We start from the raw sequence: 72,089 nt of genomic DNA on the forward strand, positions 1-72,089 counted from the left end.
AGGTGTACCGAAGTGGAGGTTCTTGGAAACAGAAGCAGCCCTAAACTTTGGGTGCCTGTGTCTTGTTGATTTGTAGTTTTCCCGATTTATACGCCCATGAGTGGAAATGCCCTATGCTCTCTAAGCTGTGTTTATTACATTTTCAGGACACACCGTACACTTCTCCAGAGTGGCTGTTGGTAATTTACATCCGGCCCACCGGCGTAGCAAGGCTTCCGAATCTCCATGGCCTGTCCTGCATATTTGGTTTTTACACATTTTACAGCATGGCCCTTTTGACCGATGGCAAGCGAGAATTCTTTGTAGCGCTGATTGGCACTTCCGTCTTGCTTGGTTGGCCAAAAAGGGCGTATGCGTTTTTTCCTGAATATATTCAGGAAAAAACGCATACGCCCTTTTGGCCAAGGGCATCATTGTCAACGCTTTGCCGCTTTTCATGTGCTTTAAAGGCGAGTCGAATCTACCTCCTGAAATCTGTTTCCTGCAATTCTGCCTTGCTTTCAAATCCTCTTCGTTGCCTTCCCACAGTATATTTGTGGACGAGAGTTATCCTTTATAACTCTGCAGGTTTGTGAATTGCAGTGCCCCTGAGCTCCATTTTTCAACTCGCTTTTTTGGGAGCTGGCCGCAAAAGCGCAGGATTGCTTCAGGCTCTCTTCTGGTTCCGGGGGGCAGGCTGAGCCTGTGGTTCATTCTTCTTCCTGATGGGAAAATAGAGTGACCTGTGCCTGTCCCAACACCTAGAGATAGTCTCTCATTTGTTCCCCCTCTTCCCGTTCATCCTCAGGACAAATTGCAACCTGTACGAAACAGGAGGTTAACGGTGCTGATTCTCCAAGTAGGGAGATTGTTATTAAAGGCGGCTGGAATGGCGAACCCGAGCACAAGGACAGGAGAAATGAGGTGCGTTTTAGAAACCTTTCCCGATCACACGGTGTACCATCTTCTGGGTTTCCCATGCATGATTTCGATGGAGGCAGATGCCCTTGAACCTGGAGATTTGGGACCCATGGGATGGGTACCACGCAGTATGACTTTAAAGGGTCTGCGTTTGCTAACCCAACCTCGCCAATCCTCTCAGTCCCAAGAGTGTCCAGCCTTATGTCTCCTCCAGCTGTGGGTCTAGATATGGTCCATCCAAGTTGCATCAGAGCCCTGAACGGATTTTGTAAGAATTTCTCTCTCTTTCACTGTCTTTGTTTTATGGGGTTTTTTGTAAGTAATTTATTTTTATAATGGGGTTTAGCTGCTTTTCACTGCTGTGTTTATGCGCTTTACAACCTCTTGATTCACTGACAGAGAGATATCAATACATAGGTTTTAAGACTCTTACTAGTCAGATATATTGTTGGGCGGTGAATAGGGGGTGTTGAGTCCAGTTCACTGAGCAGGGAGTAGGTCTTGTCTATTACCTATTTGGCTTCAGGAACGGTATCTGAGCTAATTTCAAACCCTTGTTTTATGCATCACCCACCTCACCTTTCCCGTTAAGCAGCCATAGTGTGTTTTCTAAATGTGTGACTCTGTTCTGTTTTGTAATTCAGTTCAAGTGTAGCGATTTTTACATTCCCTCTATGAGTGATATCGTAGGATAAGTGTCTTTTTCTGTGTGACTTATTTCACTTAGAGTCATCGTACCTAAATCCACTCATCATGCTGCTACTAGCCTTATGACATTGACTTCATGGCTGAGTGATATTCCATTGTGCATCAGTACCACAACTTCTTTATCCATTTTGCTCTTGCCTGGGATATTTAAGGTGTACCGAAGTGGAGGTTCTTGGAAACAGAGCAGCCCTAAACCTTGGGGTGCCTGTGTCTTGTTGATTTGTAGTTTTCCCGATTTATACGTCCATGAGTGGAAGTGCCCTATGCTCTCTAAGCTGTGTTTATTACATGTTTCAGGACACACCGTACACTTCTCCAGAGTGGCTGTTGGCAATTTACATCCCGCCCACCAGCGTAGCAAGGCTCCCGTATCTCAATGGCCTGTCCTACATTTCTGGTTTTTACACTTTTTTCAGCATGGCCCTTTTGACCGATGGCAAGCGAGAATTCTTTGTCAGCGCTGATTTGCACTTCCGGCTTGCTTGGATGGCCAAAAAGGGCATATGCGTTTTTTCCTGAATATATTCAGGAAAAAACGCATATGCCCTTTTTGGCCAAGGGCTTCACTGTCAACGCTTTGCCGCTTTTCATGTGCTTTAAAGGCGAGTCGAATCTACCTCCTGAAATCTGTTTCCTGCAATTCTGCCTTGCTTTCATATCCTCTTCGTTGCCTTCCCTCAGTATATTTGTGGACGAGAGTTATCGTTTATAACTCTGCAGGTTTGTGAATTGCAGTGCCCCTGAGCTCCATTTTTCAACTCGCTTTTTTGGGAGCTGGCGCAAAAGCGCAGGATTGCTTCAGGCCCTTTCTGGTTCCGGGGGGCAGGCTGAGCCTGTGGTTCATTCTTCTTCCTGATGGGAAAATAGAGTGACATGTGCCTGTCCCAACACCTAGAGATAGTCTCTCATTGGTTCCCCCTCTTCCCATTCATCCTTAGGACAAATTGCAACCTGTACGAAACAGGAGGTTCACGGTGCTGATTCTCCAAGTAGGGAGATTGTTAGTAAAAGCGGCTGGAATGGCGAACCCGAGCACAAGGACAGGAGAAATGAGGTGCGTTTTAGAAACCTTTCCCGATCACACGGTGTACCATCTTCTCGGTTTCCCCTGCATGATTTCGATGGAGGCAGATGCCCTTGAACCTGGAGATTTGGGACCCATGGGATGGGTACCACGCAGTATGACTTTAAAGGGTCTGCGTTTGCTCACCCAACCTCACCAATCCTCTCAGCCCCAAGAATGTCCAGCCTTATGTCTCATCCAGCTGTGGGTCTAGATATGGTCCATCCAGGTTGCATCAGAGCCCATGAAAGGATTTTGTAAGAATTTCTCTCTCTTTCACTGTCTTTGTTTTATGGGGTTTTTTGTAAGTAATTTATTTTTATAATGGGGTTTAGCTGCTTTTCACTGCTGTGTTTATGCCGCTTTACACCCTCTTGATTCACTGACAGAGAGATATCAATACATAGGTTTTAAGACTCTTACTAGTCAGATATATTGTTGGGCGGTGAATAGGGGGTGTTGAGTCCAGTTCACTGAGCAGGTAGTAGGTCTTGTCTATTACATATTTGGCTTCTGGAACGGTATCTGAGCTAATTTCAAACCCTTGTTTTATGCATCACCCCACCTCACCTTTCCCGTTAAGCAGCCATAGTGTGTTTTTTAATGTGTGACTCTGTTCTGTTTTGTAATTCAGTTCAAGTGTAGCGATTTTTACATTCCCTCTATAAGTGATATCGTAGGATAAGTGTCTTTTTCTGTGTGACTTATTTCACTTAGAGTCATCGTACCTAAATCCACTCATCATGCTGCTACTTGCCTTATGACATTGATTTCATGGCTGAGTGATATTCCATTGTGCATAAGTACCACAACTTCTTTATCCATATTGCTCTTGCCTGGGATATTTAAGGTGTACCGAAGTGGAGGTTCTTGGAAACAGAGCAGCCCTAAACTTTGGGTGCCTGTGTCTTGTTGATTTGTAGTTTTCCCGATTTATACGCCCATGAGTGGAAATGCCCTATGCTCTCTAAGCTGTGTTTATTACATTTTCAGGACACACCGTACACTTCTCCAGAGTGGCTGTTGGTAATTTACATCCGGCCCACCGGCGTAGCAAGGCTTCCGAATCTCCATGGCCTGTCCTGCATATTTGGTTTTTACACATTTTACAGCATGGCCCTTTTGACCGATGGCAAGCGAGAATTCTTTGTAGCGCTGATTGGCACTTCCGTCTTGCTTGGTTGGCCAAAAAGGGCGTATGCGTTTTTTCCTGAATATATTCAGGAAAAAACGCATACGCCCTTTTTGGCCAAGGGCATCATTGTCAACGCTTTGCCGCTTTTCATGTGCTTTAAAGGCGAGTCGAATCTACCTCCTGAAATCTGTTTCCTGGAATTCTGCCTTGCTTTCAAATCCTCTTCGTTGCCTTCCCACAGTATATTTGTGGACGAGAGTTATCCTTTATAACTCTGCAGGTTTGTGAATTGCAGTGCCCCTGAGCTCCATTTTTCAACTCGCTTTTTTGGGAGCTGGCCGCAAAAGCGCAGGATTGCTTCAGGCTCTCTTCTGGTTCCGGGGGGCAGGCTGAGCCTGTGGTTCATTCTTCTTCCTGATGGGAAAATAGAGTGACCTGTGCCTGTCCCAACACCTAGAGATAGTCTCTCATTTGTTCCCCCTCTTCCCGTTCATCCTCAGGACAAATTGCAACCTGTACGAAACAGGAGGTTAACGGTGCTGATTCTCCAAGTAGGGAGATTGTTATTAAAGGCGGCTGGAATGGCGAACCCGAGCACAAGGACAGGAGAAATGAGGTGCGTTTTAGAAACCTTTCCCGATCACACGGTGTACCATCTTCTGGGTTTCCCATGCATGATTTCGATGGAGGCAGATGCCCTTGAACCTGGAGATTTGGGACCCATGGGATGGGTACCACGCAGTATGACTTTAAAGGGTCTGCGTTTGCTAACCCAACCTCACCAATTCTCTCAGCCCCAAGAGTGTCCAGCCTTATGTCTCCTCCAGCTGTGGGTCTAGATATGGTCCATCCAAGTTGCATCAGAGCCCCTGAACGGATTTTGTAAGAATTTCTCTCTCTTTCACTGTCTTTGTTTTATGGGGTTTTTTGTAAGTAATTTATTTTTATAATGGGGTTTAGCTGCTTTTCACTGCTGTGTTTATGCCGCTTTACAACCTCTTGATTCACTGACAGAGAGATATCAATACATAGGTTTTAAGACTCTTACTAGTCAGATATATTGTTGGGCGGTGAATAGGGGGTGTTGAGTCCAGTTCACTGAGCAGGGAGTAGGTCTTGTCTATTACCTATTTGGCTTCTGGAACGGTATCTGAGCTAATTTCAAACCCTTGTTTTATGCATCACCCCACCTCACCTTTCCCGTTAAGCAGCCATAGTGTGTTTTCTAAATGTGTGACTCTGTTCTGTTTTGTAATTCAGTTCAAGTGTAGCGATTTTTACATTCCCTCTATGAGTGATATCGTAGGATAAGTGTCTTTTTCTGTGTGACTTATTTCACTTAGAGTCATCGTACCTAAATCCACTCATCATGCTGCTACTAGCCTTATGACATTGATTTCATGGCTGAGTGATATTCCATTGTGCATAAGTACCACAACTTCTTTATCCATATTGCTCTTGCCTGGGATATTTAAGGTGTACCGAAGTGGAGGTTCTTGGAAACAGAGCAGCCCTAAACTTTGGGTGCCTGTGTCTTGTTGATTTGTAGTTTTCCCGATTTATACGCCCATGAGTGGAAATGCCCTATGCTCTCTAAGCTGTGTTTATTACATTTTCAGGACACACCGTACACTTCTCCAGAGTGGCTGTTGGTAATTTACATCCGGCCCACCGGCGTAGCAAGGCTTCCGAATCTCCATGGCCTGTCCTGCATATTTGGTTTTTACACATTTTACAGCATGGCCCTTTTGACCGATGGCAAGCGAGAATTCTTTGTAGCGCTGATTGGCACTTCCGTCTTGCTTGGTTGGCCAAAAAGGGCGTATGCGTTTTTTCCTGAATATATTCAGGAAAAAACGCATACGCCCTTTTTGGCCAAGGGCATCATTGTCAACGCTTTGCCGCTTTTCATGTGCTTTAAAGGCGAGTCCAATCTACCTCCTGAAATCTGTTTCCTGCAATTCTGCCTTGCTTTCAAATCCTCTTCGTTGCCTTCCCACAGTATATTTGTGGACGAGAGTTATCCTTTATAACTCTGCAGGTTTGTGAATTGCAGTGCCCCTGAGCTCCATTTTTCAACTCGCTTTTTTGGGAGCTGGCCGCAAAAGCGCAGGATTGCTTCAGGCTCTCTTCTGGTTCCGGGGGGCAGGCTGAGCCTGTGGTTCATTCTTCTTCCTGATGGGAAAATAGAGTGACCTGTGCCTGTCCCAACACCTAGAGATAGTCTCTCATTTGTTCCCCCTCTTCCCGTTCATCCTCAGGACAAATTGCAACCTGTACGAAACAGGAGGTTAACGGTGCTGATTCTCCAAGTAGGGAGATTGTTATTAAAGGCGGCTGGAATGGCGAACCCGAGCACAAGGACAGGAGAAATGAGGTGCGTTTTAGAAACCTTTCCCGATCACACGGTGTACCATCTTCTGGGTTTCCCATGCATGATTTCGATGGAGGCAGATGCCCTTGAACCTGGAGATTTGGGACCCATGGGATGGGTACCACGCAGTATGACTTTAAAGGGTCTGCGTTTGCTAACCCAACCTCGCCAATCCTCTCAGTCCCAAGAGTGTCCAGCCTTATGTCTCCTCCAGCTGTGGGTCTAGATATGGTCCATCCAAGTTGCATCAGAGCCCCTGAACGGATTTTGTAAGAATTTCTCTCTCTTTCACTGTCTTTGTTTTATGGGGTTTTTTGTAAGTAATTTATTTTTATAATGGGGTTTAGCTGCTTTTCACTGCTGTGTTTATGCCGCTTTACAACCTCTTGATTCACTGACAGAGAGATATCAATACATAGGTTTTAAGACTCTTACTAGTCAGATATATTGTTGGGCGGTGAATAGGGGGTGTTGAGTCCAGTTCACTGAGCAGGGAGTAGGTCTTGTCTATTACCTATTTGGCTTCTGGAACGGTATCTGAGCTAATTTCAAACCCTTGTTTTATGCATCACCCCACCTCACCTTTCCCGTTAAGCAGCCATAGTGTGTTTTCTAAATGTGTGACTCTGTTCTGTTTTGTAATTCAGTTCAAGTGTAGCGATTTTTACATTCCCTCTATGAGTGATATCGTAGGATAAGTGTCTTTTTCTGTGTGACTTATTTCACTTAGAGTCATCGTACCTAAATCCACTCATCATGCTGCTACTAGCCTTATGACATTGACTTCATGGCTGAGTGATATTCCATTGTGCATCAGTACCACAACTTCTTTATCCATTTTGCTCTTGCCTGGGATATTTAAGGTGTACCGAAGTGGAGGTTCTTGGAAACAGAGCAGCCCTAAACCTTGGGGTGCCTGTGTCTTGTTGATTTGTAGTTTTCCCGATTTATACGTCCATGAGTGGAAGTGCCCTATGCTCTCTAAGCTGTGTTTATTACATGTTTCAGGACACACCGTACACTTCTCCAGAGTGGCTGTTGGCAATTTACATCCCGCCCACCAGCGTAGCAAGGCTCCCGTATCTCAATGGCCTGTCCTACATTTCTGGTTTTTACACTTTTTTCAGCATGGCCCTTTTGACCGATGGCAAGCGAGAATTCTTTGTAGCGCTGATTTGCACTTCCGGCTTGCTTGGTTGGCCAAAAAGGGCATATGCGTTTTTTCCTGAATATATTCAGGAAAAAACGCATATGCCCTTTTTGGCCAAGGGCTTCACTGTCAACGCTTTGCCGCTTTTCATGTGCTTTAAAGGCGAGTCGAATCTACCTCCTGAAATCTGTTTCCTGCAATTCTGCCTTGCTTTCATATCCTCTTCGTTGCCTTCCCTCAGTATATTTGTGGACGAGAGTTATCGTTTATAACTCTGCAGGTTTGTGAATTGCAGTGCCCTTGAGCTCCATTTTTCAACTCGCTTTTTTGGGAGCTGGCCGCAAAAGCGCAGGATTGCTTCAGGCCCTCTTCTGGTTCCGGGGGGCAGGCTGAGCCTGTGGTTCATTCTTCTTCCTGATGGGAAAATAGAGTGACATGTGCCTGTCCCAACACCTAGAGCTAGTCTCTCATTGGTTCCCCCTCTTCCCATTCATCCTCAGGACAAATTGCAACCTGTACGAAACAGGAGGTTCACGGTGCTGATTCTCCAAGTAGGGAGATTGTTAGTAAAAGCGGCTGGAATGGCGAACCCGAGCACAAGGACAGGAGAAATGAGGTGCGTTTTAGAAACCTTTCCCGATCACACGGTGTACCATCTTCTGGGTTTCCCATGCATGATTTCGATGGAGGCAGATGCCCTTGAACCTGGAGATTTGGGACCCATGGGATGGGTACCACGCAGTATGACTTTAAAGGGTCTGCGTTTGCTCACCCAACCTCACCAATCCTCTCAGTCCCAAGAGTGTCCAGCCTTATGTCTCATCCAGCTGTGGGTCTAGATATGGTCCATCCAGGTTGCATCAGAGCCCCTGAACGGATTTTGTAAGAATTTCTCTCTCTTTCACTGTCTTTGTTTTATGGGGTTTTTTGTAAGTAATTTATTTTTATAATGGGGTTTAGCTGCTTTTCACTGCTGTGTTTATGCCGCTTTACACCCTCTTGATTCACTGACAGAGAGATATCAATACATAGGTTTTAAGACTCTTACTAGTCAGATATATTGTTGGGCGGTGAATAGGGGGTGTTGAGTCCAGTTCACTGAGCAGGGAGTAGGTCTTGTCTATTACCTATTTGGCTTCTGGAACGGTATCTGAGCTAATTTCAAACCCTTGTTTTATGCATCACCCCACCTCACCTTTCCCGTTAAGCAGCCATAGTGTGTTTTTTAATGTGTGATTCTGTTCTGTTTTGTAATTCAGTTCAAGTGTAGCGATTTTTACATTCCCTCTATGAGTGATATCGTAGGATAAGTGTCTTTTTCTGTGTGACTTATTTCACTTAGAATCATCGTACCTAAATCCACTCATCATGCTGCTACTAGCCCTATGACATTGATTTCATAGCTGAGTGATATTCCATTGTGCATAAGTACCACAACTTCTTTATCCATTTCGCTCTTGCCTGGGATATTTAAGGTGTACCGAAGTGGAGGTTCTTGGAAACAGAGCAGCCCTAAACTTTGGGTGCCTGTGTCTTGTTGATTTGTAGTTTTCCCGATTTATACGCCCATGAGTGGAAATGCCCTATGCTCTCTAAGCTGTGTTTATTACATTTTCAGGACACACCGTACACTTCTCCAGAGTGGCTGTTGGTAATTTACATCCGGCCCACCGGCGTAGCAAGGCTTCCGAATCTCCATGGCCTGTCCTGCATATTTGGTTTTTACACATTTTACAGCATGGCCCTTTTGACCGATGGCAAGCGAGAATTCTTTGTAGCGCTGATTGGCACTTCCGTCTTGCTTGGTTGGCCAAAAAGGGCGTATGCGTTTTTTTCTGAATATATTCAGGAAAAAACGCATACGCCCTTTTTGGCCAAGGGCATCATTGTCAACGCTTTGCCGCTTTTCATGTGCTTTAAAGGCGAGTCGAATCTACCTCCTGAAATCTGTTTCCTGGAATTCTGCCTTGCTTTCAAATCCTCTTCGTTGCCTTCCCACAGTATATTTGTGGACGAGAGTTATCCTTTATAACTCTGCAGGTTTGTGAATTGCAGTGCCCCTGAGCTCCATTTTTCAACTCGCTTTTTTGGGAGCTGGCCGCAAAAGCGCAGGATTGCTTCAGGCTCTCTTCTGGTTCCGGGGGGCAGGCTGAGCCTGTGGTTCATTCTTCTTCCTGATGGGAAAATAGAGTGACCTGTGCCTGTCCCAACACCTAGAGATAGTCTCTCATTTGTTCCCCCTCTTCCCGTTCATCCTCAGGACAAATTGCAACCTGTACGAAACAGGAGGTTAACGGTGCTGATTCTCCAAGTAGGGAGATTGTTATTAAAGGCGGCTGGAATGGCGAACCCGAGCACAAGGACAGGAGAAATGAGGTGCGTTTTAGAAACCTTTCCCGATCACACGGTGTACCATCTTCTGGGTTTCCCATGCATGATTTCGATGGAGGCAGATGCCCTTGAACCTGGAGATTTGGGACCCATGGGATGGGTACCACGCAGTATGACTTTAAAGGGTCTGCGTTTGCTAACCCAACCTCACCAATTCTCTCAGCCCCAAGAGTGTCCAGCCTTATGTCTCCTCCAGCTGTGGGTCTAGATATGGTCCATCCAAGTTGCATCAGAGCCCCTGAACGGATTTTGTAAGAATTTCTCTCTCTTTCACTGTCTTTGTTTTATGGGGTTTTTTGTAAGTAATTTATTTTTATAATGGGGTTTAGCTGCTTTTCACTGCTGTGTTTATGCCGCTTTACAACCTCTTGATTCACTGACAGAGAGATATCAATACATAGGTTTTAAGACTCTTACTAGTCAGATATATTGTTGGGCGGTGAATAGGGGGTGTTGAGTCCAGTTCACTGAGCAGGGAGTAGGTCTTGTCTATTACCTATTTGGCTTCTGGAACGGTATCTGAGCTAATTTCAAACCCTTGTTTTATGCATCACCCCACCTCACCTTTCCCGTTAAGCAGCCATAGTGTGTTTTCTAAATGTGTGACTCTGTTCTGTTTTGTAATTCAGTTCAAGTGTAGCGATTTTTACATTCCCTCTATGAGTGATATCGTAGGATAAGTGTCTTTTTCTGTGTGACTTATTTCACTTAGAGTCATCGTACCTAAATCCACTCATCATGCTGCTACTAGCCTTATGACATTGATTTCATGGCTGAGTGATATTCCATTGTGCATAAGTACCACAACTTCTTTATCCATATTGCTCTTGCCTGGGATATTTAAGGTGTACCGAAGTGGAGGTTCTTGGAAACAGAGCAGCCCTAAACTTTGGGTGCCTGTGTCTTGTTGATTTGTAGTTTTCCCGATTTATACGCCCATGAGTGGAAATGCCCTATGCTCTCTAAGCTGTGTTTATTACATTTTCAGGACACACCGTACACTTCTCCAGAGTGGCTGTTGGTAATTTACATCCGGCCCACCGGCGTAGCAAGGCTTCCGAATCTCCATGGCCTGTCCTGCATATTTGGTTTTTACACATTTTACAGCATGGCCCTTTTGACCGATGGCAAGCGAGAATTCTTTGTAGCGCTGATTGGCACTTCCGTCTTGCTTGGTTGGCCAAAAAGGGCGTATGCGTTTTTTCCTGAATATATTCAGGAAAAAACGCATACGCCCTTTTTGGCCAAGGGCATCATTGTCAACGCTTTGCCGCTTTTCATGTGCTTTAAAGGCGAGTCCAATCTACCTCCTGAAATCTGTTTCCTGCAATTCTGCCTTGCTTTCAAATCCTCTTCGTTGCCTTCCCACAGTATATTTGTGGACGAGAGTTATCCTTTATAACTCTGCAGGTTTGTGAATTGCAGTGCCCCTGAGCTCCATTTTTCAACTCGCTTTTTTGGGAGCTGGCCGCAAAAGCGCAGGATTGCTTCAGGCTCTCTTCTGGTTCCGGGGGGCAGGCTGAGCCTGTGGTTCATTCTTCTTCCTGATGGGAAAATAGAGTGACCTGTGCCTGTCCCAACACCTAGAGATAGTCTCTCATTTGTTCCCCCTCTTCCCGTTCATCCTCAGGACAAATTGCAACCTGTACGAAACAGGAGGTTAACGGTGCTGATTCTCCAAGTAGGGAGATTGTTATTAAAGGCGGCTGGAATGGCGAACCCGAGCACAAGGACAGGAGAAATGAGGTGCGTTTTAGAAACCTTTCCCGATCACACGGTGTACCATCTTCTGGGTTTCCCATGCATGATTTCGATGGAGGCAGATGCCCTTGAACCTGGAGATTTGGGACCCATGGGATGGGTACCACGCAGTATGACTTTAAAGGGTCTGCGTTTGCTAACCCAACCTCGCCAATCCTCTCAGTCCCAAGAGTGTCCAGCCTTATGTCTCCTCCAGCTGTGGGTCTAGATATGGTCCATCCAAGTTGCATCAGAGCCCCTGAACGGATTTTGTAAGAATTTCTCTCTCTTTCACTGTCTTTGTTTTATGGGGTTTTTTGTAAGTAATTTATTTTTATAATGGGGTTTAGCTGCTTTTCACTGCTGTGTTTATGCCGCTTTACAACCTCTTGATTCACTGACAGAGAGATATCAATACATAGGTTTTAAGACTCTTACTAGTCAGATATATTGTTGGGCGGTGAATAGGGGGTGTTGAGTCCAGTTCACTGAGCAGGGAGTAGGTCTTGTCTATTACCTATTTGGCTTCTGGAACGGTATCTGAGCTAATTTCAAACCCTTGTTTTATGCATCACCCCACCTCACCTTTCCCGTTAAGCAGCCATAGTGTGTTTTCTAAATGTGTGACTCTGTTCTGTTTTGTAATTCAGTTCAAGTGTAGCGATTTTTACATTCCCTCTATGAGTGATATCGTAGGATAAGTGTCTTTTTCTGTGTGACTTATTTCACTTAGAGTCATCGTACCTAAATCCACTCATCATGCTGCTACTAGCCTTATGACATTGACTTCATGGCTGAGTGATATTCCATTGTGCATCAGTACCACAACTTCTTTATCCATTTTGCTCTTGCCTGGGATATTTAAGGTGTACCGAAGTGGAGGTTCTTGGAAACAGAGCAGCCCTAAACCTTGGGGTGCCTGTGTCTTGTTGATTTGTAGTTTTCCCGATTTATACGTCCATGAGTGGAAGTGCCCTATGCTCTCTAAGCTGTGTTTATTACATGTTTCAGGACACACCGTACACTTCTCCAGAGTGGCTGTTGGCAATTTACATCCCGCCCACCAGCGTAGCAAGGCTCCCGTATCTCAATGGCCTGTCCTACATTTCTGGTTTTTACACTTTTTTCAGCATGGCCCTTTTGACCGATGGCAAGCGAGAATTCTTTGTAGCGCTGATTTGCAGTTCCGGCTTGCTTGGTTGGCCAAAAAGGGCATATGCGTTTTTTCCTGAATATATTCAGGAAAAAACGCATATGCCCTTTTTGGCCAAGGGCTTCACTGTCAACGCTTTGCCGCTTTTCATGTGCTTTAAAGGCGAGTCGAATCTACCTCCTGAAATCTGTTTCCTGCAATTCTGCCTTGCTTTCATATCCTCTTCGTTGCCTTCCCTCAGTATATTTGTGGACGAGAGTTATCGTTTATAACTCTGCAGGTTTGTGAATTGCAGTGCCCTTGAGCTCCATTTTTCAACTCGCTTTTTTGGGAGCTGGCCGCAAAAGCGCAGGATTGCTTCAGGCCCTCTTCTGGTTCCGGGGGGCAGGCTGAGCCTGTGGTTCATTCTTCTTCCTGATGGGAAAATAGAGTGACATGTGCCTGTCCCAACACCTAGAGCTAGTCTCTCATTGGTTCCCCCTCTTCCCATTCATCCTCAGGACAAATTGCAACCTGTACGAAACAGGAGGTTCACGGTGCTGATTCTCCAAGTAGGGAGATTGTTAGTAAAAGCGGCTGGAATGGCGAACCCGAGCACAAGGACAGGAGAAATGAGGTGCGTTTTAGAAACCTTTCCCGATCACACGGTGTACCATCTTCTGGGTTTCCCATGCATGATTTCGATGGAGGCAGATGCCCTTGAACCTGGAGATTTGGGACCCATGGGATGGGTACCACGCAGTATGACTTTAAAGGGTCTGCGTTTGCTCACCCAACCTCACCAATCCTCTCAGTCCCAAGAGTGTCCAGCCTTATGTCTCATCCAGCTGTGGGTCTAGATATGGTCCATCCAGGTTGCATCAGAGCCCCTGAACGGATTTTGTAAGAATTTCTCTCTCTTTCACTGTCTTTGTTTTATGGGGTTTTTTGTAAGTAATTTATTTTTATAATGGGGTTTAGCTGCTTTTCACTGCTGTGTTTATGCCGCTTTACACCCTCTTGATTCACTGACAGAGAGATATCAATACATAGGTTTTAAGACTCTTACTAGTCAGATATATTGTTGGGCGGTGAATAGGGGGTGTTGAGTCCAGTTCACTGAGCAGGGAGTAGGTCTTGTCTATTACCTATTTGGCTTCTGGAACGGTATCTGAGCTAATTTCAAACCCTTGTTTTATGCATCACCCCACCTCACCTTTCCCGTTAAGCAGCCATAGTGTGTTTTTTAATGTGTGATTCTGTTCTGTTTTGTAATTCAGTTCAAGTGTAGCGATTTTTACATTCCCTCTATGAGTGATATCGTAGGATAAGTGTCTTTTTCTGTGTGACTTATTTCACTTAGAATCATCGTACCTAAATCCACTCATCATGCTGCTACTAGCCCTATGACATTGATTTCATAGCTGAGTGATATTCCATTGTGCATAAGTACCACAACTTCTTTATCCATTTCGCTCTTGCCTGGGATATTTAAGGTGTACCGAAGTGGAGGTTCTTGGAAACAGAGCAGCCCTAAACTTTGGGTGCCTGTGTCTTGTTGATTTGTAGTTTTCCCGATTTATACGCCCATGAGTGGAAATGCCCTATGCTCTCTAAGCTGTGTTTATTACATTTTCAGGACACACCGTACACTTCTCCAGAGTGGCTGTTGGTAATTTACATCCGGCCCACCGGCGTAGCAAGGCTTCCGAATCTCCATGGCCTGTCCTGCATATTTGGTTTTTACACATTTTACAGCATGGCCCTTTTGACCGATGGCAAGCGAGAATTCTTTGTAGCGCTGATTGGCACTTCCGTCTTGCTTGGTTGGCCAAAAAGGGCGTATGCGTTTTTTCCTGAATATATTCAGGAAAAAACGCATACGCCCTTTTTGGCCAAGGGCATCATTGTCAACGCTTTGCCGCTTTTCATGTGCTTTAAAGGCGAGTCGAATCTACCTCCTGAAATCTGTTTCCTGGAATTCTGCCTTGCTTTCAAATCCTCTTCGTTGCCTTCCCACAGTATATTTGTGGACGAGAGTTATCCTTTATAACTCTGCAGGTTTGTGAATTGCAGTGCCCCTGAGCTCCATTTTTCAACTCGCTTTTTTGGGAGCTGGCCGCAAAAGCGCAGGATTGCTTCAGGCTCTCTTCTGGTTCCGGGGGGCAGGCTGAGCCTGTGGTTCATTCTTCTTCCTGATGGGAAAATAGAGTGACCTGTGCCTGTCCCAACACCTAGAGATAGTCTCTCATTTGTTCCCCCTCTTCCCGTTCATCCTCAGGACAAATTGCAACCTGTACGAAACAGGAGGTTAACGGTGCTGATTCTCCAAGTAGGGAGATTGTTATTAAAGGCGGCTGGAATGGCGAACCCGAGCACAAGGACAGGAGAAATGAGGTGCGTTTTAGAAACCTTTCCCGATCACACGGTGTACCATCTTCTGGGTTTCCCATGCATGATTTCGATGGAGGCAGATGCCCTTGAACCTGGAGATTTGGGACCCATGGGATGGGTACCACGCAGTATGACTTTAAAGGGTCTGCGTTTGCTAACCCAACCTCACCAATTCTCTCAGCCCCAAGAGTGTCCAGCCTTATGTCTCCTCCAGCTGTGGGTCTAGATATGGTCCATCCAAGTTGCATCAGAGCCCCTGAACGGATTTTGTAAGAATTTCTCTCTCTTTCACTGTCTTTGTTTTATGGGGTTTTTTGTAAGTAATTTATTTTTATAATGGGGTTTAGCTGCTTTTCACTGCTGTGTTTATGCCGCTTTACAACCTCTTGATTCACTGACAGAGAGATATCAATACATAGGTTTTAAGACTCTTACTAGTCAGATATATTGTTGGGCGGTGAATAGGGGGTGTTGAGTCCAGTTCACTGAGCAGGGAGTAGGTCTTGTCTATTACCTATTTGGCTTCTGGAACGGTATCTGAGCTAATTTCAAACCCTTGTTTTATGCATCACCCCACCTCACCTTTCCCGTTAAGCAGCCATAGTGTGTTTTCTAAATGTGTGACTCTGTTCTGTTTTGTAATTCAGTTCAAGTGTAGCGATTTTTACATTCCCTCTATGAGTGATATCGTAGGATAAGTGTCTTTTTCTGTGTGACTTATTTCACTTAGAGTCATCGTACCTAAATCCACTCATCATGCTGCTACTAGCCTTATGACATTGATTTCATGGCTGAGTGATATTCCATTGTGCATAAGTACCACAACTTCTTTATCCATATTGCTCTTGCCTGGGATATTTAAGGTGTACCGAAGTGGAGGTTCTTGGAAACAGAGCAGCCCTAAACTTTGGGTGCCTGTGTCTTGTTGATTTGTAGTTTTCCCGATTTATACGCCCATGAGTGGAAATGCCCTATGCTCTCTAAGCTGTGTTTATTACATTTTCAGGACACACCGTACACTTCTCCAGAGTGGCTGTTGGTAATTTACATCCGGCCCACCGGCGTAGCAAGGCTTCCGAATCTCCATGGCCTGTCCTGCATATTTGGTTTTTACACATTTTACAGCATGGCCCTTTTGACCGATGGCAAGCGAGAATTCTTTGTAGCGCTGATTGGCACTTCCGTCTTGCTTGGTTGGCCAAAAAGGGCGTATGCGTTTTTTCCTGAATATATTCAGGAAAAAACGCATACGCCCTTTTTGGCCAAGGGCATCATTGTCAACGCTTTGCCGCTTTTCATGTGCTTTAAAGGCGAGTCCAATCTACCTCCTGAAATCTGTTTCCTGCAATTCTGCCTTGCTTTCAAATCCTCTTCGTTGCCTTCCCACAGTATATTTGTGGACGAGAGTTATCCTTTATAACTCTGCAGGTTTGTGAATTGCAGTGCCCCTGAGCTCCATTTTTCAACTCGCTTTTTTGGGAGCTGGCCGCAAAAGCGCAGGATTGCTTCAGGCTCTCTTCTGGTTCCGGGGGGCAGGCTGAGCCTGTGGTTCATTCTTCTTCCTGATGGGAAAATAGAGTGACCTGTGCCTGTCCCAACACCTAGAGATAGTCTCTCATTTGTTCCCCCTCTTCCCGTTCATCCTCAGGACAAATTGCAACCTGTACGAAACAGGAGGTTAACGGTGCTGATTCTCCAAGTAGGGAGATTGTTATTAAAGGCGGCTGGAATGGCGAACCCGAGCACAAGGACAGGAGAAATGAGGTGCGTTTTAGAAACCTTTCCCGATCACACGGTGTACCATCTTCTGGGTTTCCCATGCATGATTTCGATGGAGGCAGATGCCCTTGAACCTGGAGATTTGGGACCCATGGGATGGGTACCACGCAGTATGACTTTAAAGGGTCTGCGTTTGCTAACCCAACCTCGCCAATCCTCTCAGTCCCAAGAGTGTCCAGCCTTATGTCTCCTCCAGCTGTGGGTCTAGATATGGTCCATCCAAGTTGCATCAGAGCCCCTGAACGGATTTTGTAAGAATTTCTCTCTCTTTCACTGTCTTTGTTTTATGGGGTTTTTTGTAAGTAATTTATTTTTATAATGGGGTTTAGCTGCTTTTCACTGCTGTGTTTATGCCGCTTTACAACCTCTTGATTCACTGACAGAGAGATATCAATACATAGGTTTTAAGACTCTTACTAGTCAGATATATTGTTGGGCGGTGAATAGGGGGTGTTGAGTCCAGTTCACTGAGCAGGGAGTAGGTCTTGTCTATTACCTATTTGGCTTCTGGAACGGTATCTGAGCTAATTTCAAACCCTTGTTTTATGCATCACCCCACCTCACCTTTCCCGTTAAGCAGCCATAGTGTGTTTTCTAAATGTGTGACTCTGTTCTGTTTTGTAATTCAGTTCAAGTGTAGCGATTTTTACATTCCCTCTATGAGTGATATCGTAGGATAAGTGTCTTTTTCTGTGTGACTTATTTCACTTAGAGTCATCGTACCTAAATCCACTCATCATGCTGCTACTAGCCTTATGACATTGACTTCATGGCTGAGTGATATTCCATTGTGCATCAGTACCACAACTTCTTTATCCATTTTGCTCTTGCCTGGGATATTTAAGGTGTACCGAAGTGGAGGTTCTTGGAAACAGAGCAGCCCTAAACCTTGGGGTGCCTGTGTCTTGTTGATTTGTAGTTTTCCCGATTTATACGTCCATGAGTGGAAGTGCCCTATGCTCTCTAAGCTGTGTTTATTACATGTTTCAGGACACACCGTACACTTCTCCAGAGTGGCTGTTGGCAATTTACATCCCGCCCACCAGCGTAGCAAGGCTCCCGTATCTCAATGGCCTGTCCTACATTTCTGGTTTTTACACTTTTTTCAGCATGGCCCTTTTGACCGATGGCAAGCGAGAATTCTTTGTAGCGCTGATTTGCACTTCCGGCTTGCTTGGTTGGCCAAAAAGGGCATATGCGTTTTTTCCTGAATATATTCAGGAAAAAACGCATATGCCCTTTTTGGCCAAGGGCTTCACTGTCAACGCTTTGCCGCTTTTCATGTGCTTTAAAGGCGAGTCGAATCTACCTCCTGAAATCTGTTTCCTGCAATTCTGCCTTGCTTTCATATCCTCTTCGTTGCCTTCCCTCAGTATATTTGTGGACGAGAGTTATCGTTTATAACTCTGCAGGTTTGTGAATTGCAGTGCCCTTGAGCTCCATTTTTCAACTCGCTTTTTTGGGAGCTGGCCGCAAAAGCGCAGGATTGCTTCAGGCCCTCTTCTGGTTCCGGGGGGCAGGCTGAGCCTGTGGTTCATTCTTCTTCCTGATGGGAAAATAGAGTGACATGTGCCTGTCCCAACACCTAGAGCTAGTCTCTCATTGGTTCCCCCTCTTCCCATTCATCCTCAGGACAAATTGCAACCTGTACGAAACAGGAGGTTCACGGTGCTGATTCTCCAAGTAGGGAGATTGTTAGTAAAAGCGGCTGGAATGGCGAACCCGAGCACAAGGACAGGAGAAATGAGGTGCGTTTTAGAAACCTTTCCCGATCACACGGTGTACCATCTTCTGGGTTTCCCATGCATGATTTCGATGGAGGCAGATGCCCTTGAACCTGGAGATTTGGGACCCATGGGATGGGTACCACGCAGTATGACTTTAAAGGGTCTGCGTTTGCTCACCCAACCTCACCAATCCTCTCAGTCCCAAGAGTGTCCAGCCTTATGTCTCATCCAGCTGTGGGTCTAGATATGGTCCATCCAGGTTGCATCAGAGCCCCTGAACGGATTTTGTAAGAATTTCTCTCTCTTTCACTGTCTTTGTTTTATGGGGTTTTTTGTAAGTAATTTATTTTTATAATGGGGTTTAGCTGCTTTTCACTGCTGTGTTTATGCCGCTTTACACCCTCTTGATTCACTGACAGAGAGATATCAATACATAGGTTTTAAGACTCTTACTAGTCAGATATATTGTTGGGCGGTGAATAGGGGGTGTTGAGTCCAGTTCACTGAGCAGGGAGTAGGTCTTGTCTATTACCTATTTGGCTTCTGGAACGGTATCTGAGCTAATTTCAAACCCTTGTTTTATGCATCACCCCACCTCACCTTTCCCGTTAAGCAGCCATAGTGTGTTTTTTAATGTGTGATTCTGTTCTGTTTTGTAATTCAGTTCAAGTGTAGCGATTTTTACATTCCCTCTATGAGTGATATCGTAGGATAAGTGTCTTTTTCTGTGTGACTTATTTCACTTAGAATCATCGTACCTAAATCCACTCATCATGCTGCTACTAGCCCTATGACATTGATTTCATAGCTGAGTGATATTCCATTGTGCATAAGTACCACAACTTCTTTATCCATTTCGCTCTTGCCTGGGATATTTAAGGTGTACCGAAGTGGAGGTTCTTGGAAACAGAGCAGCCCTAAACTTTGAGGTGCCTGTGTCTTGTTGATTTTTAGTTTTCCCGATTTATACATCCATGAGTGGAAGTGCCCTATGCTCTCTAAGCTGTGTTTATTACATATTTCAGGACACACCGTACACTTCTCCAGAGTGGCTGTTGGCAATTTACATCCCGCCCACCAGCGTAGCAAGGCTCCCGTATCTCAATGGCCTGTTCTACATTTCTGGTTTTTACACTTTTTTCAGCATGGCCCTTTTGACGGATGGCAAGCGAGACTTCTTTGTAGCGCTGATTTGCACTTCCGGCTTGCTTGGTTGGCCAAAAAGGGCGTATGCGTTTTTTTCTGAATATATTCAGGAAAAAACGCATACGCCCTTTTTGGCCAAGGGCATCATTGTCAACGCTTTGCCGCTTTTCATGTGCTTTAAAGGCGAGTCGAATCTACCTCCTGAAATCTGTTTCCTGCAATTCTGCCTTGCTTTCAAATCCTCTTCGTTGCCTTCCCTCAGTATATTTGTGGACGAGAGTTATCGTTTATAACTCTACAGGTTTGTGAATTGCAGTGCCCCTCAACTCCATTTTTCAACTCGCTTTTTTGGGAGCTGGCCGCAAAAGCGCAGGATTGCTTCAGGCCCTCTTCTGGTTCCGGGGGGCAGGCTGAGCCTGTGGTTCATTCTTCTTCCTGATGGGAAAATAGAGTGACATGTGCCTGTCCCAACACCTAGAGCTAGTCTCTCATTGGTTCCCCCTCTTCCCATTCATCCTTAGGACAAATTGCAACCTGTACGAAACAGGAGGTTCACGGTGCTGATTCTCCAAGTAGGGAGATTGTTAGTAAAAGCGGCTGGAATGGCGAACCCGAGCACAAGGACAGGAGAAATGAGGTGCGTTTTCGAAACCTTTCCCGATCACACGGTGTACCATCTTCTCGGTTTCCCCTGCATGATTTCGATGGAGGCAGATGCCCTTGAACCTGGAGATTTGGGACCCATGGGATGGGTACCACGCAGTATGACTTTAAAGGGTCTGCGTTTGCTCACCCAACCTCACCAATCCTCTCAGCCCCAAGAATGTCCAGCCTTATGTCTCATCCAGCTGTGGGTCTAGATATGGTCCATCCAGGTTGCATCAGAGCCCATGAATGGATTTTGTAAGAATTTCTCTCTCTTTCACTGTCTTTGTTTTATGGGGTTTTTTGTAAGTAATTTATTTTTATAATGGGGTTTAGCTGCTTTTCACTGCTGTGTTTATGCCGCTTTACACCCTCTTGATTCACTGACAGAGAGATATCAATACATAGGTTTTAAGACTCTTACTAGTCAGATATATTGTTGGGCGGTGAATAGGTGGTGTTGAGTCCAGTTCACTGAGCAGGTAGTAGGTCTTGTCTATTACATATTTGGCTTCTGGAACGGTATCTGAGCTAATTTCAAACCCTTGTTTTATGCATCACCCCACCTCACCTTTCCCGTTAAGCAGCCATAGTGTGTTTTTTAATGTGTGACTCTGTTCTGTTTTGTAATTCAGTTCAAGTGTAGCGATTTTTACATTCCCTCTATAAGTGATATCGTAGGATAAGTGTCTTTTTCTGTGTGACTTATTTCACTTAGAGTCATCGTACCTAAATCCACTCATCATGCTGCTACTTGCCTTATGACATTGATTTCATGGCTGAGTGATATTCCATTGTGCATAAGTACCACAACTTCTTTATCCATATTGCTCTTGCCTGGGATATTTAAGGTGTACCGAAGTGGAGGTTCTTGGAAACAGAGCAACCCTAAACTTTGGGTGCCTGTGTCTTGTTGATTTGTAGTTTTCCCGATTTATACGCCCATGAGTGGAAATGCCCTATGCTCTCTAAGCTGTGTTTATTACATTTTCAGGACACACCGTACACTTCTCCAGAGTGGCTGTTGGTAATTTACATCCGGCCCACCGGCGTAGCAAGGCTTCCGAATCTCCATGGCCTGTCCTGCATATTTGGTTTTTACACATTTTACAGCATGGCCCTTTTGACCGATGGCAAGCGAGAATTCTTTGTAGCGCTGATTGGCACTTCCGTCTTGCTTGGTTGGCCAAAAAGGGCGTATGCGTTTTTTCCTGAATATATTCAGGAAAAAACGCATACGCCCTTTTTGGCCAAGGGCATCATTGTCAACGCTTTGCCGCTTTTCATGTGCTTTAAAGGCGAGTCGAATCTACCTCCTGAAATCTGTTTCCTGCAATTCTGCCTTGCTTTCAAATCCTCTTCGTTGCCTTCCCACAGTATATTTGTGGACGAGAGTTATCCTTTATAACTCTGCAGGTTTGTGAATTGCAGTGCCCCTGAGCTCCATTTTTCAACTCGCTTTTTTGGGAGCTGGCCGCAAAAGCGCAGGATTGCTTCAGGTTCTCTTCTGGTTCCGGGGGGCAGGCTGAGCCTGTGGTTCATTCTTCTTCCTGATGGGAAAATAGAGTGACCTGTGCCTGTCCCAACACCTAGAGATAGTCTCTCATTTGTTCCCCCTCTTCCCGTTCATCCTCAGGACAAATTGCAACCTGTACGAAACAGGAGGTTAACGGTGCTGATTCTCCAAGTAGGGAGATTGTTATTAAAGGCGGCTGGAATAGCGAACCCGAGCACAAGGACAGGAGAAATGAGGTGCGTTTTAGAAACCTTTCCCGATCACACGGTGTACCATCTTCTGGGTTTCCCATGCATGATTTCGATGGAGGCAGATGCCCTTGAACCTGGAGATTTGGGACCCATGGGATGGGTACCACGCAGTATGACTTTAAAGGGTCTGCGTTTGCTAACCCAACCTCACCAATTCTCTCAGCCCCAAGAGTGTCCAGCCTTATGTCTCCTCCAGCTGTGGGTCTAGATATGGTCCATCCAAGTTGCATCAGAGCCCCTGAACGGATTTTGTAAGAATTTCTCTCTCTTTCACTGTCTTTGTTTTATGGGGTTTTTTGTAAGTAATTTATTTTTATAATGGGGTTTAGCTGCTTTTCACTGCTGTGTTTATGCCGCTTTACAACCTCTTGATTCACTGACAGAGAGATATCAATATATAGGTTTTAAGACTCTTACTAGTCAGATATATTGTTGGGCGGTGAATAGGGGGTGTTGAGTCCAGTTCACTGAGCAGGGAGTAGGTCTTGTCTATTACCTATTTGGCTTCTGGAACGGTATCTGAGCTAATTTCAAACCCTTGTTTTATGCATCACCCCACCTCACCTTTCCCGTTAAGCAGCCATAGTGTGTTTTTTAATGTGTGACTCTGTTCTGTTTTGTAATTCAGTTCAAGTGTAGCGATTTTTACATTCCCTCTATGAGTGATATCGTAGGATAAGTGTCTTTTTCTGTGTGACTTATTTCACTTAGAGTCATCGTACCTAAATCCACTCATCATGCTGCTACTAGCCTTATGACATTGAATTCATGGCTGAGTGATATTCCATTGTGCAAAAGTACCACAACTTCTTTATCCATTTTGCTCTTGCCTGGGATATTTAAGGTGTACCGAAGTGGAGGTTCTTGGAAACAGAGCAGCCCTAAACTTTGAGGTGCCTGTGTCTTGTTGATTTGTAGTTTTCCCGATTTATACGTCCATGAGTGGAAGTGCCCTATGCTCTCTAAGCTGTGTTTATTACATGTTTCAGGACACACCGTACACTTCTCCAGAGTGGGTGTTGGCAATTTACATCCCGCCCACCAGCGTAGCAAGGCTCCCGTATCTCAATGGCCTGTCCTACATTTCTGGTTTTTACACTTTTTTCAGCATGGCCCTTTTGACCGATGGCAAGCGAGACTTCTTTGTAGCGCTGATTTGCACTTCCGGCTTGCTTGGTTGGCCAAAAAGGGCATATGCGTTTTTTTCTGAATATATTCAGGAAAAAACGCATATGCCCTTTTTGGCCAAGGGCTTCACTGTCAACGCTTTGCCGCTTTTCATGTGCTTTAAAGGCGAGTCGAATCTACCTCCTGAAATCTGTTTCCTGCAATTCTGCCTTGCTTTCATATCCTCTTCGTTGCCTTCCCTCAGTATATTTGTGGACGAGAGTTATCGTTTATAACTCTGCAGGTTTGTGAATTGCAGTGCCCCTGAGCTCCATTTTTCAACTCGCTTTTTTGGGAGCTGGCCGCAAAAGCGCAGGATTGCTTCAGGCCCTCTTCTGGTTCCGGGGGGCAGGCTGAGCCTGTGGTTCATTCTTCTTCCTGATGGGAAAATAGAGTGACATGTGCCTGTCCCAACACCTAGAGATAGTCTCTCATTGGTTCCCCCTCTTCCCATTCATCCTTAGGACAAATTGCAACCTGTACGAAACAGGAGGTTCACGGTGCTGATTCTCCAAGTAGGGAGATTGTTAGTAAAAGCGGCTGGAATGGCGAACCCGAGCACAAGGACAGGAGAAATGAGGTGCGTTTTAGAAACCTTTCCCGATCACACGGTGTACCATCTTCTCGGTTTCCCCTGCATGATTTCGATGGAGGCAGATGCCCTTGAACCTGGAGATTTGGGACCCATGGGATGGGTACCACGCAGTATGACTTTAAAGGGTCTGCGTTTGCTCACCCAACCTCACCAATCCTCTCAGCCCCAAGAATGTCCAGCCTTATGTCTCATCCAGCTGTGGGTCTAGATATGGTCCATCCAGGTTGCATCAGAGCCCATGAAAGGATTTTGTAAGAATTTCTCTCTCTTTCACTGTCTTTGTTTTATGGGGTTTTTTGTAAGTAATTTATTTTTATAATGGGGTTTAGCTGCTTTTCACTGCTGTGTTTATGCCGCTTTACACCCTCTTGATTCACTGACAGAGAGATATCAATACATAGGTTTTAAGACTCTTACTAGTCAGATATATTGTTGGGCGGTGAATAGGGGGTGTTGAGTCCAGTTCACTGAGCAGGTAGTAGGTCTTGTCTATTACATATTTGGCTTCTGGAACGGTATCTGAGCTAATTTCAAACCCTTGTTTTATGCATCACCCCACCTCACCTTTCCCGTTAAGCAGCCATAGTGTGTTTTTTAATGTGTGACTCTGTTCTGTTTTGTAATTCAGTTCAAGTGTAGCGATTTTTACATTCCCTCTATAAGTGATATCGTAGGATAAGTGTCTTTTTCTGTGTGACTTATTTCACTTAGAGTCATCGTACCTAAATCCACTCATCATTCTGCTACTTGCCTTATGACATTGATTTCATGGCTGAGTGATATTCCATTGTGCATAAGTACCACAACTTCTTTATCCATATTGCTCTTGCCTGGGATATTTAAGGTGTACCGAAGTGGAGGTTCTTGGAAACAGAGCAGCCCTAAACTTTGGGTGCCTGTGTCTTGTTGATTTGTAGTTTTCCCGATTTATACGCCCATGAGTGGAAATGCCCTATGCTCTCTAAGCTGTGTTTATTACATTTTCAGGACACACCGTACACTTCTCCAGAGTGGCTGTTGGTAATTTACATCCGGCCCACCGGCGTAGCAAGGCTTCCGAATCTCCATGGCCTGTCCTGCATATTTGGTTTTTACACATTTTACAGCATGGCCCTTTTGACCGATGGCAAGCGAGAATTCTTTGTAGCGCTGATTGGCACTTCCGTCTTGCTTGGTTGGCCAAAAAGGGCGTATGCGTTTTTTCCTGAATATATTCAGGAAAAAACGCATACGCCCTTTTTGGCCAAGGGCATCATTGTCAACGCTTTGCCGCTTTTCATGTGCTTTAAAGGCGAGTCGAATCTACCTCCTGAAATCTGTTTCCTGCAATTCTGCCTTGCTTTCAAATCCTCTTCGTTGCCTTCCCTCAGTATATTTGTGGACGAGAGTTATCCTTTATAACTCTGCAGGTTTGTGAATTGCAGTGCCCCTGAGCTCCATTTTTCAACTCGCTTTTTTGGGAGCTGGCCGCAAAAGCGCAGGATTGCTTCAGGCTCTCTTCTGGTTCCGGGGGGCAGGCTGAGCCTGTGGTTCATTCTTCTTCCTGATGGGAAAATAGAGTGACCTGTGCCTGTCCCAACACCTAGAGATAGTCTCTCATTTGTTCCCCCTCTTCCCGTTCATCCTCAGGACAAATTGCAACCTGTACGAAACAGGAGGTTAACGGTGCTGATTCTCCAAGTAGGGAGATTGTTATTAAAGGCGGCTGGAATGGCGAACCCGAGCACAAGGACAGGAGAAATGAGGTGCGTTTTAGAAACCTTTCCCGATCACACGGTGTACCATCTTCTGGGTTTCCCATGCATGATTTCGATGGAGGCAGATGCCCTTGAACCTGGAGATTTGGGACCCATGGGATGGGTACCACGCAGTATGACTTTAAAGGGTCTGCGTTTGCTAACCCAACCTCACCAATTCTCTCAGCCCCAAGAGTGTCCAGCCTTATGTCTCCTCCAGCTGTGGGTCTAGATATGGTCCATCCAAGTTGCATCAGAGCCCCTGAACGGATTTTGTAAGAATTTCTCTCTCTTTCACTGTCTTTGTTTTATGGGGTTTTTTGTAAGTAATTTATTTTTATAATGGGGTTTAGCTGCTTTTCACTGCTGTGTTTATGCCGCTTTACAACCTCTTGATTCACTGACAGAGAGATATCAATACATAGGTTTTAAGACTCTTACTAGTCAGATATATTGTTGGGCGGTGAATAGGGGGTGTTGAGTCCAGTTCACTGAGCAGGGAGTAGGTCTTGTCTATTACCTATTTGGCTTCTGGAACGGTATCTGAGCTAATTTCAAACCCTTGTTTTATGCATCACCCCACCTCACCTTTCCCGTTAAGCAGCCATAGTGTGTTTTCTAAATGTGTGACTCTGTTCTGTTTTGTAATTCAGTTCAAGTGTAGCGATTTTTACATTCCCTCTATGAGTGATATCGTAGGATAAGTGTCTTTTTCTGTGTGACTTATTTCACTTAGAGTCATCGTACCTAAATCCACTCATCATGCTGCTACTAGCCTTATGACATTGATTTCATGGCTGAGTGATATTCCATTGTGCATAAGTACCACAACTTCTTTATCCATATTGCTCTTGCCTGGGATATTTAAGGTGTACCGAAGTGGAGGTTCTTGGAAACAGAGCAGCCCTAAACTTTGGGTGCCTGTGTCTTGTTGATTTGTAGTTTTCCCGATTTATACGCCCATGAGTGGAAATGCCCTATGCTCTCTAAGCTGTGTTTATTACATTTTCAGGACACACCGTACACTTCTCCAGAGTGGCTGTTGGTAATTTACATCCGGCCCACCGGCGTAGCAAGGCTTCCGAATCTCCATGGCCTGTCCTGCATATTTGGTTTTTACACATTTTACAGCATGGCCCTTTTGACCGATGGCAAGCGAGAATTCTTTGTAGCGCTGATTGGCACTTCCGTCTTGCTTGGTTGGCCAAAAAGGGCGTATGCGTTTTTTCCTGAATATATTCAGGAAAAAACGCATACGCCCTTTTTGGCCAAGGGCATCATTGTCAACGCTTTGCCGCTTTTCATGTGCTTTAAAGGCGAGTCGAATCTACCTCCTGAAATCTGTTTCCTGCAATTCTGCCTTGCTTTCAAATCCTCTTCGTTGCCTTCCCACAGTATATTTGTGGACGAGAGTTATCCTTTATAACTCTGCAGGTTTGTGAATTGCAGTGCCCCTGAGCTCCATTTTTCAACTCGCTTTTTTGGGAGCTGGCCGCAAAAGCGCAGGATTGCTTCAGGCTCTCTTCTGGTTCCGGGGGGCAGGCTGAGCCTGTGGTTCATTCTTCTTCCTGATGGGAAAATAGAGTGACCTGTGCCTGTCCCAACACCTAGAGATAGTCTCTCATTTGTTCCCCCTCTTCCCGTTCATCCTCAGGACAAATTGCAACCTGTACGAAACAGGAGGTTAACGGTGCTGATTCTCCAAGTAGGGAGATTGTTATTAAAGGCGGCTGGAATGGCGAACCCGAGCACAAGGACAGGAGAAATGAGGTGCGTTTTAGAAACCTTTCCCGATCACACGGTGTACCATCTTCTGGGTTTCCCATGCATGATTTCGATGGAGGCAGATGCCCTTGAACCTGGAGATTTGGGACCCATGGGATGGGTACCACGCAGTATGACTTTAAAGGGTCTGCGTTTGCTAACCCAACCTCGCCAATCCTCTCAGTCCCAAGAGTGTCCAGCCTTATGTCTCCTCCAGCTGTGGGTCTAGATATGGTCCATCCAAGTTGCATCAGAGCCCCTGAACGGATTTTGTAAGAATTTCTCTCTCTTTCACTGTCTTTGTTTTATGGGGTTTTTTGTAAGTAATTTATTTTTATAATGGGGTTTAGCTGCTTTTCACTGCTGTGTTTATGCCGCTTTACAACCTCTTGATTCACTGACAGAGAGATATCAATACATAGGTTTTAAGACTCTTACTAGTCAGATATATTGTTGGGCGGTGAATAGGGGGTGTTGAGTCCAGTTCACTGAGCAGGGAGTAGGTCTTGTCTATTACCTATTTGGCTTCTGGAACGGTATCTGAGCTAATTTCAAACCCTTGTTTTATGCATCACCCCACCTCACCTTTCCCGTTAAGCAGCCATAGTGTGTTTTCTAAATGTGTGACTCTGTTCTGTTTTGTAATTCAGTTCAAGTGTAGCGATTTTTACATTCCCTCTATGAGTGATATCGTAGGATAAATGTCTTTTTCTGTGTGACTTATTTCACTTAGAGTCATCGTACCTAAATCCACTCATCATGCTGCTACTAGCCTTATGACATTGACTTCATGGCTGAGTGATATTCCATTGTGCATAAGTACCACAACTTCTTTATCCATTTTGCTCTTGCCTGGGATATTTAAGGTGTACCGAAGTGGAGGTTCTTGGAAACAGAGCAGCCCTAAACCTTGGGGTGCCTGTGTCTTGTTGATTTGTAGTTTTCCCGATTTATACGTCCATGAGTGGAAGTGCCCTATGCTCTCTAAGCTGTGTTTATTACATGTTTCAGGACACACCGTACACTTCTCCAGAGTGGCTGTTGGCAATTTACATCCCGCCCACCAGCGTAGCAAGGCTCCCGTATCTCAATGGCCTGTCCTACATTTCTGGTTTTTACACTTTTTTCAGCATGGCCCTTTTGACCGATGGCAAGCGAGAATTCTTTGTAGCGCTGATTTGCACTTCCGGCTTGCTTGGTTGGCCAAAAAGGGCATATGCGTTTTTTCCTGAATATATTCAGGAAAAAACGCATATGCCCTTTTTGGCCAAGGGCTTCACTGTCAACGCTTTGCCGCTTTTCATGTGCTTTAAAGGCGAGTCGAATCTACCTCCTGAAATCTGTTTCCTGCAATTCTGCCTTGCTTTCATATCCTCTTCGTTGCCTTCCCTCAGTATATTTGTGGACGAGAGTTATCGTTTATAACTCTGCAGGTTTGTGAATTGCAGTGCCCTTGAGCTCCATTTTTCAACTCGCTTTTTTGGGAGCTGGCCGCAAAAGCGCAGGATTGCTTCAGGCCCTCTTCTGGTTCCGGGGGGCAGGCTGAGCCTGTGGTTCATTCTTCTTCCTGATGGGAAAATAGAGTGACATGTGCCTGTCCCAACACCTAGAGCTAGTCTCTCATTGGTTCCCCCTCTTCCCATTCATCCTCAGGACAAATTGCAACCTGTACGAAACAGGAGGTTCACGGTGCTGATTCTCCAAGTAGGGAGATTGTTAGTAAAAGCGGCTGGAATGGCGAACCCGAGCACAAGGACAGGAGAAATGAGGTGCGTTTTAGAAACCTTTCCCGATCACACGGTGTACCATCTTCTGGGTTTCCCATGCATGATTTCGATGGAGGCAGATGCCCTTGAACCTGGAGATTTGGGACCCATGGGATGGGTACCACGCAGTATGACTTTAAAGGGTCTGCGTTTGCTCACCCAACCTCACCAATCCTCTCAGTCCCAAGAGTGTCCAGCCTTATGTCTCATCCAGCTGTGGGTCTAGATATGGTCCATCCAGGTTGCATCAGGGCCCCTGAACGGATTTTGTAAGAATTTCTCTCTCTTTCACTGTCTTTGTTTTATGGGGTTTTTTGTAAGTAATTTATTTTTATAATGGGGTTTAGCTGCTTTTCACTGCTGTGTTTATGCCGCTTTACACCCTCTTGATTCACTGACAGAGAGATATCAATACATAGGTTTTAAGACTCTTACTAGTCAGATATATTGTTGGGCGGTGAATAGGGGGTGTTGAGTCCAGTTCACTGAGCAGGGAGTAGGTCTTGTCTATTACCTATTTGGCTTCTGGAACGGTATCTGAGCTAATTTCAAACCCTTGTTTTATGCATCACCCCACCTCACCTTTCCCGTTAAGCAGCCATAGTGTGTTTTTTAATGTGTGATTCTGTTCTGTTTTGTAATTCAGTTCAAGTGTAGCGATTTTTACATTCCCTCTATGAGTGATATCGTAGGATAAGTGTCTTTTTCTGTGTGACTTATTTCACTTAGAATCATCGTACCTAAATCCACTCATCATGCTGCTACTAGCCCTATGACATTGATTTCATAGCTGAGTGATATTCCATTGTGCATAAGTACCACAACTTCTTTATCCATTTCGCTCTTGCCTGGGATATTTAAGGTGTACCGAAGTGGAGGTTCTTGGAAACAGAGCAGCCCTAAACTTTGAGGTGCCTGTGTCTTGTTGATTTTTAGTTTTCCCGATTTATACGTCCATGAGTGGAAGTGCCCTATGCTCTCTAAGCTGTGTTTATTACATATTTCAGGACACACCGTACACTTCTCCAGAGTGGCTGTTGGCAATTTACATCCCGCCCACCAGCGTAGCAAGGCTCCCGTATCTCAATGGCCTGTTCTACATTTCTGGTTTTTACACTTTTTTCAGCATGGCCCTTTTGACGGATGGCAAGCGAGACTTCTTTGTAGCGCTGATTTGCACTTCCGGCTTGCTTGGTTGGCCAAAAAGGGCGTATGCGTTTTTTTCTGAATATATTCAGGAAAAAACGCATACGCCCTTTTTGGCCAAGGGCATCATTGTCAACGCTTTGCCGCTTTTCATGTGCTTTAAAGGCGAGTCGAATCTACCTCCTGAAATCTGTTTCCTGCAATTCTGCCTTGCTTTCAAATCCTCTTCGTTGCCTTCCCTCAGTATATTTGTGGACGAGAGTTATCGTTTATAACTCTACAGGTTTGTGAATTGCAGTGCCCCTCAACTCCATTTTTCAACTCGCTTTTTTGGGAGCTGGCCGCAAAAGCGCAGGATTGCTTCAGGCCCTCTTCTGGTTCCGGGGGGCAGGCTGAGCCTGTGGTTCATTCTTCTTCCTGATGGGAAAATAGAGTGACCTGTGCCTGTCCCAACACCTAGAGCTAGTCTCTCATTGGTTCCCCCTCTTCCCGTTCATCCTCAGGACAAATTGCAACCTGTACGAAACAGGAGGTTAACGGTGCTGATTCTCCAAGTAGGGAGATTGTTAGTAAAAGCGGCTGGAATGGCGAACCCGAGCACAAGGACAGGAGAAATGAGGTGCGTTTTAGAAACCTTTCCCGATCACACGGTGTACCATCTTCTGGGTTTCCCATGCATGATTTCGATGGAGGCAGATGCCCTTGAACCTGGAGATTTGGGACCCATGGGATGGGTACCACGCAGTATGACTTTAAAGGGTCTGCGTTTGCTCACCCAACCTCACCAATCCTCTCAGTCCCAAGAGTGTCCAGCCTTATGTCTCATCCAACTGTGGGTCTAGATATGGTCCATCCAGGTTGCATCAGAGCCCCTGAACGGATTTTGTAAGAATTTCTCTCTCTTTCACTGTCTTTGTTTTATGGGGTTTTTTGTAAGTAATTTATTTTTATAATGGGGTTTAGCTGCTTTTCACTGCTGTGTTTATGCCGCTTTACACCCTCTTGATTCACTGACAGAGAGATATCAATACATAGGTTTTAAGACTCTTACTAGTCAGATATATTGTTGGGCGGTGAATAGGGGGTGTTGAGTCCAGTTCACTGAGCAGGGAGTAGGTCTTGTCTATTACCTATTTGGCTTCTGGAACGGTATCTGAGCTAATTTCAAACCCTTGTTTTATGCATCACCCCACCTCACCTTTCCCGTTAAGCAGCCATAGTGTGTTTTTTAATGTGTGATTCTGTTCTGTTTTGTAATTCAGTTCAAGTGTAGCGATTTTTACATTCCCTCTATGAGTGATATCGTAGGATAAGTGTCTTTTTCTGTGTGACTTATTTCACTTAGAATCATCGTACCTAAATCCACTCATCATGCTGCTACTAGCCCTATGACATTGATTTCATAGCTGAGTGATATTCCATTGTGCATAAGTACCACAACTTCTTTATCCATTTCGCTCTTGCCTGGGATATTTAAGGTGTACCGAAGTGGAGGTTCTTGGAAACAGAGCAGCCCTAAACTTTGAGGTGCCTGTGTCTTGTTGATTTTTAGTTTTCCCGATTTATACGTCCATGAGTGGAAGTGCCCTATGCTCTCTAAGCTGTGTTTATTACATATTTCAGGACACACCGTACACTTCTCCAGAGTGGCTGTTGGCAATTTACATCCCGCCCACCAGCGTAGCAAGGCTCCCGTATCTCAATGGCCTGTTCTACATTTCTGGTTTTTACACTTTTTTCAGCATGGCCCTTTTGACGGATGGCAAGCGAGACTTTTTGTAGCGCTGATTTGCACTTCCGGCTTGCTTGGTTGGCCAAAAAGTGCGTATGCGTTTTTTTCTGAATATATTCAGGAAAAAACGCATACGCCCTTTTTGGCCAAGGGCATCATTGTCAACGCTTTGCCGCTTTTCATGTGCTTTAAAGGCGAGTCGAATCTACCTCCTGAAATCTGTTTCCTGCAATTCTGCCTTGCTTTCAAATCCTCTTCGTTGCCTTCCCTCAGTATATTTGTGGACGAGAGTTATCGTTTATAACTCTACAGGTTTCTGAATTGCAGTGCCCCTCAACTCCATTTTTCAACTCGCTTTCTTGGGAGCTGGCCACAAAAGCGCAGGATTGCTTCAGGCCCTCTTCTGGTTCCGGGGGGCAGGCTGAGCCTGTGGTTCATTCTTCTTCCTGATGGGAAAATAGAGTGACCTGTGCCTGTCCCAACACCTAGAGCTAGTCTCTCATTGGTTCCCCCTCTTCCCGTTCATCCTCAGGACAAATTGCAACCTGTACGAAACAGGAGGTTAACGGTGCTGATTCTCCAAGTAGGGAGATTGTTATTAAAGGCGGCTGGAATGGCGAACCCGAGCACAAGGACAGGAGAAATGAGGTGCGTTTTAGAAACCTTTCCCGATCACACGGTGTACCATCTTCTGGGTTTCCCATGCATGATTTCGATGGAGGCAGATGCCCTTGAACCTGCAGATTTGGGACCCATGGGATGGGTACCACGCAGTATGACTTTAAAGGGTCTGCGTTTGCTCACCCAACCTCACCAATCCTCTCAGCCCCAAGAGTGTCCAGCCTTATGTCTCCTCCAGCTGTGGGTCTAGATATGGTCCATCCAGGTTGCATCAGAGCCCCTGAACGGATTTTGTAAGAATTTCTCTCTCTTTCACTGTCTTTGTTTTATGGGGTTTTTTGTAAGTAATTTATTTTTATAATGGGGTTTAGCTGCTTTTCACTGCTGTGTTTATGCCGCTTTACACCCTCTTGATTCACTGACAGAGAGATATCAATACATACGTTTTAAGACTCTTACTAGTCAGATATATTCTTGGGCGGTGAATAAGGGGTGTTGAGTCCAGTTCACTGAGCAGGGAGTAGGTCTTCTCTATTACATATTTGGCTCCTGGAACAGTATCTGAGCTAATTTCAAACCCTTGTTTTATGCATCACCCCACCTCACCTTTCCCGTTAAGCAGCCATAGTGTGTTTTCTAAATGTGTGACTCTGTTCTGTTTTGTAATTCAGTTCAAGTGTAGCGATTTTTACATTCCCTCTATAAGTGATATCGTAGGATAAGTGTCTCTTTCTCTGTGATTTATTTCACTTAGACTCATTGTACCTAAATCCACTCATCATGCTGCTACTAGCCCTATGACATTGATTTCATGGCTGAGTGATATTCCATTGTGCATAAGTACCACAACTTCTTTATCCATTTCGCTCTTGCCTGGGATATTTAAGGTGTACCGAAGTGGAGGTTCTTGGAAACAGAGCAGCCCTAAACTTTGGGGTGCCTGTGTCTTGTTGATTTGTAGTTTTCCCGATTTATACGTCCATGAGTGGAAGTGCCCTATGCTCTCTAAGCTGTGTTTATTACATGTTTCAGGACACACCGTACACTTCTCCAGAGTGGGTGTTGGCAATTTACATCCCGCCCACCAGCGTAGCAAGGCTCCCGTATCTCAATGGCCTGTCCTACATTTCTGGTTTTTACACTTTTTTCAGCATGGCCCTTTTGACCGATGGCAAGCGAGACTTCTTTGTAGCGCTGATTGGCACTTCCGGCTTGCTTGGTTGGCCAAAAAGGGCATATGCGTTTTTTCCTGAATATATTCAGGAAAAAACGCATATGCCCTTTTTGGCCAAGGGCTTCACTGTCAACGCTTTGCCGCTTTTCATGTGCTTTAAAGGCGAGTCGAATCTACCTCCTGAAATCTGTTTCCTGCAATTCTGCCTTGCTTTCATATCCTCTTCGTTGCCTTCCCTCAGTATATTTGTGGACGAGAGTTATCGTTTATAACTCTGCAGGTTTGTGAATTGCAGTGTCCCTGAGCTCCATTTTTCAACTCGCTTTTTTGGGAGCTGGCCGCAAAAGCGCAGGATTGCTTCAGGCCCTCTTCTGGTTCCGGGGGGCAGGCTGAGCCTGTGGTTCATTCTTCTTCCTGATGGGAAAATAGAGTGACATGTGCCTGTCCCAACACCTAGAGCTAGTCTCTCATTGGTTCCCCCTCTTCCCATTCATCCTTAGGACAAATTGCAACCTGTACGAAACAGGAGGTTCACGGTGCTGATTCTCCAAGTAGGGAGATTGTTAGTAAAAGCGGCTGGAATGGCAAACCCGAGCACAAGGACAGGAGAAATGAGGTGCGTTTTAGAAACCTTTCCCGATCACACGGTGTACCATCTTCTCGGTTTCCCCTGCATGATTTCGATGGAGGCAGATGCCCTTGAACCTGGAGATTTGGGACCCATGGGATGCGTACCACGCAGTATGACTTTAAAGGGTCTGCGTTTGCTCACCCAACCTCACCAATCCTCTCAGCCCCAAGAATGTCCAGCCTTATGTCTCATCCAGCTGTGGGCTAGATATGGTCCATCCAGGTTGCATCAGAGCCCCTGAATGGATTTTGTAAGAATTTCTCTCTCTTTCACTGTCTTTGTTTTATGGGGTTTTTTGTAAGTAATTTATTTTTATAATGGGGTTTAGCTGCTTTTCACTGCTGTGTTTATGCCGCTTTACACCCTCTTGATTCACTGACAGAGAGATATCAATACATAGGTTTTAAGACTCTTACTAGTCAGATATATTGTTGGGCGGTGAATAGGGGGTGTTGAGTCCAGTTCACTGAGCAGGTAGTAGGTCTTGTCTATTACATATTTGGCTTCTGGAACGGTATCTGAGCTAATTTCAAACCCTTGTTTTATGCATCACCCCACCTCACCTTTCCCGTTAAGCAGCCATAGTGTGTTTTTTAATGTGTGACTCTGTTCTGTTTTGTAATTCAGTTCAAGTGTAGCGATTTTTACATTCCCTCTATAAGTGATATCGTAGGATAAGTGTCTTTTTCTGTGTGACTTATTTCACTTAGAGTCATCGTACCTAAATCCACTCATCATGCTGCTACTTGCCTTATGACATTGATTTCATGGCTGAGTGATATTCCATTGTGCATAAGTACCACAACTTCTTTATCCATATTGCTCTTGCCTGGGATATTTAAGGTGTACCGAAGTGGAGGTTCTTGGAAACAGAGCAGCCCTAAACTTTGGGTGCCTGTGTCTTGTTGATTTGTAGTTTTCCCGATTTATACGCCTATGAGTGGAAATGCCCTATGCTCTCTAAGCTGTGTTTATTACATTTTCAGGACACACCGTACACTTCTCCAGAGTGGCTGTTGGTAATTTACATCCGGCCCACCGGCGTAGCAAGGCTTCCGAATCTCCATGGCCTGTCCTGCATTTCTGGTTTTTACACATTTTTCAGCATGGCCCTTTTGACCGATGGCAAGCGAGAATTCTTTGTAGCGCTGATTGGCACTTCCGGCTTGCTTGGTTGGCCAAAAAGGGCGTATGCGTTTTTTCCTGAATATATTCAGGAAAAAACGCATACGCCCTTTTTGGCCAAGGGCATCATTGTCAACGCTTTGCCGCTTTTCATGTGCTTTAAAGGCGAGTCGAATCTACCTCCTGAAATCTGTTTCCTGCAATTCTGCCTTGCTTTCATATCCTCTTCGTTGCCTTCCCTCAGTATATTTGTGGACGAGAGTTATCGTTTATAACTCTGCAGGTTTGTGAATTGCAGTGCCCCTGAGCTCCATTTTTCAACTCGCTTTTTTGGGAGCTGGCCGCAAAAGCGCAGGAATACTTCAGGCTCTCTTCTGGTTCCGGGGGGCAGGCTGAGCCTGTGGTTCATTCTTCTTCCTGATGGGAAAATAGAGTGACATGTGCCTGTCCCAACACCTAGAGCTAGTCTCTCATTGGTTCCCCCTCTTCCCATTCATCCTTAGGACAAATTGCAACCTGTACGAAACAGGAGCTTCACGGTGCTGATTCTCCAAGTAGGGAGATTGTTAGTAAAAGCGGCTGGAATGGCGAACCCGAGCACAAGGACAGGAGAAATAAGGTGCGTTTTAGAAACCTTTCCCGATCACACGGTGTACCATCTTCTCGATTTCCCCTGCATGATTTCGATGGAGGCAGATGCCCTTGAACCTGGAAATTTGGGACCCATGGGATGGGTACCACGCAGTATGACTTTAAAGGGTCTGCGTTTGCTCACCCAACCTCACCAATCCTCTCAGTCCCAAGAGTGTCCAGCCTTATGTCTCATCCAGCTGTGGGTCTAGATATGGTCCATCCAGGTTGCATCAGAGCCCCTGAACGGATTTTGTAAGAATTTCTCTCTCTTTCACTGTCTTTGTTTTATGGGGTTTTTTGTAAGTAATTTATTTTTATAATGGGGTTTAGCTGCTTTTCACTGCTGTGTTTATGCCGCTTTACACCCTCTTGATTCACTGACAGAGAGATATCAATACATAGGTTTTAAGACTCTTACTAGTCAGATATATTCTTGGGCGGTGAATAGGGGCTGTTGAATCCAGTTCACTGAGCAGGGAGTAGGTCTTGTCTATTACCTATTTGGCTCCTGGAACGGTATCTGAGCTAATTTCAAACCCTTGTTTTATGCATCACCCCACCTCACCATTCCCGTTAAGCAGCCATAGTGTGTTTTCTAAATGTGTGACTCTGTTCTGTTTTGTAATTCAGTTCAATTGTAGCGATTTTTACATTCCCTCTATAAGTGATATCGTAGGATAAGTGTCTCTTTCTCTGTGATTTATTTCACTTAGACTCATTGTACCTAAATCCACTCATCATGCTGCTACTAGCCTTATGACATTGATTTCATGGCTGAGTGATATTCCATTGTGCATAAGTACCACAACTTCTTTATCCATTTCGCTCTTGCCTGGGATATTTAAGGTGTACCGAAGTGGAGGTTCTTGGAAACAGAGCAGCCCTAAACTTTGGGGTGCCTGTGTCTTGTTGATTTGTAGTTTTCCCGATTTATACGTCCATGAGTGGAAGTGCCCTATCCTCTCTAAGCTGTGTTTATTACATTTTCAGGACACACCGTACACTTCTCCAGAGTGGCTGTTGGTAATTTACATCCGGCCCACCGGCGTAGCAAGGCTCCCGAATCTCCATGGCCTGTCCTGCATTTCTGGTTTTTACACTTTTTTCAGCATGGCCCTTTTGACCGATGGCAAGCGAGAATTCTTTGTAGCGCTGATTGGCACTTCCGGCTTGCTTGGTTGGCCAAAAAGGGCGTATGCGTTTTTTCCTGAATATATTCAGGAAAAAACGCATACGCCCTTTTTGGCCAAGGGCATCATTGTCAACGCTTTGCCGCTTTTCATGTGCTTTAAAGGCGAGTCGAATCTACCTCCTGAAATCTGTTTCCTGCAATTCTGCCTTGCTTTCAAATCCTCTTCGTTGCCTTCCCACAGTATATTTGTGGACGAGAGTTATCCTTTATAACTCTGCAGGTTTGTGAATTGCAGTGCCCCTGAGCTCCATTTTTCAACTCGCTTTTTAGGGAGCTGGCCGCAAAAGCGCAGGATTGCTTCAGGCTCTCTTCTGGTTCCGGGGGGCAGGCTGAGCCTGTGGTTCATTCTTCTTCCTGATGGGAAAATAGAGTGACCTGTGCCTGTCCCAACACCTAGAGATAGTCTCTCATTTGTTCCCCCTCTTCCCGTTCATCCTCAGGACAAATTGCAACCTGTACGAAACAGGAGGTTCACGGTGCTGATTCTCCAAGTAGGGAGATTGTTAGTAAAAGCGGCTGGAATGGCGAACCCGAGCACAAGGACAGGAGAAATGAGGTGCGTTTTAGAAACCTTTCCCGATCACACGGTGTACCATTTTCTGGGTTTCCCCTGCATGATTTCGATGGAGGCAGATGCCCTTGAACCTGGAGATTTGGGACCCATGGGATGGGTACCACGCAGTATGACTTTAAAGGGTCTGCGTTTGCTCACCCAACCTCACCAATCCTCTCAGCCCCAAGAATGTCCAGCCTTATGTCTCATCCAGCTGTGGGTCTAGATATGGTCCATCCAGGTTGCATCAGAGCCCCTGAATGGATTTTGTAAGAATTTCTCTCTCTTTCACTGTCTTTGTTTTATGGGGTTTTTTGTAAGTAATTTATTTTTATAATGGGGTTTAGCTGCTTTTCACTGCTGTGTTTATGCCGCTTTACACCCTCTTGATTCACTGACAGAGAGATATCAATACATAGGTTTTAAGACTCTTACTAGTCAGATATATTGTTGGGCGGTGAATAGGGGGTGTTGAGTCCAGTTCACTGAGCAGGGAGTAGGTCTTCTCTATTACATATTTGGCTCCTGGAACGGTATCTGAGCTAATTTCAAACCCTTGTTTTATGCATCACCCCACCTCACCTTTCCCGTTAAGCAGCCATAGTGTGTTTTTTAATGTGTGACTCTGTTCTGTTTTGTAATTCAGTTCAAATGTAGCGATTTTTACATTCCCTCTATAAGTGATATCGTAGGATAAGTGTCTTTTTCTGTGTGACTTATTTCACTTAGAGTCATCGTACCTAAATCCACTCATCATGCTGCTACTAGCCTTATGACATTGACTTCATGGCTGAGTGATATTCCATTTTGCATCAGTACCACAACTTCTTTATCCATTTTGCTCTTGCCTGGGATATTTAAGGTGTACCGAAGTGGAGGTTCTTGGAAACAGAGCAGCCCTAAACCTTGGGGTGCCTGTGTCTTGTTGATTTGTAGTTTTCCCGATTTATACGTCCATGAGTGGAAGTGCCCTATGCTCTCTAAGCTGTGTTTATTACATGTTTCAGGACACACCGTACACTTCTCCAGAGTGGCTGTTGGCAATTTACATCCCGCCCACCAGCGTAGCAAGGCTCCCGTATCTCAATGGCCTGTCCTACATTTCTGGTTTTTACACTTTTTTCAGCATGGTCCTTTTGACCGATGGCAAGCGAGACTTCTTTGTAGCGCTGATTTGCACTTCCGGCTTGCTTGGTTGGCCAAAAAGGGCATATGCGTTTTTTCCTGAATATATTCAGGAAAAAACGCATATGCCCTTTTTGGCCAAGGGCTTCACTGTCAACGCTTTGCCGCTTTTCATGTGCTTTAAAGGCGAGTCGAATCTACCTCCTGAAATCTGTTTCCTGCAATTCTGCCTTGCTTTCATATCCTCTTCGTTGCCTTCCCTCAGTATATTTGTGGACGAGAGTTATCGTTTATAACTCTGCAGGTTTGTGAATTGCAGTGCCCCTGAGCTCCATTTTTCAACTCGCTTTTTTGGGAGCTGGCCGCAAAAGCGCAGGAATACTTCAGGCTCTCTTCTGGTTCCGGGGGGCAGGCTGAGCCTGTGGTTCATTCTTCTTCCTGATGGGAAAATAGAGTGACATGTGCCTGTCCCAACACCTAGAGCTAGTCTCTCATTGGTTCCCCCTCTTCCCATTCATCCTTAGGACAAATTGCAACCTGTACGAAACAGGAGGTTCACGGTGCTGATTCTCCAAGTAGGGAGATTGTTAGTAAAAGCGGCTGGAATGGCGAACCCGAGCACAAGGACAGGAGAAATAAGGTGCGTTTTAGAAACCTTTCCCGATCACACGGTGTACCATCTTCTCGGTTTCCCCTGCATGATTTCGATGGAGGCAGATGCCCTTGAACCTGGAAATTTGGGACCCATGGGATGGGTACCACGCAGTATGACTTTAAAGGGTCTGCGTTTGCTCACCCAACCTCACCAATCCTCTCAGTCCCAAGAGTGTCCAGCCTTATGTCTCATCCAGCTGTGGGTCTAGATATGGTCCATCCAGGTTGCATCAGAGCCCCTGAACGGATTTTGTAAGAATTTCTCTCTCTTTCACTGTCTTTGTTTTATGGGGTTTTTTGTAAGTAATTTATTTTTATAATGGGGTTTAGCTGCTTTTCACTACTGTGTTTATGCCGCTTTACACCCTCTTGATTCACTGACAGAGAGATATCAATACATAGGTTTTAAGACTCTTACTAGTCAGATATATTCTTGGGCGGTGAATAGGGGGTGTTGAATCCAGTTCACTGAGCAGGGAGTAGGTCTTGTCTATTACCTATTTGGCTCCTGGAACGGTATCTGAGCTAATTTCAAACCCTTGTTTTATGCATCACCCCACCTCACCATTCCCGTTAAGCAGCCATAGTGTGTTTTCTAAATGTGTGACTCTGTTCTGTTTTGTAATTCAGTTCAAGTGTAGCGATTTTTACATTCCCTCTATAAGTGATATCGTAGGATAAGTGTCTCTTTCTCTGTGATTTATTTCACTTAGACTCATTGTACCTAAATCCACTCATCATGCTGCTACTAGCCTTATGACATTGATTTCATGGCTGAGTGATATTCCATTGTGCATAAGTACCACAACTTCTTTATCCATTTCGCTCTTGCCTGGGATATTTAAGGTGTACCGAAGTGGAGGTTCTTGGAAACAGAGCAGCCCTAAACTTTGGGGTGCCTGTGTCTTGTTGATTTGTAGTTTTCCCGATTTATACGTCCATGAGTGGAAGTGCCCTATCCTCTCTAAGCTGTGTTTATTACATTTTCAGGACACACCGTACACTTCTCCAGAGTGGCTGTTGGTAATTTACATCCGGCCCACCGGCGTAGCAAGGCTCCCGAATCTCCATGGCCTGTCCTGCATTTCTGGTTTTTACACTTTTTTCAGCATGGCCCTTTTGACCGATGGCAAGCGAGAATTCTTTGTAGCGCTGATTGGCACTTCCGGCTTGCTTGGTTGGCCAAAAAGGGCGTATGCGTTTTTTCCTGAATATATTCAGGAAAAAACGCATACGCCCTTTTTGACCAAGGGCATCATTGTCAACGCTTTGCCGCTTTTCATGTGCTTTAAAGGCGAGTCGAATCTACCTCCTGAAATCTGTTTCCTGCAATTCTGCCTTGCTTTCAAATCCTCTTCGTTGCCTTCCCACAGTATATTTGTGGACGAGAGTTATCCTTTATAACTCTGCAGGTTTGTGAATTGCAGTGCCCCTGAGCTCCATTTTTCAACTCGCTTTTTAGGGAGCTGGCCGCAAAAGCGCAGGATTGCTTCAGGCTCTCTTCTGGTTCCGGGGGGCAGGCTGAGCCTGTGGTTCATTCTTCTTCCTGAAGGGAAAATAGAGTGACCTGTGCCTGTCCCAACACCTAGAGATAGTCTCTCATTTGTTCCCCCTCTTCCCGTTCATCCTCAGGACAAATTGCAACCTGTACGAAAAAGGAGGTTCACGGTGCTGATTCTCCAAGTAGGGAGATTGTTAGTAAAAGCGGCTGGAATGGCGAACCCGAGCACAAGGACAGGAGAAATGAGGTGCGTTTTAGAAACCTTTCCCGATCACACGGTGTACCATCTTCTGGGTTTCCCCTGCATGATTTCGATGGAGGCAGATGCCCTTGAACCTGGAGATTTGGGACCCATGGGATGGGTACCACGCAGTATGACTTTAAAGGGTCTGCGTTTGCTCACCCAACCTCACCAATCCTCTCAGCCCCAAGAATGTCCAGCCTTATGTCTCATCCAGCTGTGGGTCTAGATATGGTCCATCCAGGTTGCATCAGAGCCCCTGAATGGATTTTGTAAGAATTTCTCTCTCTTTCACTGTCTTTGTTTTATGGGGTTTTTTGTAAGTAATTTATTTTTATAATGGGGTTTAGCTGCTTTTCACTGCTGTGTTTATGCCGCTTTACACCCTCTTGATTCACTGACAGAGAGATATCAATACATACGTTTTAAGACTCTTACTAGTCAGATATATTGTTGGGCGGTGAATAGGGGGTGTTGAGTCCAGTTCACTGAGCAGGTAGTAGGTCTTGTCTATTACATATTTGGCTTCTGGAACGGTATCTGAGCTAATTTCAAACCCTTGTTTTATGCATCACCCCACCTCACCTTTCCCGTTAAGCAGCCATAGTGTGTTTTTTAATGTGTGACTCTGTTCTGTTTTGTAATTCAGTTCAAGTGTAGCGATTTTTACATTCCCTCTATAAGTGATATCGTAGGATAAGTGTCTTTTTCTGTGTGACTTATTTCACTTAGAGTCATCGTACCTAAATCCACTCATCATGCTGCTACTTGCCTTATGACATTGATTTCATGGCTGAGTGATATTCCATTGTGCATAAGTACCACAACTTCTTTATCCATATTGCTCTTGCCTGGGATATTTAAGGTGTACTGAAGTGGAGGTTCTTGGAAACAGAGCAGCCCTAAACTTTGGGTGCCTGTGTCTTGTTGATTTGTAGTTTTCCCGATTTATACGCCCATGAGTGGAAATGCCCTATGCTCTCTAAGCTGTGTTTATTACATTTTCAGGACACACCGTACACTTCTCCAGAGTGGCTGTTGGTAATTTACATCCGGCCCACCGGCGTAGCAAGGCTTCCGAATCTCCATGGCCTGTCCTGCATTTCTGGTTTTTACACATTTTTCAGCATGGCCCTTTTGACCGATGGCAAGCGAGAATTCTTTGTAGCGCTGATTGGCACTTCCGGCTTGCTTGGTTGGCCAAAAAGGGCGTATGCGTTTTTTCCTGAATATATTCAGGAAAAAACGCATACGCCCTTTTTGGCCAAGGGCATCATTGTCAAGGCTTTGCCGCTTTTCATGTGCTTTAAAGGCGAGTCGAATCTACCTCCTGAAATCTGTTTCCTGCAATTCTGCCTTGCTTTCAAATCCTCTTCGTTGCCTTCCCACAGTATATTTGTGGACGAGAGTTATCCTTTATAACTCTGCAGGTTTGTGAATTGCAGTGCCCCTGAGCTCCATTTTTCAACTCGCTTTTTTGGGAGCTGCCGCAAAAGCGCAGGATTGCTTCAGGCTCTCTTCTGGTTCCGGGGGGCAGGCTGAGCCTGTGGTTCATTCTTCTTCCTGATGGGAAAATAGAGTGACCTGTGCCTGTCCCAACACCTAGAGATAGTCTCTCATTTGTTCCCCCTCTTCCCGTTCATCCTCAGGACAAATTGCAACCTGTACGAAACAGGAGGTTAACGGTGCTGATTCTCCAAGTAGGGAGATTGTTATTAAAGGCCGCTGGAATGGCGAACCCGAGCACAAGGACAGGAGAAATGAGGTGCGTTTTAGAAACCTTTCCCGATCACACGGTGTACCATCTTCTGGGTTTCCCATGCATGATTTCGATGGAGGCAGATGCCCTTGAACCTGCAGATTTGGGACCCATGGGATGGGTACCACGCAGTATGACTTTAAAGGGTCTGCGTTTGCTCACCCAACCTCACCAATTCTCTCAGCCCCAAGAGTGTCCAGCCTTATGTCTCCTCCAGCTGTGGGTCTAGATATGGTCCATCCAGGTTGCATCAGAGCCCCTGAACGGATTTTGTAAGAATTTCTCTCTCTTTCACTGTCTTTGTTTTATGGGGTTTTTTGTAAGTAATTTATTTTTATAATGGGGTTTAGCTGCTTTTCACTGCTGTGTTTATGCCGCTTTACACCCTCTTGATTCACTGACAGAGAGATATCAATACATAGGTTTTAAGACTCTTACTAGTCAGATATATTCTTGGGAGGTGAATAGGGGGTGTTGAGTCCAGTTCACTGAGCAGGGAGTAGGTCTTCTCTATTACATATTTGGCTCCTGGAACGGTATCTGAGCTAATTTCAAACCCTTGTTTTATGCATCACCCCACCTCACCTTTCCCGTTAAGCAGCCATAGTGTGTTTTCTAAATGTGTGACTCTGTTCTGTTTTGTAATTCAGTTCAAGTGTAGCGATTTTTACATTCCCTCTATAAGTGATATCGTAGGATAAGTGTCTCTTTCTCTGTGATTTATTTCACTTAGACTCATTGTACCTAAATCCACTCATCATGCTGCTACTAGCCCTATGACATTCATTTCATGGCTGAGTGATATTCCATTGTGCATAAGTACCACAACTTCTTTATCCATTTCGCTCTTGCCTGGGATATTTAAGGTGTACCGAAGTGGAGGTTCTTGGAAACAGAGCAGCCCTAAACTTTGGGGTGCCTGTGTCTTGTTGATTTGTAGTTTTCCCGATTCATACGTCCATGAGTGGAAGTGCCCTATGCTCTCTAAGCTGTGTTTATTACATGTTTCAGGACACACCGTACACTTCTCCAGAGTGGCTGTTGGTAATTTACATCCGGCCCACCGGCGTAGCAAGGCTCCCGAATCTCCATGGCCTGTCCTGCATTTCTGGTTTTTACACTTTTTTCAGCATGGCCCTTTTGACCGATGGCAAGCGAGAATTCTTTGTAGCGCTGATTGGCACTTCCTGCTTGCTTGGTTGGCCAAAAAGGGCGTATGCTTTTTTTCCTGAATATATTCAGGAAAAAACGCATACGCCCTTTTTGGCCAAGGGCATCATTGTCAACGCTTTGCCGCTTTTCATGTGCTTTAAAGGCGAGTCGAATCTACCTCCTGAAATCTGTTTCCTGCAATTCTGCCTTGCTTTCAAATCCTCTTCGTTGCCTTCCCTCAGTATATTTGTGGACGAGAGTTATCCTTTATAACTCTGCAGGTTTGTGAATTGCAGTGCCCCTGAGCTCCATTTTTCAACTCGCTTTTTAGGGAGCTGGCCGCAAAAGCGCAGGATTGCTTCAGGCCCTCTTCTGGTTCCGGGGGGCAGGCTGAGCCTGTGGTTCATTCTTCTTCCTGATGGGAAAATAGAGTGACCTGTGCCTGTCCCAACACCTAGAGCTAGTCTCTCATTGGTTCCCCCTCTTCCCGTTCATCCTCAGGACAAATTGCAACCTGTACGAAACAGGAGGTTAACGGTGCTGATTCTCCAAGTAGGGAGATTGTTATTAAAGGCGGCTGGAATGGCGAACCCGAGCACAAGGACAGGAGAAATGAGGTGCGTTTTAGAAACCTTTCCCAATCACACGGTGTACCATCTTCTGGGTTTCCCATGCATGATTTCGATGGAGGCAGATGCCCTTGAACCTGGAGATTTGGGACCCATGGGATGGGTACCACGCAGTATGACTTTAAAGGGTCTGCGTTTGCTCACCCAACCTCACCAATTCTCTCAGCCCCAAGAGTGTCCAGCCTTATGTCTCCTCCAGCTGTGGGTCTAGATATGGTCCATCCAGGTTGCATCAGAGCCCCTGAACGGATTTTGTAAGAATTTCTCTCTCTTTCACTGTCTTTGTTTTATGGGGTTTTTTGTAAGTAATTTATTTTTATAATGGGGTTTAGCTGCTTTTCACTGCTGTGTTTATGCCGCTTTACACCCTCTTGATTCACTGACAGAGAGATATCAATACATAGGTTTTAAGACTCTTACTAGTCAGATATGTTGTTGGGCGGTGAATAGGGGGTGTTGAGTCCAGTTCACTGAGCAGGGAGTAGGTCTTCTCTATTACATATTTGGCTCCTGGAACGGTATCTGAGCTAATTTCAAACCCTTGTTTTATGCATCACCCCACCTCACCTTTCCCGTTAAGCAGCCATAGTGTGTTTTTTAATGTGTGACTCTGTTCTGTTTTGTAATTCAGTTCAAGTGTAGCGATTTTTACATTCCCTCTATAAGTGATATCGTAGGATAAGTGTCTTTTTCTGTGTGACTTATTTCACTTAGAGTCATCGTACCTAAATCCACTCATCATGCTGCTACTAGCCTTATGACATTGACTTCATGGCTGAGTGATATTCCATTTTGCATCAGTACCACAACTTCTTTATCCATTTCGCTCTTGCCTGGGATATTTAAGGTGTACCGAAGTGGAGGTTCTTGGAAACAGAGCAGCCCTAAACCTTGGGGTGCCTGTGTCTTGTTGATTTGTAGTTTTCCCGATTTATACGTCCATGAGTGGAAGTGCCCTATGCTCTCTAAGCTGTGTTTATTACATGTTTCAGGACACACCGTACACTTCTCCAGAGTGGCTGTTGGCAATTTACATCCCGCCCACCAGCGTAGCAAGGCTCCCGTATCTCAATGGCCTGTCCTACATTTCTGGTTTTTACACTTTTTTCAGCATGGCCCTTTAGACCGATGGCAAGCGAGACTTCTTTGTAGCGCTGATTTGCACTTCCGGCTTGCTTGATTGGCCAAAAAGGGCATATGCGTTTTTTTCTGAATATATTCAGGAAAAAACGCATATGCCCTTTTTGGCCAAGGGCTTCACTGTCAACGCTTTGCCGCTTTTCATGTGCTTTAAAGGCGAGTCGAATCTACCTCCTGAAATCTGTTTCCTGCAATTCTGCCTTGCTTTCATATCCTCTTCGTTGCCTTCCCTCAGTATATTTGTGGACGAGAGTTATCGTTTATAACTCTGCAGGTTTGTGAATTGCAGTGCCCCTGAACTCCATTTTTCAACTCGCTTTTTTGGGAGCTGGCCGCAAAAGCGCAGGATTGCTTCAGGCCCTCTTCTGGTTCCGCGGGGCAGGCTGAGCCTGTGGTTCATTCTTCTTCCTGATGGGAAAATAGAGTGACATGTGCCTGTCCCAACACCTAGAGCTAGTCTCTCATTGGTTCCCCCTCTTCCCATTCATCCTTAGGACAAATTGCAACCTGTACGAAACAGGAGGTTCACGGTGCTGATTCTCCAAGTAGGGAGATTGTTAGTAAAAGCGGCTGGAATGGCGAACCCGAGCACAAGGACAGGAGAAATGAGGTGCGTTTTAGAAACCTTTCCCGATCACACGGTGTACCATCTTCTCGGTTTCCCCTGCATGATTTCGATGGAGGCAGATGCCCTTGAACCTGGAGATTTGGGACCCATGGGATGGGTACCACGCAGTATGACTTTAAAGGGTCTGCGTTTGCTCACCCAACCTCACCAATTCTCTCAGCCCCAAGAGTGTCCAGCCTTATGTCTCATCCAGCTGTGGGTCTAGATATCGTCCATCCAGGTTGCATCAGAGCCCCTGAACGGATTTTGTAAGATTTTCTCTCTCTTTCACTGTCTTTGTTTTATGGGGTTTTTTGTAAGTAATTTATTTTTATAATGGGGTTTAGCTGCTTTTCACTGCTGTGTTTATGCCGCTTTACACCCTCTTGATACACTGACAGAGAGATATCAATACATAGGTTTTAAGACTCTTACTAGTCAGATATATTCTTGGGCGGTGAATAGGGGGTGTTGAGTCCAGTTCACTGAGCAGGGAGTAGGTCTTGTCTATTACCTATTTGGCTTCTGGAACGGTATCTGAGCTAATTTCAAACCCTTGTTTTATGCATCACCCCACCTCACCTTTCCCGTTAAGCAGCCATAGTGTGTTTTCTAAATGTGTGACTCTGTTCTGTTTTGTAATTCAGTTCAAGTGTAGCGATTTTTACATTCCCTCTATGAGTGATATCGTAGGATAAGTGTCTTTTTCTGTGTGACTTATTTCACTTAGAGTCATCGTACCTAAATCCACTCATCATGCTGCTACTTGCCTTATGACATTGATTTCATGGCTGAGTGATATTCCATTGTGCATAAGTACCACAACTTCTTTATCCATATTGCTCTTGCCTGGGATATTTAAGGTGTACCGAAGTGGAGGTTCTTGGAAACAGAGCAGCCCTAAACTTTGGGTGCCTGTGTCTTGTTGATTTGTAGTTTTCCCGATTTATACGCCCATGAGTGGAAATGCCCTATGCTCTCTAAGCTGTGTTTATTACATTTTCAGGACACACCGTACACTTCTCCAGAGTGGCTGTTGGTAATTTACATCCGGCCCACCGGCGTAGCAAGGCTCCCGAATCTCCATGGCCTGTCCTGCATTTCTGGTTTTTACACTTTTTTCAGCATGGCCCTTTTGACCGATGGCAAGCGAGAATTCTTTGTAGCGCTGATTGGCACTTCCTGCTTGCTTGGTTGGCCAAAAAGGGCGTATGCGTTTTTTCCTGAATATATTCAGGAAAAAACGCATACGCCCTTTTTGGCCAAGGGCATCATTGTCAACGCTTTGCCGCTTTTCATGTGCTTTAAAGGCGAGTCGAATCTACCTCCTGAAATCTGTTTCCTGCAATTCTGCGTTGCTTTCAAATCCTCTTCGTTGCCTTCCCTCAGTATATTTGTGGACGAGAGTTATCCTTTATAACTCTGCAGGTTTGTGAATTGCAGTGCCCCTGAGCTCCATTTTTCAACTCGCTTTTTAGGGAGCTGGCCGCAAAAGCGCAGGATTGCTTAAGTACCTCTTCTGGTTCCGGGGGGCAGGCTGAGCCTGTGGTTCATTCTTCTTCCTGATGGGAAAATAGAGTGACCTGTGCCTGTCCCAACACCTAGAGATAGTCTCTCATTGGTTCCCCCTCTTCCCGTTCATCCTCAGGACAAATTGCAACCTGTACGAAACAGGAGGTTAACGGTGCTGATTCTCCAAGTAGGGAGATTGTTATTAAAGGCGGCTGGAATGGCGAACCCGAGCACAAGGACAGGAGAAATGAGGTGCGTTTTAGAAACCTTTCCCAATCACACGGTGTACCATCTTCTGGGTTTCCCATGCATGATTTCGATGGAGGCAGATGCCCTTGAACCTGGAGATTTGGGACCCATGGGATGGGTACCACGCAGTATGACTTTAAAGGGTCTGCGTTTGCTCACCCAACCTCACCAATGCTCTCAGCCCCAAGAGTGTCCAGCCTTATGTCTCCTCCAGCTGTGGGTCTAGATATGGTCCATCCAGGTTGCATCAGAGCCCCTGAACGGATTTTGTAAGAATTTCTCTCTCTTTCACTGTCTTTGTTTTATGGGGTTTTTTGTAAGTAATTTATTTTTATAATGGGGTTTAGCTGCTTTTCACTGCTGTGTTTATGCCGCTTTACACCCTCTTGATTCACTGACAGAGAGATATCAATACATAGGTTTTAAGACTCTTACTAGTCAGATATGTTGTTGGGCGGTGAATAGGGGGTGTTGAGTCCAGTTCACTGAGCAGGGAGTAGGTCTTCTCTATTACATATTTGGCTCCTGGAACGGTATCTGAGCTAATTTCAAACCCTTGTTTTATGCATCACACCACCTCACCTTTCCCATTAAGCAGCCATAGTGTGTTTTCTAAATGTGTGACTCTGTTCTGTTTTGTAATTCAGTTCAAGTGTAGCGATTTTTACATTCCCTCTATAAGTGATATCGTACGATAAGTGTCTCTTTCTCTGTGATTTATTTCACTTAGACTCATTGTACCTAAATCCACTCATCATGCTGCTACTAGCCTTATGACATTGATTTCATGGCTGAGTGATATTCCATTGTGCATAAGTACCACAACTTCTTTATCCATTTCGCTCTTGCCTGGGATATTTAAGGTGTACCAAAGTGGAGGTTCTTGGAAACAGAGCAGCCCTAAACTTTGGGGTGCCTGTGTCTTGTTGATTTTTAGTTTTCCCGATTTATACGTCCATGAGTGGAAGTGCCCTATGCTCTCTAAGCTGTGTTTATTACATGATTCAGGACACACCGTACACTTCTCCAGAGTGGCTGTTGGCAATTTACATCCCGCCCACCAGCGTAGCAAGGCTCCCGTATCTCAATGGCCTGTCCTACATTTCTGGTTTTTACACTTTTTTCAGCATGGCCCTTTTGACCGATGGCAAGCGAGACTTCTTTGTAGCGCTGATTGGCACTTCCGGCTTGCTTGGTTGGCCAAAAAGGGCGTATGCGTTTTTTCCTGAATATATTCAGGAAAACACGCATACGCCCTTTTTGGCCAAGGGCTTCACTGTCAACGCTTTGCCGCTTTTCATGTGCCTTAAAGGCGAGTCGAATCTACCTCCTGAAATCTGTTTCCTGCAATTCTGCCTTGCTTTCATATCCTCTTCGTTGCCTTCCCTCAGTATATTTGTGGACGAGAGTTATCGTTTATAACTCTGCAGGTTGGTGAATTGCAGTGTCCCTGAGCTCCATTTTTCAACTCGCTTTTTTGGGAGCTGGCCGCAAAAGGGCAGGATTGCTTCAGGCCCTCTTCTGGTTCCGGGGGGCAGGCTGAGCCTGTGGTTCATTCTTCTTCCTGATGGGAAAATAGAGTGACCTGTGCATGTCCCAACACCTAGAGCTAGTCTCTCATTGGTTCCCCCTCTTCCCGTTCATCCTTAGGACAAATTGCAACCTGTACGAAACAGGAGCTTCACGGTGCTGATTCTCCAAGTAGGGAGATTGTTAGTAAAAGCGGCTGGAATGGCGAACCCGAGCACAAGGACAGGAGAAATGAGGTGCGTTTTAGAAACCTTTCCCAATCACACGGTGTACCATCTTCTGGGTTTCCCATGCATGATTTCGATGGAGGCAGATGCCCTTGAACCTGGAGATTTGGGACCCATGGGATGGGTACCACGCAGTATGACTTTAAAGGGTCTGCGTTTGCTCACCCAACCTCACCAATTCTCTCAGCCCCAAGAGTGTCCAGCCTTATGTCTCCTCCAGCTGTGGGTCTAGATATGGTCCATCCAGGTTGCATCAGAGCCCCTGAACGGATTTTGTAAGAATTTCTCTCTCTTTCACTGTCTTTGTTTTATGGGGTTTTTTGTAAGTAATTTATTTTTATAATGGGGTTTAGCTGCTTTTCACTGCTGTGTTTATGCCGCTTTACACCCTCTTGATACACTGACAGAGAGATATCAATACATAGGTTTTAAGACTCTTACTAGTCAGATATATTGTTGGGCGGTGAATAGGGGGTGTTGAGTCCAGTTCACTGAGCAGGGAGTAGGTCTTGTCTATTACCTATTTGGCTTCTGGAACGGTATCTGAGCTAATTTCAAACCCTTGTTTTATGCATCACCCCACCTCACCTTTCCCGTTAAGCAGCCATAGTGTGTTTTCTAAATGTGTGACTCTGTTCTGTTTTGTAATTCAGTTCAAGTGTAGCGATTTTTACATTCCCTCTATGAGTGATATCGTAGGATAAGTGTCTTTTTCTGTGTGACTTATTTCACTTAGAGTCATCGTACCTAAATCCACTCATCATGCTGCTACTTGCCTTATGACATTGATTTCATGGCTGAGTGATATTCCATTGTGCATAAGTACCACAACTTCTTTATCCATATTGCTCTTGCCTGGGATATTTAAGGTGTACCGAAGTGGAGGTTCTTGGAAACAGAGCAGCCCTAAACTTTGGGTGCCTGTGTCTTGTTGATTTGTAGTTTTCCCGATTTATACGCCCATGAGTGGAAATGCCCTATGCTCTCTAAGCTGTGTTTATTACATTTTCAGGACACACCGTACACTTCTCCAGAGTGGCTGTTGGTAATTTACATCCGGCCCACCGGCGTAGCAAGGCTCCCGAATCTCCATGGCCTGTCCTGCATTTCTGGTTTTTACACTTTTTTCAGCATGGCCCTTTTGACCGATGGCAAGCGAGAATTCTTTGTAGCGCTGATTGGCACTTCCTGCTTGCTTGGTTGGCCAAAAAGGGCGTATGCGTTTTTTCCTGAATATATTCAGGAAAAAACGCATACGCCCTTTTTGGCCAAGGGCATCATTGTCAACGCTTTGCCGCTTTTCATGTGCTTTAAAGGCGAGTCGAATCTACCTCCTGAAATCTGTTTCCTGCAATTCTGCCTTGCTTTCAAATCCTCTTCGTTGCCTTCCCTCAGTATATTTGTGGACGAGAGTTATCCTTTATAACTCTGCAGGTTTGTGAATTGCAGTGCCCCTGAGCTCCATTTTTCAACTCGCTTTTTAGGGAGCTGGCCGCAAAAGCGCAGGATTGCTTAAGTACCTCTTCTGGTTCCGGGGGGCAGGCTGAGCCTGTGGTTCATTCTTCTTCCTGATGGGAAAATAGAGTGACCTGTGCCTGTCCCAACACCTAGAGATAGTCTCTCATTGGTTCCCCCTCTTCCCGTTCATCCTCAGGACAAATTGCAACCTGTACGAAACAGGAGGTTAACGGTGCTGATTCTCCAAGTAGGGAGATTGTTATTAAAGGCGGCTGGAATGGCGAACCCGAGCACAAGGACAGGAGAAATGAGGTGCGTTTTAGAAACCTTTCCCAATCACACGGTGTACCATCTTCTGGGTTTCCCATGCATGATTTCGATGGAGGCAGATGCCCTTGAACCTGGAGATTTGGGACCCATGGGATGGGTACCACGCAGTATGACTTTAAAGGGTCTGCGTTTGCTCACCCAACCTCACCAATGCTCTCAGCCCCAAGAGTGTCCAGCCTTATGTCTCCTCCAGCTGTGGGTCTAGATATGGTCCATCCAGGTTGCATCAGAGCCCCTGAACGGATTTTGTAAGAATTTCTCTCTCTTTCACTGTCTTTGTTTTATGGGGTTTTTTGTAAGTAATTTATTTTTATAATGGGGTTTAGCTGCTTTTCACTGCTGTGTTTATGCCGCTTTACACCCTCTTGATTCACTGACAGAGAGATATCAATACATAGGTTTTAAGACTCTTACTAGTCAGATATGTTGTTGGGCGGTGAATAGGGGGTGTTGAGTCCAGTTCACTGAGCAGGGAGTAGGTCTTCTCTATTACATATTTGGCTCCTGGAACGGTATCTGAGCTAATTTCAAACCCTTGTTTTATGCATCACCCCACCTCACCTTTCCCGTTAAGCAGCCATAGTGTGTTTTCTAAATGTGTGACTCTGTTCTGTTTTGTAATTCAGTTCAAGTGTAGCGATTTTTACATTCCCTCTATAAGTGATATCGTACGATAAGTGTCTCTTTCTCTGTGATTTATTTCACTTAGACTCATTGTACCTAAATCCACTCATCATGCTGCTACTAGCCTTATGACATTGATTTCATGGCTGAGTGATATTCCACTGTGCATAAGTACCACAACTTCTTTATCCATTTCGCTCTTGCCTGGGATATTTAAGGTGTACCGAAGTGGAGGTTCTTGGAAACAGAGCAGCCCTAAACTTTAGGGTGCCTGTGTCTTGTTGATTTTTAGTTTTCCCGATTTATACGTCCATGAGTGGAAGTGCCCTATGCTCTCTAAGCTGTGTTTATTACATGATTCAGGACACACCGTACACTTCTCCAGAGTGGCTGTTGGCAATTTACATCCCGCCCACCAGCGTAGCAAGGCTCCCGTATCTCAATGGCCTGTCCTACATTTCTGGTTTTTACACTTTTTTCAGCGTGGCCCTTTTGACCGATGGCAAGCGAGACTTCTTTGTAGCGCTGATTGGCACTTCCGGCTTGCTTGGTTGGCCAAAAAGGGCGTATGCGTTTTTTCCTGAATATATTCAGGAAAAAACGCATACGCCCTTTTTGGCCAAGGGCTTCACTGTCAACGCTTTGCCGCTTTTCATGTGCTTTAAAGGCGAGTCGAATCTACCTCCTGAAATCTGTTTCCTGCAATTCTGCCTTGCTTTCATATCCTCTTCGTTGCCTTCCCTCAGTATATTTGTGGACGAGAGTTATCGTTTATAACTCTGCAGGTTTGTGAATTGCAGTGCCCCTGAGCTCCATTTTTCAACTCGCTTTTTTGGGAGCTGGCCGCAAAAGCGCAGGATTGCTTCAGGCCCTCTTCTGGTTCCGGGGGGCAGGCTGAGCCTGTGGTTCATTCTTCTTCCTGATGGGAAAATAGAGTGACATGTGCCTGTCCCAACACCTAGAGCTAGTCTCTCATTGGTTCCCCCTCTTCCCGTTCATCCTTAGGACAAATTGCAACCTGTACGAAACAGGAGCTTCACGGTGCTGATTCTCCAAGTAGGGAGATTGTTAGTAAAAGCGGCTGGAATGGCGAACCCGAGCACAAGGACAGGAGAAATGAGGTGCGTTTTAGAAACCTTTCCCGATCACACGGTGTACCATCTTCTGGGTTTCCCCTGCATGATTTCGATGGAGGCAGATGCCCTTGAACCTGGAGATTTGGGACCCATGGGATGGGTACCACGCAGTATGACTTTAAAGGGTCTGCGTTTGCTCACCCAACCTCACCAATCCTCTCAGTCCCAAGAGTGTCCAGCCTTATGTCTCATCCAGCTGTGGGTCTAGATATGGTCCATCCAGGTTGCATCAGAGCCCCTGAACGGATTTTGTAAGATTTTCTCTCTCTTTCACTGTCTTTGTTTTATGGGGTTTTTTGTAAGTAATTTATTTTTATAATGGGGTTTAGCTGCTTTTCACTGCTGTGTTTATGCCGCTTTACACCCTCTTGATACACTGACAGAGAGATATCAATACATAGGTTTTAAGACTCTTACTAGTCATTTATATTGTTGGGCGGTGAATAGGGGGTGTTGAGTCCAGTTCACTGAGCAGGGAGTAGGTCTTGTCTATTACCTATTTGGCTTCTGGAACGGTATCTGAGCTAATTTCAAACCCTTGTTTTATGCATCACCCCACCTCACCTTTCCCGTTAAGCAGCCATAGTGTGTTTTCTAAATGTGTGACTCTGTTCTGTTTTGTAATTCAGTTCAAGTGTAGCGATTTTTACATTCCCTCTATGAGTGATATCGTAGGATAAGTGTCTTTTTCTGTGTGACTTATTTCACTTAGAGTCATCGTACCTAAATCCACTCATCATGCTGCTACTTGCCTTATGACATTGATTTCATGGCTGAGTGATATTCCATTGTGCATAAGTACCACAACTTCTTTATCCATATTGCTCTTGCCTGGGATATTTAAGGTGTACCGAAGTGGAGGTTCTTGGAAACAGAGCAGCCCTAAACTTTGGGTGCCTGTGTCTTGTTGATTTGTAGTTTTCCCGATTTATACGCCCATGAGTGGAAATGCCCTATGCTCTCTAAGCTGTGTTTATTACATTTTCAGGACACACCGTACACTTCTCCAGAGTGGCTGTTGGTAATTTACATCCGGCCCACCGGCGTAGCAAGGCTCCCGAATCTCCATGGCCTGTCCTGCATTTCTGGTTTTTACACTTTTTTCAGCATGGCCCTTTTGACCGATGGCAAGCGAGAATTCTTTGTAGCGCTGATTGGCACTTCCTGCTTGCTTGGTTGGCCAAAAAGGGCGTATGCGTTTTTTCCTGAATATATTCAGGAAAAAACGCATACGCCCTTTTTGGCCAAGGGCATCATTGTCAACGCTTTGCCGCTTTTCATGTGCTTTAAAGGCGAGTCGAATCTACCTCCTGAAATCTGTTTCCTGCAATTCTGCCTTGCTTTCAAATCCTCTTCGTTGCCTTCCCTCAGTATATTTGTGGACGAGAGTTATCCTTTATAACTCTGCAGGTTTGTGAATTGCAGTGCCCCTGAGCTCCATTTTTCAACTCGCTTTTTAGGGAGCTGGCCGCAAAAGCGCAGGATTGCTTAAGTACCTCTTCTGGTTCCGGGGGGCAGGCTGAGCCTGTGGTTCATTCTTCTTCCTGATGGGAAAATAGAGTGACCTGTGCCTGTCCCAACACCTAGAGATAGTCTCTCATTGGTTCCCCCTCTTCCCGTTCATCCTCAGGACAAATTGCAACCTGTACGAAACAGGAGGTTAACGGTGCTGATTCTCCAAGTAGGGAGATTGTTATTAAAGGCGGCTGGAATGGCGAACCCGAGCACAAGGACAGGAGAAATGAGGTGCGTTTTAGAAACCTTTCCCAATCACACGGTGTACCATCTTCTGGGTTTCCCATGCATGATTTCGATGGAGGCAGATGCCCTTGAACCTGGAGATTTGGGACCCATGGGATGGGTACCACGCAGTATGACTTTAAAGGGTCTGCGTTTGCTCACCCAACCTCACCAATGCTCTCAGCCCCAAGAGTGTCCAGCCTTATGTCTCCTCCAGCTGTGGGTCTAGATATGGTCCATCCAGGTTGCATCAGAGCCCCTGAACGGATTTTGTAAGAATTTCTCTCTCTTTCACTGTCTTTGTTTTATGGGGTTTTTTGTAAGTAATTTATTTTTATAATGGGGTTTAGCTGCTTTTCACTGCTGTGTTTATGCCGCTTTACACCCTCTTGATTCACTGACAGAGAGATATCAATACATAGGTTTTAAGACTCTTACTAGTCAGATATGTTGTTGGGCGGTGAATAGGGGGTGTTGAGTCCAGTTCACTGAGCAGGGAGTAGGTCTTCTCTATTACATATTTGGCTCCTGGAACGGTATCTGAGCTAATTTCAAACCCTTGTTTTATGCATCACCCCACCTCACCTTTCCCGTTAAGCAGCCATAGTGTGTTTTCTAAATGTGTGACTCTGTTCTGTTTTGTAATTCAGTTCAAGTGTAGCGATTTTTACATTCCCTCTATAAGTGATATCGTACGATAAGTGTCTCTTTCTCTGTGATTTATTTCACTTAGACTCATTGTACCTAAATCCACTCATCATGCTGCTACTAGCCTTATGACATTGATTTCATGGCTGAGTGATATTCCACTGTGCATAAGTACCACAACTTCTTTATCCATTTCGCTCTTGCCTGGGATATTTAAGGTGTACCGAAGTGGAGGTTCTTGGAAACAGAGCAGCCCTAAACTTTGGGGTGCCTGTGTCTTGTTGATTTTTAGTTTTCCCGATTTATACGTCCATGAGTGGAAGTGCCCTATGCTCTCTAAGCTGTGTTTATTACATGATTCAGGACACACCGTACACTTCTCCAGAGTGGCTGTTGGCAATTTACATCCCGCCCACCAGCGTAGCAAGGCTCCCGTATCTCAATGGCCTGTCCTACATTTCTGGTTTTTACACTTTTTTCAGCGTGGCCCTTTTGACCGATGGCAAGCGAGACTTCTTTGTAGCGCTGATTGGCACTTCCGGCTTGCTTGGTTGGCCAAAAAGGGCGTATGCGTTTTTTCCTGAATATATTCAGGAAAACACGCATACGCCCTTTTTGGCCAAGGGCTTCACTGTCAACGCTTTGCCGCTTTTCATGTGCTTTAAAGGCGAGTCGAATCTACCTCCTGAAATCTGTTTCCTGCAATTCTGCCTTGCTTTCATATCCTCTTCGTTGCCTTCCCTCAGTATATTTGTGGACGAGAGTTATCGTTTATAACTCTGCAGGTTTGTGAATTGCAGTGCCCCTGAGCTCCATTTTTCAACTCGCTTTTTTGGGAGCTGGCCGCAAAAGCGCAGGATTGCTTCAGGCCCTCTTCTGGTTCCGGGGGGCAGGCTGAGCCTGTGGTTCATTCTTCTTCCTGATGGGAAAATAGAGTGACATGTGCCTGTCCCAACACCTAGAGCTAGTCTCTCATTGGTTCCCCCTCTTCCCGTTCATCCTTAGGACAAATTGCAACCTGTACGAAACAGGAGCTTCACGGTGCTGATTCTCCAAGTAGGGAGATTGTTATTAAAGGCGGCTGGAATGGCGAACCCGAGCACAAGGACAGGAGAAATGAGGTGCGTTTTAGAAACCTTTCCCGATCACACGGTGTACCATCTTCTGGGTTTCCCCTGCATGATTTCGATGGAGGCAGATGCCCTTGAACCTGGAGATTTGGGACCCATGGGATGGGTACCACGCAGTATGACTTTAAAGGGTCTGCGTTTGCTCACCCAACCTCACCAATCCTCTCAGTCCCAAGAGTGTCCAGCCTTATGTCTCATCCAGCTGTGGGTCTAGATATGGTCCATCCAGGTTGCATCAGAGCCCCTGAACGGATTTTGTAAGATTTTCTCTCTCTTTCACTGTCTTTGTTTTATGGGGTTTTTTGTAAGTAATTTATTTTTATAATGGGGTTTAGCTGCTTTTCACTGCTGTGTTTATGCCGCTTTACACCCTCTTGATACACTGACAGAGAGATATCAATACATAGGTTTTAAGACTCTTACTAGTCAGATATATTGTTGGGCGGTGAATAGGGGGTGTTGAGTCCAGTTCACTGAGCAGGGAGTAGGTCTTGTCTATTACCTATTTGGCTTCTGGAACGGTATCTGAGCTAATTTCAAACCCTTGTTTTATGCATCACCCCACCTCACCTTTCCCGTTAAGCAGCCATAGTGTGTTTTCTAAATGTGTGACTCTGTTCTGTTTTGTAATTCAGTTCAAGTGTAGCGATTTTTACATTCCCTCTATGAGTGATATCCTAGGATAAGTGTCTTTTTCTGTGTGACTTATTTCACTTAGAGTCATCGTACCTAAATCCACTCATCATGCTGCTACTTGCCTTATGACATTGATTTCATGGCTGAGTGATATTCCATTGTGCATAAGTACCACAACTTCTTTATCCATATTGCTCTTGCCTGGGATATTTAAGGTGTACCGAAGTGGAGGTTCTTGGAAACAGAGCAGCCCTAAACTTTGGGTGCCTGTGTCTTGTTGATTTGTAGTTTTCCCGATTTATACGCCCATGAGTGGAAATGCCCTATGCTCTCTAAGCTGTGTTTATTACATTTTCAGGACACACCGTACACTTCTCCAGAGTGGCTGTTGGTAATTTACATCCGGCCCACCGGCGTAGCAAGGCTCCTGAATCTCCATGGCCTGTCCTGCATTTCTGGTTTTTACACTTTTTTCAGCATGGCCCTTTTGACCGATGGCAAGCGAGAATTCTTTGTAGCGCTGATTGGCACTTCCTGCTTGCTTGGTTGGCCAAAAAGGGCGTATGCGTTTTTTCCTGAATATATTCAGGAAAAAACGCATACGCCCTTTTTGGCCAAGGGCATCATTGTCAACGCTTTGCCGCTTTTCATGTGCTTTAAAGGCGAGTCGAATCTACCTCCTGAAATCTGTTTCCTGCAATTCTGCCTTGCTTTCAAATCCTCTTCGTTGCCTTCCCTCAGTATATTTGTGGACGAGAGTTATCCTTTATAACTCTGCAGGTTTGTGAATTGCAGTGCCCCTGAGCTCCATTTTTCAACTCGCTTTTTAGGGAGCTGGCCGCAAAAGCGCAGGATTGCTTAAGTACCTCTTCTGGTTCCGGGGGGCAGGCTGAGCCTGTGGTTCATTCTTCTTCCTGATGGGAAAATAGAGTGACCTGTGCCTGTCCCAACACCTAGAGATAGTCTCTCATTGGTTCCCCCTCTTCCCGTTCATCCTCAGGACAAATTGCAACCTGTACGAAACAGGAGGTTAACGGTGCTGATTCTCCAAGTAGGGAGATTGTTATTAAAGGCGGCTGGAATGGCGAACCCGAGCACAAGGACAGGAGAAATGAGGTGCGTTTTAGAAACCTTTCCCAATCACACGGTGTACCATCTTCTGGGTTTCCCATGCATGATTTCGATGGAGGCAGATGCCCTTGAACCTGGAGATTTGGGACCCATGGGATGGGTACCACGCAGTATGACTTTAAAGGGTCTGCGTTTGCTCACCCAACCTCACCAATGCTCTCAGCCCCAAGAGTGTCCAGCCTTATGTCTCCTCCAGCTGTGGGTCTAGATATGGTCCATCCAGGTTGCATCAGAGCCCCTGAACGGATTTTGTAAGAATTTCTCTCTCTTTCACTGTCTTTGTTTTATGGGGTTTTTTGTAAGTAATTTATTTTTATAATGGGGTTTAGCTGCTTTTCACTGCTGTGTTTATGCCGCTTTACACCCTCTTGATTCACTGACAGAGAGATATCAATACATAGGTTTTAAGACTCTTACTAGTCAGATATGTTGTTGGGCGGTGAATAGGGGGTGTTGAGTCCAGTTCACTGAGCAGGGAGTAGGTCTTCTCTATTACATATTTGGCTCCTGGAACGGTATCTGAGCTAATTTCAAACCCTTGTTTTATGCATCACCCCACCTCACCTTTCCCGTTAAGCAGCCATAGTGTGTTTTCTAAATGTGTGACTCTGTTCTGTTTTGTAATTCAGTTCAAGTGTAGCGATTTTTACATTCCCTCTATAAGTGATATCGTACGATAAGTGTCTCTTTCTCTGTGATTTATTTCACTTAGACTCATTGTACCTAAATCCACTCATCATGCTGCTACTAGCCTTATGACATTGATTTCATGGCTGAGTGATATTCCACTGTGCATAAGTACCACAACTTCTTTATCCATTTCGCTCTTGCCTGGGATATTTAAGGTGTACCGAAGTGGAGGTTCTTGGAAACAGAGCAGCCCTAAACTTTAGGGTGCCTGTGTCTTGTTGATTTTTAGTTTTCCCGATTTATACGTCCATGAGTGGAAGTGCCCTATGCTCTCTAAGCTGTGTTTATTACATGATTCAGGACACACCGTACACTTCTCCAGAGTGGCTGTTGGCAATTTACATCCCGCCCACCAGCGTAGCAAGGCTCCCGTATCTCAATGGCCTGTCCTACATTTCTGGTTTTTACACTTTTTTCAGCGTGGCCCTTTTGACCGATGGCAAGCGAGACTTCTTTGTAGCGCTGATTGGCACTTCCGGCTTGCTTGGTTGGCCAAAAAGGGCGTATGCGTTTTTTCCTGAATATATTCAGGAAAAAACGCATACGCCCTTTTTGGCCAAGGGCTTCACTGTCAACGCTTTGCCGCTTTTCATGTGCTTTAAAGGCGAGTCGAATCTACCTCCTGAAATCTGTTTCCTGCAATTCTGCCTTGCTTTCATATCCTCTTCGTTGCCTTCCCTCAGTATATTTGTGGACGAGAGTTATCGTTTATAACTCTGCAGGTTTGTGAATTGCAGTGCCCCTGAGCTCCATTTTTCAACTCGCTTTTTTGGGAGCTGGCCGCAAAAGCGCAGGATTGCTTCAGGCCCTCTTCTGGTTCCGGGGGGCAGGCTGAGCCTGTGGTTCATTCTTCTTCCTGATGGGAAAATAGAGTGACATGTGCCTGTCCCAACACCTAGAGCTAGTCTCTCATTGGTTCCCCCTCTTCCCGTTCATCCTTAGGACAAATTGCAACCTGTACGAAACAGGAGCTTCACGGTGCTGATTCTCCAAGTAGGGAGATTGTTAGTAAAAGCGGCTGGAATGGCGAACCCGAGCACAAGGACAGGAGAAATGAGGTGCGTTTTAGAAACCTTTCCCGATCACACGGTGTACCATCTTCTGGGTTTCCCCTGCATGATTTCGATGGAGGCAGATGCCCTTGAACCTGGAGATTTGGGACCCATGGGATGGGTACCACGCAGTATGACTTTAAAGGGTCTGCGTTTGCTCACCCAACCTCACCAATTCTCTCAGCCCCAAGAGTGTCCAGCCTTATGTCTCCTCCAGCTGTGGGTCTAGATATGGTCCATCCAGGTTGCATCAGAGCCCCTGAACGGATTTTGTAAGAATTTCTCTCTCTTTCACTGTCTTTGTTTTATGGGGTTTTTTGTAAGTAATTTATTTTTATAATGGGGTTTAGCTGCTTTTCACTGCTGTGTTTATGCCGCTTTACACCCTCTTGATACACTGACAGAGAGATATCAATACATAGGTTTTAAGACTCTTACTAGTCAGATATATTGTTGGGCGGTGAATAGGGGGTGTTGAGTCCAGTTCACTGAGCAGGGAGTAGGTCTTGTCTATTACCTATTTGGCTTCTGGAACGGTATCTGAGCTAATTTCAAACCCTTGTTTTATGCATCACCCCACCTCACCTTTCCCGTTAAGCAGCCATAGTGTGTTTTCTAAATGTGTGACTCTGTTCTGTTTTGTAATTCAGTTCAAGTGTAGCGATTTTTACATTCCCTCTATGAGTGATATCGTAGGATAAGTGTCTTTTTCTGTGTGACTTATTTCACTTAGAGTCATCGTACCTAAATCCACTCATCATGCTGCTACTTGCCTTATGACATTGATTTCATGGCTGAGTGATATTCCATTGTGCATAAGTACCACAACTTCTTTATCCATATTGCTCTTGCCTGGGATATTTAAGGTGTACCGAAGTGGAGGTTCTTGGAAACAGAGCAGCCCTAAACTTTGGGTGCCTGTGTCTTGTTGATTTGTAGTTTTCCCGATTTATACGCCCATGAGTGGAAATGCCCTATGCTCTCTAAGCTGTGTTTATTACATTTTCAGGACACACCGTACACTTCTCCAGAGTGGCTGTTGGTAATTTACATCCGGCCCACCGGCGTAGCAACGCTCCCGAATCTCCATGGCCTGTCCTGCATTTCTGGTTTTTACACTTTTTTCAGCATGGCCCTTTTGACCGATGGCAAGCGAGAATTCTTTGTAGCGCTGATTGGCACTTCCTGCTTGCTTGGTTGGCCAAAAAGGGCGTATGCGTTTTTTCCTGAATATATTCAGGAAAAAACGCATACGCCCTTTTTGGCCAAGGGCATCATTGTCAACGCTTTGCCGCTTTTCATGTGCTTTAAAGGCGAGTCGAATCTACCTCCTGAAATCTGTTTCCTGCAATTCTGCGTTGCTTTCAAATCCTCTTCGTTGCCTTCCCTCAGTATATTTGTGGACGAGAGTTATCCTTTATAACTCTGCAGGTTTGTGAATTGCAGTGCCCCTGAGCTCCATTTTTCAACTCGCTTTTTAGGGAGCTGGCCGCAAAAGCGCAGGATTGCTTAAGTACCTCTTCTGGTTCCGGGGGGCAGGCTGAGCCTGTGGTTCATTCTTCTTCCTGATGGGAAAATAGAGTGACCTGTGCCTGTCCCAACACCTAGAGATAGTCTCTCATTGGTTCCCCCTCTTCCCGTTCATCCTCAGGACAAATTGCAACCTGTACGAAACAGGAGGTTAACGGTGCTGATTCTCCAAGTAGGGAGATTGTTATTAAAGGCGGCTGGAATGGCGAACCCGAGCACAAGGACAGGAGAAATGAGGTGCGTTTTAGAAACCTTTCCCAATCACACGGTGTACCATCTTCTGGGTTTCCCATGCATGATTTCGATGGAGGCAGATGCCCTTGAACCTGGAGATTTGGGACCCATGGGATGGGTACCACGCAGTATGACTTTAAAGGGTCTGCGTTTGCTCACCCAACCTCACCAATGCTCTCAGCCCCAAGAGTGTCCAGCCTTATGTCTCCTCCAGCTGTGGGTCTAGATATGGTCCATCCAGGTTGCATCAGAGCCCCTGAACGGATTTTGTAAGAATTTCTCTCTCTTTCACTGTCTTTGTTTTATGGGGTTTTTTGTAAGTAATTTATTTTTATAATGGGGTTTAGCTGCTTTTCACTGCTGTGTTTATGCCGCTTTACACCCTCTTGATTCACTGACAGAGAGATATCAATACATAGGTTTTAAGACTCTTACTAGTCAGATATGTTGTTGGGCGGTGAATAGGGGGTGTTGAGTCCAGTTCACTGAGCAGGGAGTAGGTCTTCTCTATTACATATTTGGCTCCTGGAACGGTATCTGAGCTAATTTCAAACCCTTGTTTTATGCATCACACCACCTCACCTTTCCCATTAAGCAGCCATAGTGTGTTTTCTAAATGTGTGACTCTGTTCTGTTTTGTAATTCAGTTCAAGTGTAGCGATTTTTACATTCCCTCTATAAGTGATATCGTACGATAAGTGTCTCTTTCTCTGTGATTTATTTCACTTAGACTCATTGTACCTAAATCCACTCATCATGCTGCTACTAGCCTTATGACATTGATTTCATGGCTGAGTGATATTCCATTGTGCATAAGTACCACAACTTCTTTATCCATTTCGCTCTTGCCTGGGATATTTAAGGTGTACCAAAGTGGAGGTTCTTGGAAACAGAGCAGCCCTAAACTTTGGGGTGCCTGTGTCTTGTTGATTTTTAGTTTTCCCGATTTATACGTCCATGAGTGGAAGTGCCCTATGCTCTCTAAGCTGTGTTTATTACATGATTCAGGACACACCGTACACTTCTCCAGAGTGGCTGTTGGCAATTTACATCCCGCCCACCAGCGTAGCAAGGCTCCCGTATCTCAATGGCCTGTCCTACATTTCTGGTTTTTACACTTTTTTCAGCATGGCCCTTTTGACCGATGGCAAGCGAGACTTCTTTGTAGCGCTGATTGGCACTTCCGGCTTGCTTGGTTGGCCAAAAAGGGCGTATGCGTTTTTTCCTGAATATATTCAGGAAAACACGCATACGCCCTTTTTGGCCAAGGGCTTCACTGTCAACGCTTTGCCGCTTTTCATGTGCCTTAAAGGCGAGTCGAATCTACCTCCTGAAATCTGTTTCCTGCAATTCTGCCTTGCTTTCATATCCTCTTCGTTGCCTTCCCTCAGTATATTTGTGGACGAGAGTTATCGTTTATAACTCTGCAGGTTTGTGAATTGCAGTGTCCCTGAGCTCCATTTTTCAACTCGCTTTTTTGGGAGCTGGCCGCAAAAGGGCAGGATTGCTTCAGGCCCTCTTCTGGTTCCGGGGGGCAGGCTGAGCCTGTGGTTCATTCTTCTTCCTGATGGGAAAATAGAGTGACCTGTGCATGTCCCAACACCTAGAGCTAGTCTCTCATTGGTTCCCCCTCTTCCCGTTCATCCTTAGGACAAATTGCAACCTGTACGAAACAGGAGCTTCACGGTGCTGATTCTCCAAGTAGGGAGATTGTTAGTAAAAGCGGCTGGAATGGCGAACCCGAGCACAAGGACAGGAGAAATGAGGTGCGTTTTAGAAACCTTTCCCGATCACACGGTGTACCATCTTCTGGGTTTCCCATGCATGATTTCGATGGAGGCAGATGCCCTTGAACCTGGAGATTTGGGACCCATGGGATGGGTACCACGCAGTATGACTTTAAAGGGTCTGCGTTTGCTCACCCAACCTCACCAATTCTCTCAGCCCCAAGAGTGTCCAGCCTTATGTCTCCTCCAGCTGTGGGTCTAGATATGGTCCATCCAGGTTGCATCAGAGCCCCTGAACGGATTTTGTAAGAATTTCTCTCTCTTTCACTGTCTTTGTTTTATGGGGTTTTTTGTAAGTAATTTATTTTTATAATGGGGTTTAGCTGCTTTTCACTGCTGTGTTTATGCCGCTTTACACCCTCTTGATACACTGACAGAGAGATATCAATACATAGGTTTTAAGACTCTTACTAGTCAGATATATTGTTGGGCGGTGAATAGGGGGTGTTGAGTCCAGTTCACTGAGCAGGGAGTAGGTCTTGTCTATTACCTATTTGGCTTCTGGAACGGTATCTGAGCTAATTTCAAACCCTTGTTTTATGCATCACCCCACCTCACCTTTCCCGTTAAGCAGCCATAGTGTGTTTTCTAAATGTGTGACTCTGTTCTGTTTTGTAATTCAGTTCAAGTGTAGCGATTTTTACATTCCCTCTATGAGTGATATCGTAGGATAAGTGTCTTTTTCTGTGTGACTTATTTCACTTAGAGTCATCGTACCTAAATCCACTCATCATGCTGCTACTTGCCTTATGACATTGATTTCATGGCTGAGTGATATTCCATTGTGCATAAGTACCACAACTTCTTTATCCATATTGCTCTTGCCTGGGATATTTAAGGTGTACCGAAGTGGAGGTTCTTGGAAACAGAGCAGCCCTAAACTTTGGGTGCCTGTGTCTTGTTGATTTGTAGTTTTCCCGATTTATACGCCCATGAGTGGAAATGCCCTATGCTCTCTAAGCTGTGTTTATTACATTTTCAGGACACACCGTACACTTCTCCAGAGTGGCTGTTGGTAATTTACATCCGGCCCACCGGCGTAGCAAGGCTCCCGAATCTCCATGGCCTGTCCTGCATTTCTGGTTTTTACACTTTTTTCAGCATGGCCCTTTTGACCGATGGCAAGCGAGAATTCTTTGTAGCGCTGATTGGCACTTCCTGCTTGCTTGGTTGGCCAAAAAGGGCGTATGCGTTTTTTCCTGAATATATTCAGGAAAAAACGCATACGCCCTTTTTGGCCAAGGGCATCATTGTCAACGCTTTGCCGCTTTTCATGTGCTTTAAAGGCGAGTCGAATCTACCTCCTGAAATCTGTTTCCTGCAATTCTGCCTTGCTTTCAAATCCTCTTCGTTGCCTTCCCTCAGTATATTTGTGGACGAGAGTTATCCTTTATAACTCTGCAGGTTTGTGAATTGCAGTGCCCCTGAGCTCCATTTTTCAACTCGCTTTTTAGGGAGCTGGCCGCAAAAGCGCAGGATTGCTTAAGTACCTCTTCTGGTTCCGGGGGGCAGGCTGAGCCTGTGGTTCATTCTTCTTCCTGATGGGAAAATAGAGTGACCTGTGCCTGTCCCAACACCTAGAGATAGTCTCTCATTGGTTCCCCCTCTTCCCGTTCATCCTCAGGACAAATTGCAACCTGTACGAAACAGGAGGTTAACGGTGCTGATTCTCCAAGTAGGGAGATTGTTATTAAAGGCGGCTGGAATGGCGAACCCGAGCACAAGGACAGGAGAAATGAGGTGCGTTTTAGAAACCTTTCCCAATCACACGGTGTACCATCTTCTGGGTTTCCCATGCATGATTTCGATGGAGGCAGATGCCCTTGAACCTGGAGATTTGGGACCCATGGGATGGGTACCACGCAGTATGACTTTAAAGGGTCTGCGTTTGCTCACCCAACCTCACCAATGCTCTCAGCCCCAAGAGTGTCCAGCCTTATGTCTCCTCCAGCTGTGGGTCTAGATATGGTCCATCCAGGTTGCATCAGAGCCCCTGAACGGATTTTGTAAGAATTTCTCTCTCTTTCACTGTCTTTGTTTTATGGGGTTTTTTGTAAGTAATTTATTTTTATAATGGGGTTTAGCTGCTTTTCACTGCTGTGTTTATGCCGCTTTACACCCTCTTGATTCACTGACAGAGAGATATCAATACATAGGTTTTAAGACTCTTACTAGTCAGATATGTTGTTGGGCGGTGAATAGGGGGTGTTGAGTCCAGTTCACTGAGCAGGGAGTAGGTCTTCTCTATTACATATTTGGCTCCTGGAACGGTATCTGAGCTAATTTCAAACCCTTGTTTTATGCATCACCCCACCTCACCTTTCCCGTTAAGCAGCCATAGTGTGTTTTCTAAATGTGTGACTCTGTTCTGTTTTGTAATTCAGTTCAAGTGTAGCGATTTTTACATTCCCTCTATAAGTGATATCGTACGATAAGTGTCTCTTTCTCTGTGATTTATTTCACTTAGACTCATTGTACCTAAATCCACTCATCATGCTGCTACTAGCCTAATGACATTGATTTCATGGCTGAGTGATATTCCACTGTGCATAAGTACCACAACTTCTTTATCCATTTCGCTCTTGCCTGGGATATTTAAGGTGTACCGAAGTGGAGGTTCTTGGAAACAGAGCAGCCCTAAACTTTAGGGTGCCTGTGTCTTGTTGATTTTTAGTTTTCCCGATTTATACGTCCATGAGTGGAAGTGCCCTATGCTCTCTAAGCTGTGTTTATTACATGATTCAGGACACACCGTACACTTCTCCAGAGTGGCTGTTGGCAATTTACATCCCGCCCACCAGCGTAGCAAGGCTCCCGTATCTCAATGGCCTGTCCTACATTTCTGGTTTTTACACTTTTTTCAGCGTGGCCCTTTTGACCGATGGCAAGCGAGACTTCTTTGTAGCGCTGATTGGCACTTCCGGCTTGCTTGGTTGGCCAAAAAGGGCGTATGCGTTTTTTCCTGAATATATTCAGGAAAACACGCATACGCCCTTTTTGGCCAAGGGCTTCACTGTCAACGCTTTGCCGCTTTTCATGTGCTTTAAAGGCGAGTCGAATCTACCTCCTGAAATCTGTTTCCTGCAATTCTGCCTTGCTTTCATATCCTCTTCGTTGCCTTCCCTCAGTATATTTGTGGACGAGAGTTATCGTTTATAACTCTGCAGGTTTGTGAATTGCAGTGCCCCTGAGCTCCATTTTTCAACTCGCTTTTTTGGGAGCTGGCCGCAAAAGCGCAGGATTGCTTCAGGCCCTCTTCTGGTTCCGGGGGGCAGGCTGAGCCTGTGGTTCATTCTTCTTCCTGATGGGAAAATAGAGTGACATGTGCCTGTCCCAACACCTAGAGCTAGTCTCTCATTGGTTCCCCCTCTTCCCGTTCATCCTTAGGACAAATTGCAACCTGTACGAAACAGGAGCTTCACGGTGCTGATTCTCCAAGTAGGGAGATTGTTATTAAAGGCGGCTGGAATGGCGAACCCGAGCACAAGGACAGGAGAAATGAGGTGCGTTTTAGAAACCTTTCCCGATCACACGGTGTACCATCTTCTGGGTTTCCCCTGCATGATTTCGATGGAGGCAGATGCCCTTGAACCTGGAGATTTGGGACCCATGGGATGGGTACCACGCAGTATGACTTTAAAGGGTCTGCGTTTGCTCACCCAACCTCACCAATTCTCTCAGCCCCAAGAGTGTCCAGCCTTATGTCTCCTCCAGCTGTGGGTCTATTTATGGTCCATCCAGGTTGCATCAGAGCCCCTGAACGGATTTTGTAAGAATTTCTCTCTCTTTCACTGTCTTTGTTTTATGGGGTTTTTTGTAAGTAATTTATTTTTATAATGGGGTTTAGCTGCTTTTCACTGCTGTGTTTATGCCGCTTTACACCCTCTTGATACACTGACAGAGAGATATCAATACATAGGTTTTAAGACTCTTACTAGTCAGATATATTGTTGGGCGGTGAATAGGGGGTGTTGAGTCCAGTTCACTGAGCAGGGAGTAGGTCTTGTCTATTACCTATTTGGCTTCTGGAACGGTATCTGAGCTAATTTCAAACCCTTGTTTTATGCATCACCCCACCTCACCTTTCCCGTTAAGCAGCCATAGTGTGTTTTCTAAATGTGTGACTCTGTTCTGTTTTGTAATTCAGTTCAAGTGTAGCGATTTTTACATTCCCTCTATGAGTGATATCGTAGGATAAGTGTCTTTTTCTGTGTGACTTATTTCACTTAGAGTCATCGTACCTAAATCCACTCATCATGCTGCTACTTGCCTTATGACATTGATTTCATGGCTGAGTGATATTCCATTGTGCATAAGTACCACAACTTCTTTATCCATATTGCTCTTGCCTGGGATATTTAAGGTGTACCGAAGTGGAGGTTCTTGGAAACAGAGCAGCCCTAAACTTTGGGTGCCTGTGTCTTGTTGATTTGTAGTTTTCCCGATTTATACGCCCATGAGTGGAAATGCCCTATGCTCTCTAAGCTGTGTTTATTACATTTTCAGGACACACCGTACACTTCTCCAGAGTGGCTGTTGGTAATTTACATCCGGCCCACCGGCGTAGCAACGCTCCCGAATCTCCATGGCCTGTCCTGCATTTCTGGTTTTTACACTTTTTTCAGCATGGCCCTTTTGACCGATGGCAAGCGAGAATTCTTTGTAGCGCTGATTGGCACTTCCTGCTTGCTTGGTTGGCCAAAAAGGGCGTATGCGTTTTTTCCTGAATATATTCAGGAAAAAACGCATACGCCCTTTTTGGCCAAGGGCATCATTGTCAACGCTTTGCCGCTTTTCATGTGCTTTAAAGGCGAGTCGAATCTACCTCCTGAAATCTGTTTCCTGCAATTCTGCGTTGCTTTCAAATCCTCTTCGTTGCCTTCCCTCAGTATATTTGTGGACGAGAGTTATCCTTTATAACTCTGCAGGTTTGTGAATTGCAGTGCCCCTGAGCTCCATTTTTCAACTCGCTTTTTAGGGAGCTGGCCGCAAAAGCGCAGGATTGCTTAAGTACCTCTTCTGGTTCCGGGGGGCAGGCTGAGCCTGTGGTTCATTCTTCTTCCTGATGGGAAAATAGAGTGACCTGTGCCTGTCCCAACACCTAGAGATAGTCTCTCATTGGTTCCCCCTCTTCCCGTTCATCCTCAGGACAAATTGCAACCTGTACGAAACAGGAGGTTAACGGTGCTGATTCTCCAAGTAGGGAGATTGTTATTAAAGGCGGCTGGAATGGCGAACCCGAGCACAAGGACAGGAGAAATGAGGTGCGTTTTAGAAACCTTTCCCAATCACACGGTGTACCATCTTCTGGGTTTCCCATGCATGATTTCGATGGAGGCAGATGCCCTTGAACCTGGAGATTTGGGACCCATGGGATGGGTACCACGCAGTATGACTTTAAAGGGTCTGCGTTTGCTCACCCAACCTCACCAATGCTCTCAGCCCCAAGAGTGTCCAGCCTTATGTCTCCTCCAGCTGTGGGTCTAGATATGGTCCATCCAGGTTGCATCAGAGCCCCTGAACGGATTTTGTAAGAATTTCTCTCTCTTTCACTGTCTTTGTTTTATGGGGTTTTTTGTAAGTAATTTATTTTTATAATGGGGTTTAGCTGCTTTTCACTGCTGTGTTTATGCCGCTTTACACCCTCTTGATTCACTGACAGAGAGATATCAATACATAGGTTTTAAGACTCTTACTAGTCAGATATGTTGTTGGGCGGTGAATAGGGGGTGTTGAGTCCAGTTCACTGAGCAGGGAGTAGGTCTTCTCTATTACATATTTGGCTCCTGGAACGGTATCTGAGCTAATTTCAAACCCTTGTTTTATGCATCACACCACCTCACCTTTCCCATTAAGCAGCCATAGTGTGTTTTCTAAATGTGTGACTCTGTTCTGTTTTGTAATTCAGTTCAAGTGTAGCGATTTTTACATTCCCTCTATAAGTGATATCGTACGATAAGTGTCTCTTTCTCTGTGATTTATTTCACTTAGACTCATTGTACCTAAATCCACTCATCATGCTGCTACTAGCCTTATGACATTGATTTCATGGCTGAGTGATATTCCATTGTGCATAAGTACCACAACTTCTTTATCCATTTCGCTCTTGCCTGGGATATTTAAGGTGTACCAAAGTGGAGGTTCTTGGAAACAGAGCAGCCCTAAACTTTGGGGTGCCTGTGTCTTGTTGATTTTTAGTTTTCCCGATTTATACGTCCATGAGTGGAAGTGCCCTATGCTCTCTAAGCTGTGTTTATTACATGATTCAGGACACACCGTACACTTCTCCAGAGTGGCTGTTGGCAATTTACATCCCGCCCACCAGCGTAGCAAGGCTCCCGTATCTCAATGGCCTGTCCTACATTTCTGGTTTTTACACTTTTTTCAGCATGGCCCTTTTGACCGATGGCAAGCGAGACTTCTTTGTAGCGCTGATTGGCACTTCCGGCTTGCTTGGTTGGCCAAAAAGGGCGTATGCGTTTTTTCCTGAATATATTCAGGAAAACACGCATACGCCCTTTTTGGCCAAGGGCTTCACTGTCAACGCTTTGCCGCTTTTCATGTGCCTTAAAGGCGAGTCGAATCTACCTCCTGAAATCTGTTTCCTGCAATTCTGCCTTGCTTTCATATCCTCTTCGTTGCCTTCCCTCAGTATATTTGTGGACGAGAGTTATCGTTTATAACTCTGCAGGTTGGTGAATTGCAGTGTCCCTGAGCTCCATTTTTCAACTCGCTTTTTTGGGAGCTGGCCGCAAAAGGGCAGGATTGCTTCAGGCCCTCTTCTGGTTCCGGGGGGCAGGCTGAGCCTGTGGTTCATTCTTCTTCCTGATGGGAAAATAGAGTGACCTGTGCATGTCCCAACACCTAGAGCTAGTCTCTCATTGGTTCCCCCTCTTCCCGTTCATCCTTAGGACAAATTGCAACCTGTACGAAACAGGAGCTTCACGGTGCTGATTCTCCAAGTAGGGAGATTGTTAGTAAAAGCGGCTGGAATGGCGAACCCGAGCACAAGGACAGGAGAAATGAGGTGCGTTTTAGAAACCTTTCCCAATCACACGGTGTACCATCTTCTGGGTTTCCCATGCATGATTTCGATGGAGGCAGATGCCCTTGAACCTGGAGATTTGGGACCCATGGGATGGGTACCACGCAGTATGACTTTAAAGGGTCTGCGTTTGCTCACCCAACCTCACCAATTCTCTCAGCCCCAAGAGTGTCCAGCCTTATGTCTCCTCCAGCTGTGGGTCTAGATATGGTCCATCCAGGTTGCATCAGAGCCCCTGAACGGATTTTGTAAGAATTTCTCTCTCTTTCACTGTCTTTGTTTTATGGGGTTTTTTGTAAGTAATTTATTTTTATAATGGGGTTTAGCTGCTTTTCACTGCTGTGTTTATGCCGCTTTACACCCTCTTGATACACTGACAGAGAGATATCAATACATAGGTTTTAAGACTCTTACTAGTCAGATATATTGTTGGGCGGTGAATAGGGGGTGTTGAGTCCAGTTCACTGAGCAGGGAGTAGGTCTTGTCTATTACCTATTTGGCTTCTGGAACGGTATCTGAGCTAATTTCAAACCCTTGTTTTATGCATCACCCCACCTCACCTTTCCCGTTAAGCAGCCATAGTGTGTTTTCTAAATGTGTGACTCTGTTCTGTTTTGTAATTCAGTTCAAGTGTAGCGATTTTTACATTCCCTCTATGAGTGATATCGTAGGATAAGTGTCTTTTTCTGTGTGACTTATTTCACT

This window comes from Eubalaena glacialis, chromosome 6, assembly GCF_028564815.1.
Source record: "Eubalaena glacialis isolate mEubGla1 chromosome 6, mEubGla1.1.hap2.+ XY, whole genome shotgun sequence".
Classification (NCBI taxonomy): domain Eukaryota; kingdom Metazoa; phylum Chordata; class Mammalia; order Artiodactyla; family Balaenidae; genus Eubalaena; species Eubalaena glacialis.